A 71,926-nucleotide genomic window follows, 5' to 3' on the forward strand; every position below is an offset into this window, starting at 1 on the left:
GACAAAACCCAACATGGCTAAGAACAAGAAGATCCCAACTAACTTCTTAATATAGAGGTAATTTGGCATTCAAAATCATGGAGTCTTTTGGTGAGCATTGAGTGAACTATTCTTTCACTTTAATCAAACTCGAATTTTAGGCTTCAATCGAGCTTCTAAATTTTTTTTAGTTCAAGCCTTTTCGAGTTCAAGTTTCAATATTATATTTCGAGTTCGAGTTGAACTTGATAATTTTTAGTTCGTGAGTTTGAGTCGAGTTGAGTTTACTTTTAAAGTTTTCAAGTTCGAGTCGAGCTCAGCAATACTCGAGTTCGACTTGACTCGTTTAACAAACGATGTCGTTTGGTTTAATTGTTTTTTTTTTTAAAAAACAAAATTAACGGTTTTTTTTCGGTTTTCAGCCGGTCGGATTCGAACGGTTCAGAGGTTCCGACCGGTTCACTAGTAGCGGTTTAACCGGTGTAAATTAAACCGGATTAGACAACGATTTCCGGTTGAACCAGCCGGTCCGATCCGGTTTTCAAAACAATGCTCCCGATATAATTTGCTCAATTTATAAATATCAAGATTTGAAACCATATTGGTGGTGTTAGTAATAACCCCAACGTGACCCTTATAAGCTGGAATAACAGTTAACCTTGCACTTGTGGCGGCCTTGGAATCCATAAGCTTCATTGATAGCACCACTATTGTTCGTGATTTCATTTCCAATGACGGGAGTTAGGATTTCCAAGTATGGAGCAGGTGATCGACGGGGACAGTCAGAGAATTGTCGCAATCCCCCCGCCTGCGCACTAGCTGACGAGGATATGCCTACATGGTGTTGGGATGATGCGGGGGCCTGCACGGTTGGTTCAACTTTCAATCAACTAAGCAAAAACTTCGAGGATTAAACATTTTATTTGGCAGCTATTCAATGTAGATTGATGACTAATTTCGAGCGTTATCGTCGAGGGATTATGATTTATGAATGATCATCGCTGTCTGATCTTTAGAACGGCCGAGGAAACGATAACCCATGTCCTTCGCGATTGTAGTTATGCTAAAATGGTTGACTTTCTCTTAATTCCAACTTCTTATCTGCTGATTTTGTTCCTCCAGTTTGGAGGTTTGGCTTGCTAATAATCTATCTAGTAATGCTAGCTTTGGTAACCCTACGCTTTACTGGAGGCATCTGTTTGTTTTATAACATCAGATAATGCCGAGCTGTGGGCAATCGTGGATGGACTGAAACTAGCTTGGGACAGCGGAGCCAGGAGCATCGAAGTGGAAACTGACGACAACACTGTTGTTCGCATTCTTAATTCTTCATCTCTGCCCAGCGACTCTACCATTGTTAGTAGGATCTGACAACTGTTGAACCTGCAATAGTCTGTTACTATCCCCTATATTAAACGTGAAAAGAACGGATGCGTTGGCGAAATTAGGTCGCTCGACGGACTTGGGCTGATGGTGTTTGGACAGCCTCTGGTTGAGGTTCAAGACCTCTTCGACAAGATATGGAACCATGCACTTTTAGTTAATCTCTGATTTGCAGTCTTATCCTGTAACCCAAAAAAAAAAACATGTTTTTAAAAGATTTAGTATCTCATCCCACTAAACTACCTTTAAAATGAATATTTATCTACTTAAAAATATTTTAAAAATCTCAAATTTTAACTGAATATTCCAATTTTTTTAAATACTAAATAATACTAAACTAACCCTCAAACTTCAAGGCCAAAACCTAATACTATTATCACCTAATAAGTCTTATTCAATTTTTCCTATCTAAAAAATATTTATTTACTCCATTCAAGAATTTTGAGAGTTAAAACATAAGGCTGACATAAACATCGTATGATCTCTTATCTCACGTATAGTGCTAATAGATGACATCAAATCGTCATATAAAAAAGCTTCAACATCACACAATATAATTCCAATTTGCTATGAACATCTAAAAGATGCACCATCTGATACTACGAAAATGCTATAGTAATTACGTAAGTGCACATGTCGGTATCAAGTAATAAAGTGGTAGCAAATGAATACTACAGATGTCGTACCCATAGGAACCAGGGTATTTTCATTAGAGTTTGTAAGCATGAAAAATGTTAATTATAAAAAGATGCTAAGTAAAAGATGGTAAAATCATGGAAACACTAGTTCATGCTATAGTAGTCTAGAGAGCACTAAGTCAGCTATCAAATCAATGAAGAAAATATTGTGAACATCATACTCTATGTGAACAGAGCAAACTAAATTTATGAAATCAGTATTGATTAAGACCTTTTGAACTTTAATTACTTTCATTAACTAAAAGTTCAAAATATTAACAACACTAATCGATTGATTGTATACTTTTCAGCACACACTCTGCTACTCAGCAACACCAACGCTATCAAAGGCATATAGTAAATTTCTAGAAATAATCAAAATTACCATAAATTTAATCATAAGTATTTCTACTAATAATCACAAAGTATCAAGCACATAAAAGAAGTAGCAAAGTAAACATAAAATAATAAATCCATAATATCATCCATAAAGTGTTTTAAACATTCAAATCATTTCATCTCTCATAGAAGGCCTCGAATGGTGATTTGCTGACTGTCGATGTTACTCAACGAGCTTTCTTTTTGTTGCAACAATCCCTGGTAGGGGGCTTAAGCTTCCATGGCATATGAAGAATTAACGTGGAAAATAGATACTTTTAAATGGCTTCTAATGCAAGTACTCCCATTTATAGTTTGAATGAAATTATTATCTTCCAATGAAAAGCTTCTACGTTTCAAGTGATATCCAGCCCATTGATAGCTGCCCAAGTCAACTGTCCCATCCAGAAAGTTCTCCTAATCGTCTAGAGCTTCATCGATTGTTGTAGCATCTGCTTAGCATTTCCTGCAATGCTACGACATCAGTGTAATAGTTACAGTAGAAAAATCAATTTAGCCCTTGGTAACCACAAAGTTCTAATATGAAAAATTATAAATTAAAAAATAATCTAGAATGCTCCTAAAAGCTCAAGTTCAAACTAGATCTAGGCAAAAAAGAATACAAAAGATAACTCTTTTGGAGAGTTATCACACCCCCAAACCTAAGGATCCTAAGTTTCTTTTCAGCCTCAGCCAATGCTGTAAAGCATAGATGTATTCTCGAATAAGGAAATGCAATTTCATATCATCAAAATCAAAATCCTCAGAGTGCAACATGTGTAATTTAGGTGTATCCAATCATACTTATCCAAGTTAGAAAAATTTGCACCTACTCTGTTAAAGATATTCAATGCTACAACAATTCCCTTACCAATGTTGGAATTCAATTGATTTCTCTCATATTGTTGGAGCTATTACCAACATTACCCAACTTATTTCCTAAGGCTATGTTGGAGATATTACTAGCATTACACAACTTATTTCCTAAGATCTCTCAAAAAAATTTAACATTGCTATAATCTCTAATAAAGATAAGAAATTTACAACTTAATAATTTCTAAATTCTCTAAGTAGTGAGAACATACACCTAAGTGTAAAAAAAATCTAAGGATCCTAGTTTCGAAAATACTATGCATCATTCCCTATAGCATTTCATATCAATTAATCTTCATCATTGGGCGTCACTAAAATCCCCTTAACAACTTCATTAATCTCTACAAAATTATCCTATGGCATTACCAATGCAATTTTATATACACAACTACCTTCCTATATGCAACATTCAACTAACATACCCCAACCTAAGGGATATTATCCTAATACATGAAACATGAAAAACACAACAAGAAAAATTTAACACAAAAGCAAACAAAACAAACTAAAACATGAGAAAAGGAAGCAAAACTCCCCTAAGCAGGTTTCCTTGGGCTTTTACGCGGCTAAGAACATTTTGATGGAGATGCTTTGCTGTTGTTTCGAACTTCATCGAGCTCTTCCTCTTCTGATGGCTGACATTACGTTGCTTCTGCCACACAGCATTAGATACTGGAGTTGTGGATGTTGTAACATCCAACTTTTTCTTCACTTCTACTTCTAGTCTCTTAGCGTCGACGACCTGTGCAATGGTAGTGCTCTAGGGAAGACTCGCAACAGTTGATTATCAACAACATCGATGACATTATGTATCACCTTCGCTGCATCTTATTTTGGTTTTCAATATTGTAGCATCCTTCAGCTTTAGCTTCATTTAAATCCAATGAGTCACAACTTGCTCTGCTGGAGCATCGACTCCATATGTGTCTTCTCTTACGGCTGCTCGCTGCTTACATGCTCTTCTTCTTCTTCCTGAACATTAGTATTCATTGGTAAAACTTCAGTAGATTTTTTGATTCCTTCTCCTTTTCACTGTCCCCTTCTTCTTCGTTACCTTCAACTTCCTCTTCACCTTCCAATAACTTGGTATATGTGGCCATTGCTTCGTCTTCACCATATGTGTATCATTTGTTAGAGTATGCCCAAAGACCAATCATATGATTATTGTAATAATACTTTTATTTATCGATTTTATTGAATAAAGGCATTGCAGTTTTATTTTCAGTTATATATATGTGTTTAACAAACTGGAAGAAAATAAAGTCCATAATAACATAATTGTTATATTAAAAGATCCCAAGTCAAGTATTATTATGGGCATGGACAATAATAATACGCTTAAGATAATGTTATTGATTGATGACAATGAGTTATCATTAACATAGAGATGTAGAATTGATACATGATTACATTGTTAGAGAACAATGTAATGGATTGACCCACCATGAGCATATGTCTTAGATTATTATGTGACAGTCATAACATTACTCATGGTGATGACTATATATGATCCTCAGACTTGAGATCAATACTATCCCAACATATTGTATATGTTTTGATGCAGTTAAACAAGCTTCGTAACTGGTTGCTCTCTAAAGACTGTTATTGAATATATTTCAATATATGTAGTGGGTGTGTATGATTAAGATGGGATTTGTCCTTCCTACATAAAGAAATATATCACAGGCCACTTGATTGAGTGAGACTAGAAATGCATGGCCATGCTCGAATAAGTTGATATGAGATGTCACAAACCATTCGTTAATTAAAGTCTACTCTAGATATCAAGAAACAATAGATGGGCTATACAAGTGTGACTATTCCAAGACTTGTGCCTATTCAAATATAAAGGGCATAAGGATGTAATACATAAAAGAGTTAATCACCAAGATGATATGTCAAATCACATTTTCTTGTAACTTAGGTGACAATGATATATTGCTAGATGTCACTCATTGTATGTAATATTAGAATTGTTCTAATAATTACTGCTAACGTTACAATAACCTACAGGGTTACACCCTAGGATTGAAACGAGCAAGGATGTACAATTGTTGTACGTTACTGAAATTTATCTTGAGTTAATATATGTATGTTTGATATACATATATTTTAATAATTCTGAATATTTAATTCCAATTAATTAAATAAATATTTAATTAATTTAAAATAATAAAAATCCCTAATATGATTAGGGTAACTCGAATATAAAAGGATGTGTTAGGTTTAGCACCCGTTTAGTACACACATAATCTTCAGTCGTTTTTCTCAAAAACAGTTTTGGGGAAAATAAATATTGTTCTCAATCGGGTGAACTGAGTAGAGGCCGAGATGTGATTTTGTGGAGGCTTACAATTCAAACCGATCGACACCACCATCAACCGTTGTTGTCCTTGTTGTTTTTCAAGGAACCCACTGTAAGTATTTGCATCCCTTGCTCCCAATTTCAGTTTTATGTACTTGGATTGCTGGTGAGATCATCGAGTTTTGTTTCCACTGCGTCGTGGGGTGCGCCGATAGTCCCAACAACATTAACACTATTGGTGCTAGTGAAGCCATAGCAAGCATCAAGCATGACTAGTTGTATTAGATCCTCCAAGTTCTTTACCCAGGGAACATCCTTTCAGCTTCTGTAAATAGCTTAACAAACATAGTCTTTGTTGTTAGATCCCTATTCTTGGTATATTCCCAATACTGAACTTGGGTGATATACACTTGAGATTGATTCTGAAGAGAATGGTTTAGTAGCATCATGATTTAATCTTGCTTGGAACTAATAAATTATATAGTCGTCTTCATCTCCTTGAAGGTTTAGTTATCCACAGGCGGGAGTTGTGATGCGATAATGGTATTAGATAGCTTGCCAGAAACTTTATTGTGGTCTAGCCCTTCCTTCAGCAGCGTTTGCCTCACAACAACGGGGGTAATCGGGCTTTGATTTTTTATAATCTGATCAGAAGACAAGGTAACCACTTGTTCTTTATAGCACAGTGCAATGATTAAAGATGGAAGATATAAATAACCTAACGTATTTTGGGCACAAGCAAACATTTCAGCAGAAATAATCTTCCTAACTTTAATTTTTCTCCCCGATAAAATAGAGTGACGAAGAAAAATTATATCATTAATAATTATAGAAAAATGCATAGTTGGCATTAAACGAGTTCTAAGAAAGATAAACCATACCCTAGCATCTCGATGAAGATCAAGTCAGTTTGTGGTTCAAACTCCAGTTGTTAATCTCGTCCAAGAGCATCAGGGTAAGCAAACATCTCTTTTTAATTGCTCTAATTTGTCACCAGTTAATTTTTCCACAAATGTCGAATGTTTGCTCGACTCCTCAGTGATACCCAACAGAGTGTTTACGTGCTTTTCCCACCAATGAACCATTTTCTTAGGGAAAGATACTAATCGTTTGGTCTGATCAGTGAGATTGTTGTAAAATTCCCAAATCACTTGTTAGTTGATGTCATCAGGATGATCACAAAACTTCTCCCATCCTCGTTGAGTAACTATTTGGGAAACATAGTCTAAAATCTGAGGCTCCTCCTTGGCAGTTAAATCAAAAACTTGCTTATAGCAAAAGTCTCATCTGAAAAATTCACCTTCATAATGTTGCCACTATTCGTCATCTATAAATTTGGTAACCTCCTTCGATTGGGGAACTTTATGCAGTGCTCGTACGGTCGAAGGCGGAGTGGGCTTACAACCAAATGGCTTTGTGCTCGTCTTCTTCTTAGGTGTCATGGTAAATCTCAAGTAGACTATGAAAAATAGAGAAGAGAGGTCATAAAGAATCTCATAGGCTTAAGAAGAGTGAAGGCAGAAAAATGATAAAGTTAATAAAAGTAAATGGCTTGCATAAAAGAAGGGATAAAGGTTTTAAATTTTAAATTTTAAAGGAAGAGGGATAAGGGTTTATTTTGAATGGGTGGTTATGATTGGCCAAGGTAGACGGTGACAATTTAAAGAGGGTAAGTGGGGGATAGCTCATATTGAATTTTACCATAAAATATATATTGTCACTCACGTACTGTTATAGCTTTAGTACAGTACTGGATGTACACCATATTGCAAAGAGATGTTCAACGAAAAACAATTAACGAAGAGTGGTCAATAGCAAAACCTTTACCAAGAAATAAAAATAAGAATTAGAACTTAAGGAAAATAAAAAGAAGAGGGATCGATTAGTGTGGTTGAAGTAATGAGGGCTTTGTTGCTGGAAATAATGCTTTAAACGCTGCCCATTTACTTTAAATGTGCTTCCATCCACCAAGTTCTTTAATAACACCACACTATGAGGGAAAACTTTAAGAACTTCAAAAGGGTCTGACCAACAAGAATGCAACTTCCGAGGAAATAATAACTTCAATCGTGAATTAAATAGCAGAACTTGTTGTCCATAAATGAATTGCCTTGGAAAAAATATTTAATCATGCTACTTCTTGTTCTTGTCTTTGTAAATGCGTAAGTTCTCATAGGCGTTGTTTTGAAGCTCTTGTAACTCATTTAGCTCTAACATTCATTTTTCGTCTGTAGTATATAAATCAAAGTTTAGCTTCTTTAACGCCCAAATAGCCTTATGCTCCAGCTCCACAGGCAGATGAAAAGCTTTTCCATAGACAAAACGATAAGGGGAAATCCCTAATAGAGTCTTGTAAGTAGCTCTATAACCCCGTAGTGCTTTTTCAATGCGTTGTGACCAATTTTTTCTAGAAGGATTCACAACATTATCTAGATTTTGCTTAATCTCTCGATTGGATACCTCGGCTTGACCATTAGTTTGTGGATGATATGTTGTAGCAATCTTATATTTCACATCATATATATGCAATGCTCTAGTAACCTAATTTCCAATGAATTGATATCCTTCATCATTAATAAATGCACGGGGTGTTCCAAAGTGAGTGGAAATATTTTTTTTGCAAAAAACATAACACTACTTTAACATTGTTGTTTGGCAGGGCTATAGTTTCCACCCATTTAGATACATAGCCTACAACAACTAAAATAAAGAGGTTGCCATATGAAGATGGGTATGGGCCCATAAAATCTAATCCACAAACATCAAAAAGCTAGATCTCCAAGATAGGTTGCATTGACATTTTATTTCGCCGATAAATATTACCTGTTTGCTGGCAGCAATCACAATGCTTCACAAATTCATTAGCATCTTTAAAAAATGATGGCCAACAAATATCCACATTAAAACACTTCCGTTGTTGTGCGCATACCACTAAAATAACCTCTATACGGGGCGCTGTGGTAATGTTGTAGAATGTTTTGTTATTCACATTCAAGAATACATTGCCGCATAAGTTGATCATTGCTTTGTTTAAATAAATACGGCTCTTCCCAATGGTATTGCTTCACTTCCCTCATAAATTTTCTTCGGCCTTGATAATTAAGATCGGGTGGCATCATCCCACTGATTAAATAGTTGACAAAATCGGGATACCACGGTAACATTGTAGCAGCTAACAGTCTTTCGTCAGGGAATTCATCTGGTATTACTAAAATGTTGTCATCTTCACTACCAGATTCTAACCTAGATAAGTGATGAACCACTTGATTATCAGATCCCTTCTTATCCAGAATCTCAATATCAAATTCTTAGAGTAAGATCACCCATTGATTCAAAAGAGGCTGTGTATCCTTCTTGGCAAATAAATGCTTCAGTTCTGAGTGGTCAGTATAGAGAATTACTTTAGTTCCCACCAGGTATGAACAAAATTTGTTAAAGACAAATACTACAACAAACAATTCCTTTTCAGTTATGGTATAAATAACCTAAGCATCATTCAACGTTCTGATCGCATAATGTATAACATTAAACACTTTATCTTTTCATTGCCCATCGCATATACAGTAAAATCACTAGAATCACACATTAATTTAAAGGGTAAATTCCAATCTGGTGCTATAATAACATGCACGTTTACTAACTTCATCCTGATTATCATAAAGGATTTAAGCGCTTCCTTATCAATAACAAACTTCTTGTTTTGCTCCAGAAATTAATACAATGGCTTAGTGATTTGAGAGAAATCTTTAATAAACCGTCTATAGAAACCAACATGACCAAGAAAGTTTTGAACGGCCTTCACATTAGTTAGAGGTGGCAACTTTTTCAATAACCTCAACTTTTGCCTTATCTACTTCAATGTCATGACAGAAAATTCGGTGCTCTAGCATTATACCCTCAGTGACCATAAAATGGTACTTTTTCCAATTCAAAACTAAGTTGGTCTCCTCACATCTCAAGACTGCAGCCAACTTGTTTGTACAATTCTCAAAATCTTGCTCAAATACTAAAAAATCATCTATAAATACCTCAAGATAATCTTCAATCATATCGGAGAATATGACCATCATACAATGTTGAAATGTCACTGGAGCATTATATAACCCAAATGACGTCTTACGAAAAGCAAACGTACCATACAAACATGTGAAAGTTGTTTTCTCCAGGTCCTTTGGTGCTATAGCAATATGGTTATAACCACTATATCCATCTAAGAAATAGTAAAAAGCTTTACCAGCAAGATGATCTAGCATTTGATCTATGAATGACAATAAAAAATTGTCTTTCCTCATCACTTTGTTGAGCTTCCTATAGTCTATACATATCCTCCAACCAGTAATGGTTCTTGCCAACACTAATTCGTTTTTAGCATTTGTCACCACAATAATGTCATTTACTTTGGAATACATTGCACAAGACTGACCCAATTTCTATCCAACTCAGATATATAATTCCAGCATCCAATCATTTTATAATCACCTTTCTAACCACTTCCTTCATGTTTGGATTTAACCTTCGTTGATGTTCAATCGAGCTACTAGTAGGGTCCTCTAAAAGAATTTTATGCATGCAAAATGATAGAATAATGCCTTTTATATCAGCAATGTTTCAAGCAATAATTTTTATGCTACTTCAGTACATCAATCAATTGAGTTTCCTGCGATACAGTAAATTATGCTACCACAATGACTAGCAGTCTCATTTTCTCCAAGGTAAATATATTTTAAATGCTCTGGCAGAGGTTTCAATTCAAGCTTTGGTGGTTCTTTAATGGATGGTTACAGTGCTCGGATATCATGATCAGGTATTTTTAGAGGTTCAATGTTCTACAAATAGTTGCTATAACATTCATCTTTTGTATCGTCCAAGAATTCCTCGATTACTACTGAATCGCTGGTGGAACTATTTGTGTTGTAACATTCCTCCCAATGCTCATGTGCAAAAATATCAATCGCATCAAGTGAAAAATAGTCAATATTGTTATTTATATAAGAAACATTATTCAAAACATTAAAAGTAATATGTTCATCGTTCAAACGCGTAATCAACTCTCCTTTTTCAACATCAATTAAATCTCAGGTCATGGCAAGAAATAGGCGGTCAAGAATAATTGGTACATCTTTATTTGCTTCATAATCCAAAATGATCAAATTCATGGGAAAAATGAACCTATCTACTATCACAAGCATGTTTTCCATAATACCACTAGGATGCACAGTAGAACGATCAGCATGATGCAAAGTGAGCGTAGTGGGCCTTGCTTCACCACTTCCAAATTTACTAAATATTAACAATATCATTAGATTTATGCTAGCACCCAAATCACATATAGCTTTACCTAAAAATGTATCACCAATATTACAAGAAATAGTGAAACTCCCTGAATCTTTAAGTTTCGATGGCAATTGACTAGTAGCCATAGTGTTACAGCATTCCGTAAGAGCGACAATCTAAAACTCACCAAGTCTCCTTTTCTTCGAAAGAACTTTCTTCATGAATTTGATGTAGTTTGGGTTTTTCTTTAAAGCATCAATCAATGGAATGTTAATTGTGATTTGGCAAATGACATCAATGAAAGCTTTGTATTGTTGATATTCCTTTGTTTTTTTGAAGCATTGTAGAAATGGTGGAGACATTTTTTGTTGTTGTAGCTAAGGCATTGAAGTTGACGGAGCGTCAGATATAGCAGTTGTTGTTTTCGGTAATGACTTTAAATTACTACATAGTCATGTATCTGATGCAGTAGAATGACTCACAGGTGGCTTGAGCTTAACTTCTTTGCCCTTTCCTTTACCATGCTTAGGAACCTCCAAATCATTTTCCTAGGTTCTTCAACTGGCTCTCCAATATGATTTTTGTAACACCCATTTCATGTATACGTTTCCATACACAAGTCACAGATGTCACATAACTTTTAAAAGCATTCCGCTTTTAAAAAACCAGTACAATTTTGTTTCTATTCATAAAACATTTTAATTTTATAATAATAAATATTCATTAACTTTTAGTATGTAAACAAATCTTAAAGTTCAAACATATTAAATTTTACATCATCATAAGTCAAATACTTTTCAGAGCATTATCATAACTCTATTATATGCCAGCTAATAACATCAAAAGTATACATAGTTGTCGTACAGTTACTGATAAGGCTACCCTTGATTGGCGATGTCAGTTGTACTTCTTACTCCGCTCGTACTAATACCTAAGCGTGAAATTAACACACGCTAGGTAATCACGTAGTGAGGCATAATAATTAGGTGAATTTTAATAAGTATATCATAACTATCAAAATATGAATTGAATATTACAACTCATTATAAATTTCATGGTTTTGCACACATATTGTCGATACAGTAATTCACAACCTCATTGTGATTTACGTAGGTTACACACATAGTGCCAATACGGTAATTCACAAACTCATTGTGAATTACGTAGGTTGCACATATAGTGTTGATACGGTAATTCACAAACTTATTATGAATTACATAGGTTGTACACATGGTGTCAATATGGTAATTCACAAACTCATTATGAATTACTTAGTTTGCACACATAGTGCCAATACGATAATTCACAAACTCATTATGAATTACTTAGGTTGCACACATAGAGAAAATACGGTAATTTATAAACTCATTATGAATTACTTAGGTTGGACGCATAGTGCCAATACGATAATTCACAGACACATTATGAATTATTTAAGTTGTACACATAGTTCCAATACAATAATTCACAAACTCATTATGAATTACTTAGGTTTAACACATAGTGTCAATACGGTAATTCACAAACTTATTATTAATTACTTAGGTTGCACACACTGTGCTGATGTGGTAATTCACAATATATACATTAAACAAAATTATTCAATGACTATCATAACATATAAGTACATAATAAATGCACTCACATAGTTTTCCTCACTATTATGCCCAAAATGTAGTCTGACTATTCGGTGACTTTATCCTTGCCTTTTTGTTTGCTTGACTCAGGAGCTTGATTATGATCTACACAAGCATCCATAATCACACATTCAAATATGATGTTAGTGTACTTATGAACATTTATCCAAAGTAATAATACTCAAAAATACTATAAATTTTGAATTCTTGTAAAATTCACCCTAACTTAACATTTCAGACGGAATAGTATCGATACCCCTCCTATGGTATCAACACTTCTATTATATGGTACCAATACCCACTTCGGTATCGATACCATTTTAGTATTCTGGAATTTTATTTCTGATTACGGTATCGATACCTTCCTCTTGGTATCGATACCTTTCTCTTGGTATCGATACCTACACCAGAGTATAATACTTCTTTAAATCGGTATCGATATTGTTCATCCTAATCCTCAAATTTAACCTTATATTATCGGTATTGTTCTTCCAGTACCGATACTCTTGCCTAGATTTTACCTCTTTTACATCGAATTTTACATAAATTTCAACTAAATCTCTTACTCTTATCTTCAACCACACCATTAAACTCATTATCACTTGTCCCAACTAACTTACTTCCATAAATCTCCTTATAACATCCAAAATCTCCAATGCACACTCAAAACTAAGAATCACACCCAAATTTCTAACATGTTTTCAAACACTTATAAGGCTCCAAATATCTTATTACCTCTTTGACAAGTCAAATATACCTTTAAACTCTAATAACTGACCATATTTCATCAAATCACTTAAAAACTTATTTTATTAAATCTCTAATAATTCACTAATATCTTGAATTTATTCACTCTTAAGCTTTCTTTAGGCTTCTATATCACTTAAGGTTTCAAAACCAAACCATAACCACAAGGAAAAACCAACTTGAAGGAAATCTTACCTTTGCTATGGAGGGCATGGGGACAAAAGGAAGAAGAAAAAGAAGAAGATAACAAAGTTTCAACTTTTACCATTTTCCCCTTATCCCCTTAATAAATATCCCAAATAAAAATGAATATTAAATTCATTTCCTTCTAAAATACCATAATGCCCCTCCATTTCTTCTATTCTTACTAATAGGTCTTAAACACAATTTCTTAAATAAATCCTTGTACTTTTCAATTTATTCAAATTAACCCACCAAATTTAAAATACTTTCACTATAGTCATTGACCCGATGTTTGGGGTATTAAAATTCTCCCCCTTAAGGAAATTTATCCTCAAATTTTAAAATGTACCTGATATGAAGAGTTGTGGATAATGCATCCTCATGTCCTCCTCTCTTTCTCAAGTATCTTCCTCTACTTTATGATTTTACCAAAGTACTTTAACTAGAGGAATCTTCTTTTTATGCAGTTCTTTGTTTTCTCGAGCCAAGATCCGTATTGTTCTTCTTCGTAAGTCTAATATGATCGGATCTCTATTTCCTCTTGTGTGATAATATGCGATGGATCTGATCGGTACTCTCTGATCATCGATACGTGAAAAAACATTATGGATCTTGTCTATATTGGGAGGCAAAACTAACTGATAAACTATTGGTCCAACCCTTTTTAAAATCTCATAAAGTCCAATAAATCTCGGACTCAGTTTCCCTTTGCGCCCAAACCACAATACTTTCATCCAATACGATACTTTCAGAAATAATTTATCTCCCTCTTGAAATTCAATCTCTTTTCTCTTTAAATCAGCATAAGACGTTTGTCGATCGGAAGGTATCTTAAGATTAACCAGGATAACTTTCACTTTATATTCCATTTCTTTCATTAAATTAGGGCCAACTAGATCTCGATCTTTTAGCTCAAACCAATTTAATGGTGTTTTGCACTTTCTCCCATATAAGGCTTAATACGGGGCCATCTTAATACTTGATTGGTATATGTTATTATAAGCAAATTCCGCTAAAGGTAAATATTTTTCCCATGATCCTTTGAATTCTATCACGCATGCCCTTAACATTTCCTCCAATACCTAAATAGTTCGCTCTGACTGCTCATCTTTCTGCAGATGAAAAGTCGTGTTGAAATTCAATCGAGTACCTAATGCCTCGTGCAAGGACTTCTATAATCTTGAAGTAAACCTTGGGTCTCGGTCGGATACTATCGATACAGGTACTTCATACAGCCAAACTATCTATTTTATATATAACTCTGCATATTTATCCATCAAGTAATCAACTTGAACTGGAATAAAATGAGTCGTCTGGTTAATTTGTACACAATTACCCATATTGAGTCCTTTTTATTGGGTGCCAAAGGTAGCCCTCTAAAAAATCCATAGTAATTCATTCCCACTTCCACTTAGGAATTGATATCGGTTTTAGTAATTCGGAAGACACTTGATGTTCAGCTTTCACTTGTTGACATGTTAGGCACTTTGCAACAAACTTTGATATAGCTCTTTTTATGTCAAGCCACCAATAATGACTCTTTATATCCTGATACATCTTATTTTTCACCTAGATGCATAGTCAAAGGACTATAATGTGCCTCGGAGAGAATATATTTCCTCAGTTCTTCATTATCTGGAATATAAAGTCTTCCACGGTAATATAAACATACATCAGTCCTAATTTCGAAATCTTCGGTCTCACCTTTTTTTTACTTGTGCAATTCTTGTCAAACATTCTCCATCTTTTCCTTGTAATTATTTTATCATATCTAACAACATCGGCTTTAACTTAAGCTCAGTAATCAATATGCCATCTTCCTTTAATGATATATGTGCATCCAGAGCTCGTAAAGCTGTAAAAGTCTTTCAGCTAAGTGCATCAGCTACCAAATTAGCCTTCCATGGATGATAATCGATAATCACATCAAAATATTTTAAAAGCATGATCCATCTTCTCTGCCTCAAGTTTAGTTCTTTTTTATTCAACAAGTACTTTGGACTTTTGTGATATGTATAAATATGACACTGCTCACTATACAAATAATGAAGCAAAATCTTCAAAGCAAACACGACCGCTGCCAATTTTAAGTCATGTGTCGGGTAATTTCTCTCGTGAGTCTTCAGTTATCTCGAGGATATGGCAACAACTTTCCCTTCTTGTATAAGCACACATCCCAATCTATTATGAGATATATCACTAAAAACTAAGTAGTCTTTACCCGACTCAAGTTGTACAAGCACTGGTGCCTCTGTTACAATCCTCTTTAGTATTTCAAAACTTTCTTGGCATTTCTCTGACCAAACAAAAGGCATATCTTTCCGTAATAACTTAGTTAGCGGAGAAGCTAACATTGAAAAATTCTTCATGAACCGTCTATAATAACCAACAAGCCCCAAGAAACTCTGAACTTCAAAAACATTCGTTGGGGATTTCCAATCCACTATAGCCTGAATCTTTTTGGGATCTACTCTTATGCCTTCTGCGGAGACTATATGGCCAAGAAAAGCAATCTCTGCTAACCAGAATTCACATTTGGATAGTTTTGCATACAACTTCTCCTCTCGAAGAGTCTGAAGAACAATACCAAGATGAGCATCATGCTCCTCTCTTGAATTTGAATACACCAAAATATCATTGATAAATACCACCACAAATTAATCCAAGTAGGGTTGGAATATTCGGTTCATCAAATCCATAAATGTTGCAGGACTTTTAGTCAATCCAAATGGCATCACCACAAATTCGTAATGTCCATATCGAGTCCTAAAAGTTATTTTTGAAATATCATCCTCTTTAATATTTAATTGGTGGTATCCTAACCAGAGGTCTATCTAAGAGAACACAGTTGTGCCTTTCAATTAATCAAACATATCATCAATCCTCGGAAGAAGATATTTATTCTTTATTGTTACCTTATTTAATTGTCGATAATCTATGCATAATCGCATAGATCAATCTTTCTTTTTCACAAAAAGCACAGGTGCTCCCCAAGGTGAAACACTGGGTCTGATAAATCCCTTATCAAGCAGCTCCTGCAATTGGGCCTTTAATTCTCTTAACTTAGTTGGAACCATTTGATACGGAGCTATAGAAACAGGTTCAGTACCCGGGTAAACATTAATCTTAAATTAGACCTCACAGTCTGGAAGTAAACCCGATAATTCTTCCGGAAAAACATCTAGAAATTCCCGAACTATTAGAATATCACCTAATCTCGCTTCCGATATTCGAGTGTCTATCACATTAGCTAGAAAAGTTATACATCATTATGACATCATATTCCTTGCAGTCATTATTGATATCACATCGTATGGTGATTTCCCTTTTTCACCGATTACTATAATTTCTGAGCCTTCAGTATCCTTAAAAAAATTGCTTCTTGCGACAATCAATCCATCCATGATGTGGAGATAACCAATCCATGCCTAAAATAATTTCAAATTCATCAAAAGACAGTTCTATCAAATTTGTCGGGAACACAACCCTTGAATCTTTATCGGACATTTTTTACATACCCGAGTTACCCTTACACTATGACCTATAGGGTTTATCGCTATCATCTCAATAAAGATTGGTTCTAAAGGAATTACTCTAGCTCTAATCAACTTTGTACTAATATAAGAGTGTGTAGAACCAGGGTAAACCAAAAGAAATACAGGTTCATCAAAAATATGGAATGTACCTGTTAAAATCTCTGGGTCATCCCGATCTTCATTAGTATTAATATTATAAATACGGGCTACTCCCCGTGTCTCTTATCACTGTATTGACTCAGATTGTCCACCAAATCTACCTCTTCCTCTGTTTCTATTAAATACTGACAGTGATCTCTCAGTTTGCACTGATCTATCCCCGGATCTCTTAGGATAATTTCGAGTATAGTGACCAGTTTTGCCATAATAGAAACAAGCGCTAGTGAGCAATCTACATACTCCACGGTGTGATTTGTCACACGTATGACATGGAGTATTTCATTCTCCAAATACTCTACCTAGAAGCAAAAGATTGTGATTGCTTATTCTTTTGCGAAGTTGCAGCATATCCATCTCTATTATTGTATCGAGAACTCGAACCCTTGCCTTTATTAGCATGATAGGAAGTTGAAGACGTTCTAACTCTTTTTTCTGTCTGCACGCCTTGCTCCGCGGCTAAAGTCTCTTCTTGAGCTCTTTCAATGGCTTTAGCTCGATTTATGACTTCTTTTAGTCTAGGCAAATTTAAAGCCAACATCATCTCTTTTAACTTAGGCCTCAAACCCTCGATGAACCAATCACATCGAGCCTTATCTTTGGGAACTACCTCAATAGCAAAACGATTAAGCTTGTTATAGTCAGCCTCGTGCACATGTATTTCTTGATCACCTTGTTTCAGATTAAGAAACTTCAGCAACATCACTCACATAAACTGCTCACCGATGTACTTGTTCTTAAATTCATCCTGAAAGAACTTTCAAGTCACTTGCTGAGATTATACATACATCGTAGTGTTTGTCCACCAAACTCGAGCTGATCCTCGAAGTAAAGATACATCTCCTCCCAACTTTTCAGAATCTGAGCATTGAAGAATTTCCAGCATCATCATAACGTCGTTTAACCATAAATCAGCATCTATAGGACTTTCATCATCTTCTCCCCGAAACTCAGGAGCTCCCAAACTTTTCAGCTCTTTTAGGATTAACATTCGCGGTGCTGGAGGAGTAGGGGGAGGCGGAGGAGGTTGAAATCTAGTCAAGATTGCATCGAGAGCCTGCATAACTCTGATGTACCGGTGCACTAGCATTTTTAGAAAGAATCGGATGCTCACTATTAACTTCATAGTTCTCGCTACCCGACCCTTCTCTAACTTCTTAATCAATCGCTCTCTGTAAATTCATAGATTCCAACATCAAATAGAACATACATAATAATAACAACTCAAGTTAGTAAGGAGTGACATCACTCATATTCTAACGACACCATATCAGTAACCTTGACATCTTAGTGGTATGTAAACCCTTTTTTTAAAAATAAAATACACCCAATTTTGGCGGAGAATCTACTAAACATGTAGCTCTGATAGCAATAAATATAACACACATTTCTCGTATACATTTATGTACACAAGTCACATATGTCACATAACTTTAAAAACATTCCACTTTTGAAAACCAGTAAAATTTTGTTTTTATTCATAAAAATTTTAATTTGATAATAATAAAATGTTCATTAACTTTTAGTATGTAATCAAATCTTAAAGTTTGAACATATTAAATTTTACATCATCATAAGTCAAATACTTTTCAGAGCATTATCATAAGTCTATTATATGCCAGCTAATAACATCAAAAGTAGATATAGTTATCATACAGTTACTGATGAGGTGACCCTTGATTGGCGATGTCAGCTGCACTCCTTACTCCGCTCGTACTAATACCTACGCGTGAAATCAACATACACTAAGTAATCACTTACTGAGGCATAATAATAATAAGGTGATTTTTAAAACATAAGTATATCATAACTATCAAAATATGAATTGAATATTAGAACTCATTATAAATTCTGTGGTTTTGTACATATAGTGCTGATACGGTAATTCACAACCTCATTGAGAATTATGTAGGTTGCATACATAGTGCAGATAATGGTAATTCACAAACTCATTATGAATTACTTAGATTGCACACGTAGTGCTGATACGGTAATTCACAAACTCATTATGAATTACTTAGGTTACACACATAGTACCGATACGGTAATTCACAAACTCATTATGAATTACTTAGGTTGCACATATAGTGCTAGTACGGTAATTCACAAACTCATTATAAATTACTTAGGTTGCACACATAGTGGCAATACGATAATTCACAAACTCGTTATGAATTACTTAAGTTGTACACATAGTGCCAATACGGTAATTCACAAACTCATTATGAATTACTTAGGTTACACACATAGTGCCAATACGGTAATTCACAAACTCATTATGAATTACTTAGGTTGCACACATAGTGTCGATGCGGTAATTCACAGCATATACATTAAACAAAATGCATCTATGACTATCATAACATATAAGTACATAATAAATGCACTTCCTCACTATTATGCCCAAAATGTTGTCCTATTATTCGACGACTTTATCATTGTCTTTTTGTTTGCTTGACTCATGAGCTTGATTACGATCTACACAAGCATCCATAATCACACATTCAAATATGATGTTAGTATACTTACTAACATTTATCCAAAGTAATAATTCACTAAAGTACTATAAATTTTGAATTCTAGTAAAATTCACCCTAACTTAACATTTCAGACTGAATAGTATCGATACCTCTCCTATGGTATCGATACCTCTCCTATGGTATCGATACTTCTATTCTATGGCACCGATACCCACTTCAGTATCGATACCATTTTAGCATTTTGAAATTTCATTTCTGATTACAGTATCGATACCTTCCTCTTGGTATCGATACCTATACTAGAGTATCGATACTTTTTTAAATCGGTATCAATATTGTTCATCCTAATCCTCAAATTTAACCTTATAGTATCGGTATTATTCTTCCATTACCGATACTCTTGCCCATATTTTTCCTTTTTTACTTTGAATTTTACACAAATTTGAACTAAATCTCTTACTCTTATCTCCAACCATACCATTAAACTCATTATCACTTGTCCCATATAACTTACTTCCATAAATTTCTTTATAACATCCAAAATCTCCAAAGCACACTCAAAACTAAGAATCACACCCAAATTTCTAACATGTTTTCAAAAACTTCTAAGGCTAAAAATCTCTTATTTACCTCTTTGACAAGTCAAATATACCTTTAAACTCAAATAACTGGCCCTATTTCATCAAATCACTTAAAACCCCATTTTATTAAATCTCTAATAATTCACTAATCTCTTAGTTTTATTCACGCTTAAGCTTTCCTTAAGCTTCTATATCACTTAAATTTTCAAAACCAAACCATAACCACAAGGAAAAACCAACTTGAAAGAAATCTTACCTTTGCTATAGAGGGCACGGGGACAACGAGAAGAAGAAGAAAAAGAGAACAAAGTTTCAACTTTTACCATTTTCCCCTTATCCCCTTAATAAATGTCCCAAATAAAAATGAATATTAAATTCATTTCCTTCTAAAAGACCATAATACCCTTACATTTATTCTATTCTTACTAATAGGTCTTAAACACAATTTCTTAAATAAATCCTTATACTTTTCAATTTATTCAAATTAACCCACCAAATTTAAAATCCTTGCACTATAGTCATTGGCTCGATGTTTGGGGTATTACAAATTTCACTTCTTGTAGTGATGGCTTTGCAATGCCCTTTACCATTTTGTTTTGGATTCTCAGTGTCGCTAGGCAGTGTTCCTTGCAATTGATTATTGAAAACATTAGCCATTAGTCCCATCTAATTCTCTAAAACACTTAATAAGACTGATTGGCTCGCCATATACTCTTTCATCAAAGCTTCAAGAGATGATAAAGTTGAAGTTTGGGTTAAAGATTAACCTTAATAATTTTACATTTGATGTGGTTGAGCAACATGATGTTGTGCTTGTGGCTTGCCATATACTTTTTTCCATCAGGAATTTATTATGAATGCACAATAATACATGCTGGCATTAAAGAAATTACTCAATATATAAGCTTGCAAGGTTGCAATAAGATCGTAATAAGAGTAATTTTCCAGCTCCTACAAAAATCATTCACAAGTTGCTATTGAAACTACCATCGATATTTGTAACATCCCAAACTACGGGTTAGTGACTAAATTGTAAAATTTTAGAATTTGGAGATTAAAATGGAATAGTTGAATAGTTCAATGACTTATCTGAAAATAGTTTATGAATTATTGATAGTAATTATTAAATGAAGTAAAGGGCAAAATGGTCAATTGACATGAAAGATTTTTATTTCCCTTATAAGATAAGGAAAACACACGTGGAATCCATTTTTTTAGGAAATGAATCTCCACACAATTCTCTCATCATCTTCTTCTTCCTTTCTTCTTCTCCAACCGTGAAGCATAAAAAAAATGTGAGTTTCTTAATTAGTTGATTATTTATTGAATTAAAGCTTGGGTTATGATCCTTAGGTGATACTTAAGCTTAAGGAAAGCTTAATTTGTCTTATAATCAAAAGATGAAGAAGTTATGAAAGATTAAAGAGAATGGGTTTCAAAGTGAATTTCTGAAAAAAGAGTTAATAAATGAACTTTGAGATGGAATTTGACTTGTCATAGCTGTGAATAAGAAGTTATAAGTGTTAAATCAAAGTTTGGATAACATGGAAAATTGGGTATGATTCTTAACTTTAAGAATTTGGATGAGATATGGGAGATAATAAGGTGTTGGAATGATAAAAGTTAATTAAAATGGTTGTAGATGAGTTTAGTGGTATGAAAGGAGTTTTATATGAGGAAATATAGTGAAGAGTTGATGAATTTTCGGGTGAAAAAGTCTGTTCTGTGCAGGGTGCATCAGTACACTATGAATGGGTACAGATGCACTAAGACAAATTTTAAAGGTGCATCGATACATTAAGGGGTGCATCGATGCATGGGAATTTTGAACCTAAATTGTGTACCGATAAACCCATAGTGCATCGGTACACTCCTAAAGAAAAAGTTGAAGTTTGGTTTATTAAATTAGCCTAAGTTATTAACACCAATTTATAAGGTTTAGGCTTCTGATAATTGTCTCGGAAATTATGTTTATGTAGATATTGAGCCTAAACGAGTTTCGGAACAAGTGACAAGTAAGATTGATTGAGGGAAAGGCAAGAAAATATAGGTGAGTGCAATTTAATATGTACTTATGTTATTGAATAAACATTGGCTTGCGATGAGCCAATGACGGAGTTACTATGGTAAGAAGTGACTCCTAAAATATTATTTGATCTGTGATTAATGGAATTCTTATGTGTACATGAGTATATAAAAATGGGTATATGTATTAAATGTTATTGTATATGACATGATTTACATGATTACATGTATATGTGATATGTTTGACATGTTATCTTATGTGTTGTGTGATATATGAATGTGGAATAAGCTATGTGATAAGGACATAGAAAATGAAATAAATACGTGGTAATAAGATATGAGAATATATGAGAAAGTATTATGATATAAGATCAATGATTACACATACATGTGATACGTGACAGAAAAGAAGAGATACGTGTTTATAAGAGAAATGATATGAATAAGTGATGTGAATATGTGAACTGTTATAAATAATAATGCCTATGTTATGTGATATGAGAGCTAGGGGTATAGTTGGCATGCCAAGTGTCGAGGGTTACCTATGTTCTTCGGGACATATGGGTTGTTTACCTATGTTCTTCGGGACATATGGATTGTTTACCTAGGTTCTTCGAAATCAATGGACTGGTCCTTCAGGACATCGATTGAGCTGTGGTGATAGCATAATAATGCACAACCTCAATGTACTCACATACCGTAAGTTCTCAAAAGTATACATGGGCTAATATATGGGCTTTAAAGAGAGTAAATAAATCAATTGATATGATAATATGTGTGCTCTGTTGTGAAAAGATATATGTGTTCCATGGTATGTATAGAAATGTTCAGTATATACTTATATGATGAAAAGGCATCATTGATAGTAATATAAGTAATGATAAGTATATTAATGGGCTTATAAAAGGTATCAAAAGTGTTTGCATTATCATATGTTATTATGTTGTTATTATTAATACTGAATCATATGTGACATGATTGAATTCATAGATTGCATATTTATATTTATGAGAAATGCATCATTATTATGTTTATGCCTCACTAAGTCTATGACTTAGCGTGTAAGTGATTTACAAGTAGGTACTAAAAAGCATAAGGATCAAAGCTAAGTTCAAAGTAACAACATATCTCTGCTCAAAGATCAGATCAGAAGTAAATTATACAGTAGGTATTATTATGTGATAAATAGGTTGGCATGTAAACAAAGTCTTTAAATTAAGTATGTGTGCTCTGATCAAGTTTTGGAATATTTTAAACGTATTTATGTAAATAGTAAATGTATAGTGATGAAAGTTTAATTTTTATGAGTTTTATATAATTTGAGCTGAAGTTACAGTAGCAATACATCGGTACACTGTAACAGTGCATCGGTACACTGTAACAGTGCATCGGTACACTATAGTAGTGCATCGATACACAATTTATATTCGATGTTTTTATTCATGGTGATGTTCATTACTGTTCACGGTATTGTTCATACCGTATATTATTGTTCATAAAAAACATTTTTGCCTTAAATTTTTATAATGAAACATAATTTAATAGTATATTATTGTATTTTCTTAATATAAGTTCAAATGTTTGTTATTTTGTAAGAATATTATTTTAAAAAGTCAATGTGACATCTCGGACTCGTATATGGGTCGGGTATGGGTTGGGGTGTTAAAATATTAGACCACCGTCTTATTGTGCATGCTACTAAATTCCTGCTGGAAAAAGCCCCAACTTTGACTTCAACAATGATAACCTAACCATCTGCGAAAATTTCATATAAACTACACCATCACTTGGCTTCAAAATCACAATATATGTCAAAAAACATACATATTGACCAACATCGATCTCTTTTGTTCCCACAATCATTCATCGTGTCACTACTCACTCCTATATATTACCTTAATTTTTATCAAATTGAGACAACCAAAATCAGGTGCTTCAATGGCGGTATCTGAAATCGGGCATCCCTTGATGCAAAGTTTCCTCACCGCCATACATTTTTCAGTAATGCAAGCAATCTCTGTATCACTAATAGTTCCACTTCCAAAAAGAGTTGATCTCTCAAGTTGTAACACCCAAATATGATTAAAATGAAACCCGATGGATTTGAAAATTACATGGGACCACCGTAGTGGCTAACTCGTTTTTTTTTAAAATATTCCATTTTCCAAAATATAATTCATCGCATTTAGATAATATAAGATAAAAGTAATTAGGTTTACAGAACCGGAGAGCTCCCAAAATAAATCTAAAAAATACAGTAATCCAAGAGTTATGACTCAAATACAAAAAGGGTCTACGAAATACATGCCCACTACAATAATCAATACATACTCTGCAACTACTGGTATCTGGAAATCTGACTGGCTGGCAACAAGCTCCCGAGTCCGACGCCTACTAACCTGCGAACGAAAATAATTTTGAATGCTAAGCTACGAGCTCAATGCCACATAAATGACTCCATTATACTGCATGCATATATTACTACAAATGCTTAGCAAGTCAAGTCATGCTGCAACGAAATGCATCAAGCATAGATCATAGTACAACGATATGTAACGATACACCATATGAACATAATATAGGTTTACTACGTAATCACAAAAGTGCCTTAGCACTAATACTAAAGTGCCTCAACACTGATACAAAGGTGTATTCACACTGATACGAAGGTTTCATAGCACTGGAGAAGAGAATCTAAATATCTTTATTTACACATTCGAATAGTACATGTATATGCTCAAGTAACCTGGTTGTCCTAATAGCTTCTTGAGTGTCAAACAAAGGCTAGTTTTATGCCACATAAATTAGTGTTGTTGTTCTTGAGGGTTTTGAATAATATTCCCACTTGTAGCCTTATTTAAGAAGCCTCGATGCCCTCATAACCTCTTTTTTAAGCTTACGAAGTTAAAAAAAATTTCTTCCTAAAACAAGATGTCAGTGCCAATATTGGGCCTATTAGTATCGATACTAGCCTTAGGGTATCGATATTGCCCCAAGTATCAATACCAATTTTAGCTTCGATGTTTCAATTTAATTCCAATATTAATACCCTGATGGAGAGTATCGATATTCTTCCACTGGTATCGATACTCCAATGAGTATCAGTACCAAAATAGCATCCTGGAATCCTTAAATTGTCACCAGTATCGATACTACCCACTGGGTATCGATACCGGACCCCGAGTATCGATACCTCATAGAGGAGTATCGAACCTCATTCACAAATTGCTTTATTTTTTACCTTATTCAAAAGGAGAGTATCAATATTGTTCTTCGAATATCGATACATTTACTCAAGAATGCCCTGTTTAGGCATGAAATTGACTTCCTAGAGTCCCCCATAAGCCCCTTTAAGGATACCCAACATTTGTTAAATCTTATGGGGTCTATTAACATCATAAAGTGCCATTTAAACACCACAAAAAATCAAATAGGCATGTTACTATTTAAAACCCATTTCAAACACATAAACCCAACAAGCAAGCAAACAAATGTTTATGGCCTACATGTGGTATATGGGAGTTATTCATGTGTTATCTTAGCTCTAGTTGATGAAAAAAGGCTCCAAGAATCACCCAAGCACTAACTTATCCTTATTCTTACCCTTTAAGTACTCACCAGCTTCTTTCACAAACCAAAATAAATAAAGGGATTACAAACTTGCTTTAATGCTCCAAGTGGTTAGAAACATGTTTCTAAACACTTAGAAACAATTTAGAAACACTCTCACGTTCAAAAATAAAACCTATATTTTGGTCACTATGGTCAAACCTTATATTTTTAGCTAGAAATGGAGTGCTAAGGTAGGATATTACCTTTCATACCTTTAGAATTTCAGGCAAGCCTTGCTAAACAATAAAGTTCTCACCTTTTTCAAATTTGAAGAGGAAGAAGAGAAGAGATGAAGAAGATGACAAAGTGTGAAGAAAAATAGGAGGAGTTTTCCCAGCTACTACCCCCGTTTACATCATCAAACTTAAATGATATTCAACCTTATTTTTAAACAAGGGTCTAATTACTCCTTTGGTCATTCCTCTTTTAAGGCCAACTCAAAAATGTCATTTTAACACTTTTTGGGCATCCTACAAGCCCAATTCTTTCATCCTTGACCCAATTGATTTAATTGAAGTTATTTAAACACTCTAAGCCCAATTACAATAACCGAAACTACTAACCTGATTTTCGAGGTGTTGCACAAGTTTTAAACAATTTCATGCAATGATCGACAAACTCAAATGGGTAGCATTAACACCATGGTTTCAAATAGATGAACATAAATGCAACAGCAGTCGCTATTCGTGGTAGCGTCGTCGTCCGAAATTGATATTGATGAATTTAACGGTGAGTAGCGGATTCACATCAATAGCAGTCCGTCGCGCCCGCAATTTAACGGGTAATTGTTTATAGCACTGATCACAGAACGCTATTAGCGTTATTCTACAGTTACTGCAAAAAAATAAAGAAAAAAAAACTTAAGAAATATGATTTTTTGTGTTCATCGTCTCCGAGCCTAGTTTTTTTCCTTTCTTTTTGAATCCCCTTTTTTATACATGCATGTTGAGATTCAAAATGAAAAAGATAAAACACTTTACATGTTTTGTGGATTTTGCTGGTGTGGAAATCACTAGAATCAGAGAAAGAAATCTATGTCGGAGCTTAAGATAGTTGAAGAAAAAGAGCAAAGGATTATGTTTTGGGATTTAGGTCACGTTTAGGGTATGTTTAGCTTCTGTTCATGTAAGGTAGCTTGAGTCTCTCTCTTTTAGGCTAGATCAGGTCATGGTTTGGAGTTTTTTTATAGCTGTTGACCATCTCAAAACCTTGAGAGAAGAAAGTAGGAAGAAATGAAAGAGAGAAAGGCCACTTGAGGGGAGAGTTTAGGATTAAAATATTTTAAGGTTTATTAGGCTTAAAACAAAACATTTTGGGTTGTTCCACTCGCTCTCCCATTTTCCATTTTTTTAAAGTAAGTTCTAAAATATGTTTTTAAGAAATATATTAATTTTCCATCCCTCTCATTTTTTAGAATTTATAATTTAATCCTTAATTTAGATTGTAAACTTTAATTTTTTTTATTTAATTTAGTCCTAATTTCAGTAATTTAAAAAATAATGTGTTCACAATGTTATCATTAATTAATTATCGTATTCTGTTACGGGATTTTTAAAGTCTTCTATATGATTAAACTATATTTTATATATGTCATTTTTTCCTAGAAAACATTCTAAAAATCATTAAAAATGACTCCTTATAATTATAATTATAATTATAATTATAATGTTATATAATAAGTTGTGCGAAATTTAAAATAATCCATGATCATGGCATCTGTAGTGACCGCGATGGCATCCGTTATGTCTGCAATCACGATAAACGCGACGCGACCGTGAACGCTATTTAAATCCCTGATTAACACGGATCAAAACAAGTTCTTGTAAGTTGGGACAATGTTTGGCTACAACAATCAAACTCTCATTTCCAATCTTATTGGTCCTTCATCCATCAATATGAAGCTTCCTCAACAACCTACAATTCTTAGCTACACAAACAAGTCCATAATTCGAACACTCTAGGGTTTTCTCAATGTGTAAATTCTCTATTTTGGTACATTTTGCAATCACAGATAGTCTTGTATCACTCACTTGAAGCCTCTTAAGGTGAGTTTCCATCAAAGGGCTGTTGTTACTACTGATATAATTGTTATCACAATTCAAATTTTCATTACCGTTTCGATTTCAGTTTCCAATTAATTGAGGAACGGTATCCCAATCACCCAAACAATGAATAATTCTCAATGTTTTAAGGGTTTTTTATCCAACCACAAGAAGGGCAAAAGACTGACTGAAGATACTCATTTTTTCATTTAAATATTATTTATATTATTATTATTATTATAATTATTATTATTATAATTATAATTACTAATATTATTATTATTTATTATTAATATTATTATTAAATATTATTACAAGCCCAAATCCAACAGTAACCGGCCCAAATCCAGAAGCCCAATGGAAACCCTAAACCATATTAGGGTTTCCCTCTTCTCCAGCCGCCTCAGCCTGTCACCGTTGGATCTGGCAAGATCCAACGGTCCAGATGGTTCCAGCAGGAAACCCTAGGGTTATGATACCCTAGGTCCACGACGCCGGCCGCCTCTCTGACCCGTCCATCCACTACTGCCACGCTTCAACAGAAACATCCAGAGGAAGCAAGGAACGCCGTCCACGTTCCAACCATGGGGTGAGTCACCACCTACGGTCCGGTGACTCACTGAACTTTATCCTTCGGACCGGTCCGAGACGAGCGCCGGTGATGGCTATAAAGCCATCACCCAACCTGCAAATAAAAGAGGAGAGGGACAGAGAACACAACAGAGACGGAGGAATCCAACATAAACACATCCAGCAACCACAACTCATTAAAACAGCAAAGAAAAGGGAGAAAAGAAACTTACCGAGGGAACCGTTGGTCATCAGAGCCTTTTTGGAGCCATCGGAAAGTCAAAGGTCAAAGGTATAAACTTTAGATCTACGCATTTCAGTAGTATTTTAGGCTAAAAAACCTACGGATTTAGCTTTAGGGGAAACCAAGCTTTAATTTGGGGTGGTATTTGTAATTTCCGGCCACCGGATGTGGTGGTCGGCGACGGTTTTGACGGCGACCGGCGGCGGAAGAACGCCGACTAACGGCTGCCGGCCGACTGGCTTCTCTCTGTTTTAGAGAGAAGCGAGAGAGAAAAATTTCTCTCAGAGAAGAGAGAGAGAGGAGAAGTTGAGAAATGAAGGCTGGCCCTTCGGGCCAGCCGTTTTGGACCTTAAATAGGCCTTCCCGAACGACGTCGTTTCGGGAAGGACTATTTGTGCAATTTTTAATTGATAAATCCCGTCCGCAGTGTTCAAGATTTGTAAACTTTACATTTTAGTCACTAAATCAAATTTATAATCTTTTCAATTTGATCTTTAAATTTTAGTTTTATTTATTTTAGTCCTTTATATTAAAATAATATATTTAGGGTAAATAATAGATTTAGTCTGTTAATTTTTAAGAATTAATATTTTAATCCCGATTTTATATTTTTAATTTATTTTAATCTGATATTCGAATTTTAGATAAGTTTTATTTTAGTCACTAAATTAATAAAATAAGAAAATAGCATGTTTAATCCTTATAATTTTGATTAAATATGAATTAGGTTTTTAATTTTAATTTTAATATAATTCAGTCACTAATTTTAAATGTTTTCATTTATTTTACTGTGTTTAAATATATCGTTCTAATTGTATTTTTATTGTTTTAATTTTACTTGTTTATATATTTAAATATTTTATTATTATTATGTAGTCATAAATATATATAATAAAAAATAATTTATATTTTTTAAAATAAATTATTTTAATATTTATTTTTCAATATCGAAGAAAAGGGCAGTCTTAATACAACTGGATGTCCTACTCTGGTATTTTAAAATTAAATATTATAAAAAATTATTATTTAATTTTATATTTATTAATATCAAAGAAAAGAGCTTTCTTAAGGCACCTAGAAGTCCTTTTCTGATATTTTTAAATTTTTTTTATAATTTTAAGATAATAGGATTATAAATTAAATATATTTTAAATTTTTTAAATTTTAATAATAGAGACAATTTATAATTAAAAAGTACCAATTTTGGGCGTTGTAGGGGTGCTAATCCTTCCCTAAACGTAACCGACCACGAATCCCTTTTTATTATTAAAAAAAACGAATTTTTGGTTATAAACGCAGATCAGTTCATTTTTTAATTGATGTTTTCTTAAAACTCTTTTAAAAAATAATTTTTAGGTATTCGACCTACCTGACCCAAAAGGCCGATGGCGACTCACAAATTATTTTTTTTTTAAAAACCATTTATTCACATCAATTTTTCCGCCAAATAAATATTTCGTGCCCGGACAAAAATCGGTTACGACAGCTTGGCGACTCCGCTGGGGACTCAAGTCAAACTTTAAAATCAATTGTAAATTGTCTCTATCAGTTAGAAATTAAAAATTCATATATTTAATTTTTAATTCTTTTCTTTCAAATTTTTTATTACTTATTATTTTTATATATTATTATTTTTTATTTTATTTATTTATTATATTCAAGAATTAATTATTTTATTTGTTTGTTAGAGGTTTTAACATTTCTCCTCACACACAACACTTGCATAACATAAAGCTCTATAATTGAGTTTGTCCCTTTTAAGTGGGAGTGAAAGCGACGTCTTCGTGAGAATTTATTCTCCGTGTCAGACCTAGCAAGTAACTTTCGGGGTTCATATACTCTATGTCTTCGTGAGAATTTATTCTTCGTGTCAGGCATAGAGAAATGTGTCCCCTCGAATTGAACTCGATCCGCTTAAATCTGTAATGGAATAGGATTGAGGGTTTGACAGCCCAAGGGGGCATCAACAAGGACATTTCGAGTACCTTTACTCCTAGAACTGAAAACTTGCATATAATAAACCCTAGAAACTCTCCCGATCTGAAACCATGCCGAAATTTTGTCAGTAGGTATACACAAAGGAGAAATAAGCTCTAGCTTTTAATTTATTTTATTTCTTTTTCTTTTTCCTGAATAAATGCATGCGAACTAGAAATTATGCGGTTAGGTTAAATTTTCCAAACAAAGCATGGAACTAGAAAGCATGAGGTTAAGATTTATACCTTGATAGATAGATTTTTTCCATTAATTGGTACTAACTATTCTATTTTTTCTTTTTTTCATGCATGTTACATTGCTCTAATCTGTTCATATTGATTTCTTTTGTTTGCATTGCATGATCATGGCATAACCAAAAGGTGTTTACTGGAAAGATTGTTCATCATATTGGAAAGAAATCGTAAATGGACAAAAAGTTTTATGATCAAACAAAATATGATGCGGCCAAGGAAAGACATCCTGAGGAAACTCCGAGGATCGAGGGAAGTTCTGTATACAGAGAACCGGTTATATTAATACCAAAAGTATTACACAAAGATCCTACCAGATTGATACCAAAAGCAATCTATGGTAAGAGCATCAGTCAGTGCATTCAGAGTAGTGGAGATTTTTATGAAGCTCAAGCATGTTATTTGAATGACTTGAATGACCAAAACAAGAAATTGAGCACATAGATGAAAACCATGCATGAAGATTTTCAGAAGATCAGTTAAGCCTTTCAAAATGCTGGTCTAGGAAGTACCCCAGAAGAGTGGATAACAGGGGTCACCAAGCTGAAAAAGAGCTGCAACATATATGAAGATCTTGTTCAAGAACTTCTTGGACAGAAAAGTTCTCTTACAAGGGAAAATGAGCAACTCCGAGAAGTGACACAGAAGATGAAGGAGAATGTCATGGAAGAAGCTACAATCCAGACAAACAATATGACCCATAAGCGGATAAACCAACCTAACTTTACAAAGAATTGAAACAGACTGATAATTCAACTGTTGAGCATGAATGGAAACTAACTTGGCTTTAGAGAAGTTAGGAGGGAAAGTTATCCCCTATATGTAAAGTTTTGTTGAAGTTAGGACTGAAAGATGTCCCCTATATGTAAAGTTTTGTTTGATGCACGGAAACTTTTATGTTAAATGAAATCTGTTCTAAGACGATCACTCTTGAGTAACACCTTTTCATACTTGCATTTGTATTTTGCATTAGTACATCTTTACGTTTGTATTTACATTTACATTTTTAAACTTACATCATGCATTAAAACATATTTAATTAAATAATAATGTTTATTTATTTTCAATATCAAAGAAAAGGGCAGTCTTAATATAACTGGATGTCCTATTCTGATATTTTAAATAATTTACATGTTTACATTTGCATATTTACATTTGGCATCTTTGCATTTGTATTTTTATGTTTGCTTTTGTATTGCACAATTTGTATTCTTATTATTACATTCACATATTTACATTTGCATTTGGCATCTTTGCATTTTTTATGTCATAATACATTAAAACATTTATTCATTAAAATAAGGATTTCAAACGAAGTGATCTTGGTTTTTCCTTGAAGCAAGAACGCTCAGCACGACACAAGAAAAATGTCTAAAGAAACTGAAGATAGGCTATCCAAATTAGAGATAGAGCAAAAAGAGACACAGGAAAAATTGAGGAGCAAGTTGGCACAAATCGAAGCTAATTCTCAGATCGATCTACTGAACAATATGAAAGAAATGATTGAGAAGCATTTGACTGCTGGAAAGAGTCTTGTTGAAAACTCCACAAATTCTCTGGGTATTACACCTGTTCACATTCCTGAGCACACCTCTGTACGTCAGGAAATCCAATCACCAGTTCATTTCGCTGTTAAGAACTCACAATATCAAGCTGGAGTTTCGTTCCCCACTGATTGTCTTACTGCTTCTAGGTTTAAGTCAAATGAATTTTGTACTACTTCTAGAGAGACGGTTGAATCATTTTATGAGATTGACGCCAAAGAACTGAACTTGGTCCCCGACTTAGTTCTCCCACCAAATTTTAAAATTCCAGATTTTGAGAAGTATAATGGGACCACATGCCCTGAATATCATATCACTATGTACTGTCGTCGTATAACTGGCTATGTGGAGAATGAAAAATTGTTGATCCACTATTTCCAAGACAGTTTATCCGGGTTTGCATCAAAAAGGTATAATCAGCTAAAACGTACTCAAATACGTTCTTGGAGGGACTTATCTCAAGCCTTTTTGGGTCAATACAATCATATGGCTGATATGGCCCCTGATCGAACAATGTTGCAAAACATGAATATAAAGTGCAATGAAAGTTTTCGACAGTATTCACAATGATGGAATGGCGTCGCTTTTCAAGTGCATCCACCATTGACTGAAATGGAGTTCACTACTTTGTTCATCAGTACATTAAAATTTCCCTATATTAATCACATGATAGGGGCTGCCACTAATAATTTCTCTGATATCGACATGATTGGAGAAATGATCGAAATACCTATCAAGAATGGCAAGATAAGCGGCTCTGACGATACTAACGTCGAGAAAGAAGCTGAAGTTAATATAATGAGGTCTTATTCAGTTAAACATGGTGTCAAACCTTATAAAGTGGTCAAGAAGAAAAAGAATGTGCAGGGTTTTCAATTTCCTCCCTTCCATTGTTCGAGTGAAAAACTGCATTCAAAAATGCTCTCAGCCAGATTAACTACTCCACGACTTGTTCCACCACAGTGGCCTCCAAATGAGAATTGGACCTATAAGGAGGTTCCTTGGAAAAATCAGACTGAAATTTCAAATTGTTCAGCTAAGGTTCCTGGTAACCTTGAGGGAAATTTCCAAGATCCTTTAGAGCAAACAATTCAAAAATATAAGGTAAAAAAAGGGGTGAAGGTTCAATGTTCAGAAATTGTTGCTTCAACAGAGACTAATGTGACCAAATCCTGCAAAGAAAATGGGAAAAGAAATCAAAAGGCTCCCATGGATGTAATTCGAGATTGGCCTATAGGTCTAAGAAAGAATGAGGCAAATATAACCCAGAAGACACCTCAGATACATGTATCAGATTTTCCGAAAACCAGTAAGGCAAAGGACAACTTAAGAAATCTGGTTAATATTACCCCAGTTATAGCTGAAATGAGCATTCAGAACCCCCTCGATAACATGAGAGCATTCATTCGTTCATAACGGTCAAAGAAAGTGATAGCCTCGCGAGCGAGAAAAACTCTGAAGGTGTTTCAAGAATCTATCTCAGACCTGTACCCTCATTTGGTTAAAGGTCAATACATTACACCAAGATTGGTGAAGGTGTCACCAAAGCCTTATGCCCATTGCTATGATCAAAATATCTTCTGTAATTTTCACTTGGGAGTATCTGGACATTCAACAGGGAATTGTTGGTCACTGTTAAAGGAAATAGAGACGCTCGTCGACAAGGGAGTCTTGACACAAGAAACAATCAAGGAATGGGGGGAAAATAAGGATAAAAATCTTGGGCCAAGTACACACCCAATAATAGAGGAGTAATGATGCATAAACAAGTTGAAGTGTTATCTACCACTGTAGTACTTTATATTTTTAGCATCTTGTTTGAATATGTTTTTTGTTCATTTCTCCGCCTTTTGTGCAATAAATAAATATGTGTTTCTTTTATGGTTATGAGCAAGGAGTCAAATTTTAATCTTGAGATTATTGAGTATCAAGTAGATTAAATATTCTTTTAATTTTTCAAGAGTTATAGATCTATTGGCAAGTGGTAAAATTATATCTTCAATATCCCATCCAATGTCAATTACTCGACCCTTACCAAACCAAATCCTGACACTACATTTATCTGAGATTCTGAAGAAATGTCTCTACTTGTTTTTGAGACATCAACTCTAGATGTTTACCTTCTCGGATAGAGTTGGTTGGTTTATGATATTACCCCTTTCACCATATACATGACTTTAAGAGTCACACATTTATCCTTCCAAACACAAAACCATCATAAACCAAAAGACCTCAAAAGAACCAAACTTTCAATTATCCGTGAATTTTACTGCAAGAAGAGACGAGATGAGGCATCATGGACCAACTCATTGATGATAATTTCGAGTGATTAGGGCATACTCAAAGAAGAAGGGGAAAGTGATTGATTGAAATAAATATATCATGCATTAATTACATTTTTCATATAAGTAAAATTAATCTTGAATATTCATCCCCCTGGAGATACCTCTTTTTAAAAAGGTTTCTGTGTATAAGATGACGAACGGCATTGTTTCATTTATCCTTTAATATATATATATATATCCTTTGTTGTCCCCACTTGAGCCTGAATGATTTTTCTTCTGATTCAACCCTAACCAAGGATCACCCTCCACATTAGGGGGCAAGGTGAAGGATATTTGCTCATAAGAATAAATATTGTTAATACATTTTTATTACGAAGACAAGTTTCCATGAAGTCATGAAAGTTTTGAACTATAAAGTATGTCAAATACAGAGTGCTTGAAGATCAATCCAATCAAGAATAATGGAAAACCTCCAAAATGCAAAAGGAAAAGGAGATGCTCAAAGCAATTGAAGTATTATACTCATCCAGCAAAGAAAAAAAATCCAGCAAAGAAAGGAAAAAAGAAAAAAGAGGAAAAAAGAAAAAAAAAGAGGAAAGAAATAGAAAAAAAACAAAAGAAAAGAAAAAAATTAAATCAATGGGTGAATTATTGAGCCTCAAGTTACAAGGTTGATCAAGTACAAACAAGAAGAGCAAGAAATGCTGAAGATATTAGAAAATGGAAATGAATACAAAATTTGGCAGTCTAGAGGGATCTAGATGATGGAAAAATCTCCAACAAAGCAGATCCAAGTTAAGCAAGGCAAGATTGATGGCATCAGAATGAATTGATCCTTGGTTTGATTACCCTTAAACACTTATTTGGGCCTTTTTTATCCCTTTCTTTCGTAACCATAAGTCATGACCTACATTACGTACCTGAAAAGTCCATTTTAATCATACATGGATTTCTAAGTAAAAGAGAATATCTTTAGAATTCATTCCGCCTCTCAAGATTGATTTTTATTTGCAAAAATTGGTTTTTAAAATCTTTAATACATGATATGAAAAATGATAAAAGGGGGGTTCAAGATGTAAATTTTTAAATAACATCTTAGAACCAAAGGAGGATTTGAGTTGAAAACCTGAAAAGGCGGCTCGAATATTGAATGGTGCAACAACGACATAAGAGACAATTTTAAGCTCTTAAAAGAAGCACCGCACATCCCAAAGACGTTCCTGAGATTTTGGAAATGAGAAGCATCTTTACAAGAAGAGCATAACAACCTTTTCTTCAAGATAGTGGAAGCCGAAGCGACATACTGAACCAACTTGAAAGAACCTACTTTACCAAAATCAACCTACACCTCAAATCAGTCAATAATTTTGACACTTGCCATAGGACTATGATTTTTGAATGATTTAAAAGTGTAGTTAATTTATTGGATATTCATTAAACTTATTGTTTATAGTTTGATTATATTGTGAACTTGAAAGGGGTAATACTTTGCAAAATTCTTTCATTCTTCATTAAAGAAATGAGAAAAAACATTTTCAAACAGGACAGCCTTAAATGAGGAAGGTCCTTGAAGCAATTGTTGCTTATTCTACATCTGTTGTAGAAAAAGAATGAACGAGGCCAGAATAATGAAGCACTTCACATTTTTGAAGGCAAGTGGTCCAAGAAGCCAGAAAGTCTGGAGAATTGAACTTGTGACACTCTTCTATGACATTATTAGCAGCTCATCAAGAAAGATTATCGTTTATCTCATGCTGAGGGTGATAAGCATCATCAGACAGATTATTTTCCCCAACCATCAATTCATGTTCTCTAGAAGATTACATCATAGAGCCATGAACAAGTCACTACCTGCACTCTGGTTATACCATGATGCTGACTCAAGTCTTGATACATCATTGCTACTTCTTCTATGTCGATCATTTTCTTTGTCAAGATGATATCCATTATGTCCTTCAGAAGATTGTTGAATTTGAATTTGAGGACTTATGGCACAGAATAAGACATTGGAACAGAATCTACCCTTATAAGCCTTTTATATAGGGTAACATTGGTTACAGGATTCCAAAAGTTGAAGATGACCAGTTTTACTGTTAACTAAACTGTTCCATGATTCAAAAAGAGTGGGATATATTGAAACAGCAGAAGAGACAGTCATTGTAGCAATCAATGCAAGGAAATGCACTAACAAAAATCGTCTAGCTCATCCTGATGATGTTTATTTCTTCCAGTAAGGTTGTTACGCTGGATGCCACCGACAACAAGGTCGAATTCGACAAATCTACTCATCAATTGCTCCAACTGATCACCATTCAGTTCTTGCGCATCTATTTTCAAAGGTATGCCAAGACAGTAGAAGGCAACCTCTGCATCACTGATCTCAGAGAAAAGAGACAGGACATTGATACCACCAGGGAACATGTCTCTAGCAGATTCTCCTCATTGTGTATGGTTTTTAGGGAAACCTAGAAACATTTCCACTTCATCAGATTTAAGCGGAACAACTTTATGCCTTCCAACTCATACTGGATTCCATTTTCGGCACTCATCAAGAACATACTTTTGGACACTCGAAGATGACTCATCGTCATAAACTTCAAAAGTCTTACGGATCCTTTCTGTCAATTTGGCTTCATGTACATGTTTGTAAACAGTTCAACTTTATCCCAGGAAGGTCACCAGTTTGTTGTCAATGGAAAAGCATCATGTATAGTGCGTGGAGAAAACAAGATAAGAGGAAATATGTTCTCAATTGGCAAATTATGAATATAGCCCCTTTTCAGTACAGCAGCATTGAAAATACTTTGAATCTACAAATTCTGGCTCTACATCAGTACTGTGACATTTCAGTTCAAGTATCAACTGGAGCAAGTGCCACGTTCTCGTAGTAGAAATAAGGAGGCCCAATAGCATCTTCTGGAAGTGTTCTTTGAGTTATCTGAACCGATCATTGGAATTGAAAGATGAACGCATGATCATCTTCATTAAGAAGCTTCTTTTTAAGCTTCCTCTGCTTCTTCCTTTTCCACAAATCATAGCCCAAGTTTCGCCTTTGCTTGTAATTGGGATCATTGCATAATGGCTTCCTACCTTCTACTGGAAGAAGTACGTCAACAGCCTTAGCCATTTGATCAGCATATATAAAATCTGTCAACTCTGCAATTGATGAATCTGGACCACATCTCTCCATGGCTATTGAAGCCTCAGCCTCTTAGAATCCCATTTTTGTCAAGTATAACAGTTTATTCTCCTCATCAGAATCAGAATTCAGGATTTTCTCGATATCAGAAGAACTATCAATATCTGTGAAATCATCCTGAAAGATCACTTCATAATCAGATGAGTTATTATCAGAATCAACATGTTGCATGAGTGTGGATTTTTCAAGAGCCTATACCACTGTATATGTAGTCTTGCTATTGCATCAGATTACTGTTTGCATAAATTGGTTTTCTCCCACAGAAAAGTATATTTCAGAGATGGCCTTCACTGAAAGATGATAAGCCACTGTGTCAGCCTGGAACGGATTACCAAGCTATTTTTACTGCTCTGTCCGACTAAATCCCTCCAGATACAGAAAATGGTCACATCATTTAGAAGACACATATCTCAGACGTTTCTGTTAGAATGATTGAGTACTTCTTAAGTTTGTGACAACATGAAGAGAATTCCAGTTACTTGACAATACTACTGTTTAGTGACACCATAATGAGAGCATTCATGATAAACAGATTTGGGGCACGAATAAATCCACATGTACCCATAACAATGCATTGTCAAAATTAGACCTCGTGGGGATCATGACATTTCAGTCAAACTTATATTGAGAGTGAATCAGACAAATCTAGAGGGACATCTTGAGGGCCCATTTTCAACCAAAAATAGAATATTGGGACATTTTAAAGGCTCACAACAATATGAATATTTGGGCATTCTTGGAGGCTCATCTCAACAAGAAGTAATGTTGAGCACACTTTTAACATCTTTATCAGCAAATGTTGGGGCATTTTAAAGGTTCATTCAGACAGATCCATGTGGGGCATTTTGAAGGCTCAGATTAATAAGAAGCAAATATCGGGGCATGCTGAAAGCCCATTTCAATCAGAATTAGGACTGTTAATGCATTTTTGAACGATCATATCAGCAAATACTGGGGCATACTGAAGGCCCACATCATCATTGACTTGAGCAGATATTTCCAATGAAACAGAAAAATATGAAGAATGAAAATGGTGAAACAATAACAGTCAATCTGACTACACATAATTGCTTCGTTCATCAGGCAATTGCATTAGGGTCCTGTTGTTGAACAAATATTTATTCAACAAGTATGGTTTCAAATACCCAATCTTCTTAAACCATGTGTCACATGACAGTGTTTTCTTTGTTAAGCTACATCATGATTGCATGAATAGAGATGGTCCCTTTGTAGACCATTCGATCCAAGGATCAGTTCCTCGAGATCTCAGCTTTGAATTTTGTATTCTCTGTGTCGGTGACAATTGAAAATATTTCTTTGAGATTCCTGGCAGTTAGTTTCAACCATATTGTTGAGGTTACAAAGCTATTTTTCACAATAGTTTTCGCTTAATCGATGACATTGGAAAGGGAGACTCGACTCACTTATATTACTGTTATTCCCATTGTTACTGGGGTTATCATTGCCAGCCAGGCTGAACTGAATTTTTATCTATTTTGGGTTTTATCATGTGCGTTTCATCCCCAACAGCAAGAATTCCACAAATATCTTTCTGTACATGGATCCTAGAGCTGAAGTATTTCTACTTTCTACAATGCTCATTACAGAAGAAAACGTGATCAATATTACACTTGCCCTTGCCCAGGATGATATCGAGATCAATTAATGTCTCCTATTCAATTCAACACCAGCACATTTTGTGAATTTGACTAACTTTTTGGTCATACTAACATCACACTTGAATCCCCACTGAGTTTTGTTCTCAAATGGTCTTGTGACATCATACAAAAATTTTGAACACCATGCAAAGAGCTTCAATGATTGAGAAATCTTGGCAGAAGCCACAAGAAATGAAGAATGTTTGTCAAATGTTTTACAAACATCTGAGCAGAAGCAAGAAAAATGATGAATATGTTGTCAACTGTTTTACATCTCGACAGAAACCACAGGAAAAGATGAATGTATTGTCAAATGTTTTATGAACCAGTGATTATGGTGCTGAACCAATGTTGTGATCATATGGTTTCCATTTTTGATCCAAGATGAAGTCTGTCTTCTTCAACCCCAAGATTAAAAGTTGAGATATGATGAAGATTTCTTTCCACAGAAGGAGAGCTGAAATTTTAACAACAAGAAACTATTGGAGCAAACTAAGATCAAACAATAGGTTATTGTTAAACATCTTTACATGATATGGTTTGAGTTGCTTTATTCGAGATCCAATTAGATGTGGAGACATGAAAGGAATTGGAATAAATCCTCCTTGTGATATGTTTCAAGAGTCAAATCAGAACAGACTCTACTCTCTTAATTAATCCCTGCTGAGTCAGGCATATCTACATCTACACTCTTCAAAGATGATATATTCTCTTTTTAAAGATGACAGATTCTCTTTTCAAAGATGAAAACTTTATGGGATTTCTACACAAGTCCAAACAAATAAAGTTGGTTTTATCCAAGACAAAATGGGGCATTAAGGTCATAATTCTGACTACGACAAGAGTTCCACAAATAAAACAATTCTTCTGAGACTTTCATGAAGCAAAGAATACATAAAGATACAAGTTGATCAGATAGTTCTTCAGAAATGCAAGCTTGATAGCATAAGTTGCTACACTGATATCCAGAGGTGACCCTGGCAATAAATGATGAAGTGGAGGAAAACCGAGTTCACCATTTTGAAGTCAAATGAAGATTGCATCAACATTCATGCATCATATTTAGACATTTGCAAAATAGGAGCATTTTCATTCATTTTATCCATGTTGAATATTTGACAGGAATTTCAAAATTTTAGCAAAGATTCAAATCCATCATCTGATGGATCAGCTTTTCCAGAAAAAGTTCATAATTAGAAGAACTCATCTGAAGAAGGAAGAAGAAATTCATAATGAGAAGAATTTGTTCAACCTTTTGCTCAAATCCACCATCTGATGGATCAGCTTTTCCAGAAAAAGTTCATAATGAGAAGAACTCATCTGAAGAAGGAAGAAGAAATTCATAATGAGAAGAATTTGTTCAACCTTTTGCTCAAATCCATCATCTGATGGATCAGCTTTTCCAGAAAAAGTTCATAATGAGAAGAACTCATCTGAAGAAGGAAGAAGAAATTCATAATGAGAAGAATTTGTTCAACCTTTTGCTCAAATCCATCATCTGATGGATCAGCTTTTCCAGAAAAAGTTCATAATGAGAAGAACTCATCTGAAGAAGGAAGAAGAAATTCATAATGAGAAGAATTTGTTCAACCTTTTGCTCAAATCCATCATCTGATGGATCAGCTTTTCCAAAAAAAGTTCATAATGAGAAGAACTCATCTGAAGAAGGAAGAAGAAATTCATAATGAGAAGAATTTGTTCAACCTTTTGCTCAAATCCATCATCTGATGGATCAGCTTTTCCAAAAAAGTTCATAATGAGAAGAACTCATCTGAAGAAGGAAGAAGAAATTCATAATGAGAAGAATTTGTTCAACCTTTTGCTCAAATCCATCATCTGATGGATCAGCTTTTCCAAAAAAAGTTCATAATGAGAAGAACTCATCTGAAGAAGGAAGAAGAAATTCATAATGAGAAGAATTTGTTCAACCTTTTGCTCAAATCCATCATCTGATGGATCAGCTTTTCCAGTTCGAGTTCATAATGAGAAGAACTCATCTGAAGAAGGATGAAGAAGTTCATAATGAGAAGAATTTGTTCAACCTTTTGCTCAAATCTATCACTTGATGGATTATCTTTTCCAGTTCGAGTTCATAATGAGAAGAACTCATCTGAAGAAGGATGAAGAAGTTCATAATGAGAAGAATTTGTTCAACCTTTTGCTCAAATCTATCACTTGATAGATTAGCTTTTCCAGTTCGAGTTCATAATGAGAAGAACTCATCTGAAGAAGGATGAAGAAATTCATAATGAGAAGAATTTGTTCAACTTTTTGCTCAAATCTATCACTTGATAGATTAGCTTTTCCAGTTCGAGTTCATAATGAGAAGAACTCATCTGAAGAAGGAAGAAGAAGTTCATAATGAGAAGAATTTATTCAACCTTTTGCCCAAATCCATCACTTGATGGATCAGCTTTTCTAGAGAAAGTTCATAATAAGAAGAACTCATCTGAAGAAGGAAGAAGAAGTTCATAATGAGAATAATTTATTCAATCTTTTGCTCAAATACATCATTTGATGGATCAACATTGCCAGGTAGAGTTCACAATGAGAAGAACTCGTCATCTGAAGAAGGAAGAAGAAGTTCATAATGAGAAGAATTTGTTCAACCTTTTGTTCAAATCCATCACTTGATAGATCAGCTTGAGAGAAAGTTCATAATGAGAAGAACTCATCTGAAGAAGAAGAAGTTCATAATGAGAAGAACTAATCTGAAAAAGAAGAAGTTCAAGAATGTTCATAATGAGAAGAACTTCTGTTCAACCTTTTGAATGACTCTATCACAGAAAGGAAATAGGTCAACATCTCTATCACAGAAAGGAAATAGGTCAACATCATCCCCAGCAGAAAGTTCATAATGAGAAGAACTCATCTGAAGAAAGAGAAGAATTTATTCAACATTTCCATATTAATCAAGTGAAGTCAAATAAAAAAACTTATTATCTTTTCGTCTTTGCTCTATTCTTGTTAACACAAGAAAAAGCAAAGAGGGGCAGCTGAAGATACTCATTTTTTCATTTAAATATTATTTATATTATTATTATTATTATTATTATTATTATTATAATTATAATTACTAATATTATTATTATTTATTATTAATATTATTATTAAATATTATTACAAGCCCAAATCCAACAGTAACCGGCCCAAATCCAGAAGCCCAATGGAAACCCTAAACCAGATTAGGGTTTCCCTCTTCTCCAGCCGCCTCAGCCTGTCACCGTTGGATCTGGCAAGATCCAACGGTCCAGATGGTTCCAGCAGGAAACCCTAGGGTTATGATACCCTAGGGCCACGACGCCGGCCGCCTCTCTGACCCGTCCATCCACTACTGCCACGCTTCAACAGAAACATCCAGAGGAAGCAAGGAACGCCGTCCACGTTCCAACCATGGGGTGAGTCACCACCTACGGTCCGGTGACTCACTGAACTTTATCCTTCGGACTGGTCCGAGACGAGCGCCGGTGATGGCTATAAAGCCATCACCCAACCTGCAAATAAAAGAGGAGAGGGACAGAGAACACAACAGAGACGGAGGAATCCAACAGAAACACATCCAGCAACCACAACTCATTAAAACAGCAAGGAAAAGGGAGAAAAGAAACTTACCGAGGGAACCGTTGGTCATCAGAGCCTTTTCGGAGCCATCGGAAAGTCAAAGGTCGAAGGTATAAACTTTAGATCTACGCATTTCAGTAGTATTTTAGGCTAAAAAACCTACGGATTTAGCTTTAGGGGAAACCAAGCTTTAATTTGGGGTGGTATTTGTAATTTCCGGCCACCGGCGGTTTTGACGGCGACCGGCGGCGGAAGAACGCCGACTAACGGCTGCCGGCCGACTGGCTTCTCTCTGTTTTAGAGAGAAGCGAGAGAGAAAATTTTCTCTCAGAGAAGAGAGAGAGAGGAGAAGTTGAGAAATGAAGGCTGGCCCTTCGGGCCAGCCGTTTTGGACCTTAAATAGGCCTTCCCGAACGACGTCGTTTCGGGAAGGACTATTTGTGCAATTTTTAATTGATAAATCCCGTCCGCAGTGTTCAAGATTTGTAAACTTTACATTTTAGTAACTAAATCAAATTTATAATTTTTTCAATTTGATCTTTAAATTTTAGTTTTATTTATTTTAGTCCTTTATATTAAAATAATATATTTAGGGTAAATAACAGATTTAGTCTGTTAATTTTTAAGAATTAATATTTTAATCCCGATTTTATATTTTTAATTTATTTTAATCTGATATTCGAATTTTAGATAAGTTTTATTTTAGTCACTAAATTAATAAAATAAGAAAATAGCATGTTTAATCCTTATAATTTTGATTAATTATGAATTAGGTTTTTAATTTTAATTTTAATATAATTCAGTCACTAATTTTAAATGTTTTCATTTATTTTACTGTGTTTAAATATATCGTTCTAATTGTATTTTTATTGTTTTAATTTTACTTGTTTATATATTTAAATATTTTATTATTATTATGTAGTCATAAATATATATAAATAAAAAATAATTTATATTTTTTAAAATAAATTATTTTTAATATTTATTTTTCAATATCGAAGAAAAGGGCAGTCTTAATACAACTGGATGTCCTACTCTGGTATTTTAAAATTAAATATTATAAAAAATTATTATTTAATTTTATATTTATTAATATCAAAGAAAAGAGCTTTCTTAAGGCACCTAGAAGTCCTTTTCTGATATTTTTAAAATTTTTTTATAATTTTAAGATAATAGGATTATAAATTAAATATATTTTGAATTTTTTAAATTTTAATAATAGAGACAATTTATAATTAAAAAGTACCAATTTTGGGCGTTGTAGGGGTGCTAATCCTTCCCTAAACGTAACCGACCACGAATCCCTTTTTATTATTAAAAAGAACGAATTTTTGGTTATAAACGCAGATCAGTTCATTTTTTAATTGATGTTTTCTTAAAACTCTTTTAAAAAATAATTTTTAGGTATTCGACCTACCTGACCCAAAAGGCCGATGGCGACTCACAAATTATTTTTTTTTTAAAAAACCATTTATTCACATCAATTTTTCCGCCAAATAAATATTTCGTGCCCGGACGAAAATCGGTTACGACACTGACCGTTAACAAGTTTTTTCAAGCAAATCACTCTCAACGAAGAAGCTGCGACTCATGCCCCGATCGGCTTAGTGCCGTCATGGATTCCTCTGAGCCTTTTCACGGATAACTCTTCTAAATTCTTGCAATGATCGAGGATGACGTTTAAATCTTTGGCGCCAAACATGCAAGACACACAAGAAAGTTTCCTGAAATTCTTACAATTCTTAGCAAATACCAATATTCGTTCGTCAGTGATTTCGCAGCAACCGCGAAACTTCAGTCGTGTGAGGTTTTTGCTGGATTGAGATGGTAATCAAAGAATGTCTGTTAAGCTGACTGACTTATGACTATACCGTAGGGCGAGTTTGGTCACGAAGTCGAAGCGCATAAATAGAGAAGCATAGAAGAAATAATTTTGGATTGGGCGTTGAGAGACAGGCAGTGGCAGCTCCAACCGTCTACGCGAAACCACCGCTTGCAGACAAGGGAACAGAGATTCCGATCGCCAAGGCTGAAGAACTGGAAAATATAAGTCAAACACTTGTCGGAAATCTCAGCACTGTAATCCCGGTTCGTCACGATTTCATCAAGAAAGTCCTAGTCGGATTTTTTTGCACACCCCTAGGTGCAAGTTCACTTGGGTATGCGGGGACTGATCCTTTGTTGGGCAGTGCAATTATAAGGCTTAAAAAGATATCAGAATTTAGGACGTTAAAATTGGACTCGTCAAATGGGAGAAGCCAGCGTGTCCTCCTCGCCCATCCCACTCATAGCCCATTCTTCTTAATCTCATTAATTAAATCCTCGAATCATTTCCTCTTTATGTAAAGTATACAGATGATTATTTAAAATTATAAAATCAGCACTTAATTATTTATATATTTTAAACTCATAATATTTTATTAAAATTTGATAGATGATTGGTTTGGACATTTACCTGTTGATTGAGATATAATATAATTATGTTTTAATAATATCTATCGGCATAGTCGTTATTTTCAAACACTGGCTCAACAAAATAATATAAATAAAGAGTTGATTGATAAAATAAAACTAAAACGATTCCATAATCAATTTTTTTTATATTCTAGTTAACAAATTAACGTACAACTCAAACAACCTCCAAATTTTTAACAACAAAAAGAATTTAGAACAAATAAATAATCTAATCATTTAATAGTTTTTAATTATTGAAAACTCAATAGAATAGATTATAATTAAAAATTATTTTATAACTTTTAATAATAAAAAATACAATAAAAAGTTCCCTATGATCTAAAACCATTTTGTGTATTTTGTCTTGTTCTTTTTCGAGATCCATTTTGTGTACTTTACCTACTTTTTTTATGCTGCCCCCGCATTTTATTATCCAACTTTCTTTTCCAAAGTTTGAAAATAAAGGTCAAATTACTATACAAAAATCCGTGCACTTTACTAGTAATTTTATTTTGGCTTTTATTAATTTAAAACTAATAAAGCATAAATTTAATTTTGTAACAATTGAAGTAATAATCTTAGGATATGAAAATAAAGTTTGCCAACTCCATCCTCACACTTATATTTCTAAACTGGATTAATACCTACATTGGCTCATGTATTAAAAGCTGAACAAATAAAAATTTATATCATAATTCATATAACTAATATAGTTTTGTAAGAAAAAAATAAGTTTGATAAAAAATTAAAGCTACCGATGCAGAAGGGTATTCATGTAACACGTTATTCTTACACCTTCCAAATACACAACATAGACATTAATTCAGATGACGGATATCATGTCGTGCCCCCTTAACAGGGTTAGACGTTGGACTATAGGAACAACTTATAGAACTGTCATTATATGGCTAAGAAATTTGACAAAACTGTATTTTCAGGCAGATGTTGAGAAGCTTATAGCTGATAGCGCGGTTCAGTAAGTCATAAGAGGTGACCCACTGCAGTGAACATCAGAAGCATCGGTAAGCCTTTGCCTTGGAGACAATGTTATGATTCCAGCTGCATCTACATCAGAGTTCAAAATGTTTTTCCTCTTCTGAATTTCACAACTGGGTTTCTCTTCTGATGCCTCGGCAACTGGACTCGAACCCTCTGCTTCCTTGGGGTTAACAGACACCATGGCTTGAGCTTCTGTCACCACTGATGCATCACCATCTGTAGCATATAAAATCTTTTTGATTGCTGCAACAATCTGCAATAGCATGTAATAAAACTTTAACAACTGTTTTTACTACAAATAACATTTGTCAATGTGAATGTCAAAAGAGAATACAGGGGAGTCTTCAATTTCTGGAGTCTGGCTGAGAATCTCAATGTCTCTCAACTTTGCGAAGTAGAAATCCCTTTCTTTCTCAAGACTATCGACAGATAGCTTCAACTCAGTGATCTACATCGTGCAGGAGAAGGCGTCAGATTCTAATTAATTCTTTAACAAATAAAACCATAAATTTGCTCCACGAATTAAAAGTACCTGCTCTTCGTATGCAGCCATTGATGTAGATGGCTTGGATGATGCCTTTGCAGAATGATTAGAAGGGTTCGCTGATGATGGAACATCATTGTTGTTCCTTCTAGCATGGGAAGATGAAGGTCTAGGAGCAGCACTTGAACCTTTGGTTGAGGATTGTTGAGGTGCTGGTTTCTTGCCTGCTTCTCTTCCTCCTCTAGAAGCCTCTCTCCTTTCTAGAGGATTGTAACTACATATGATAACGGCAAAAATCACTCATGGATCTTTTCATTTCCCTTAATTCATATGATATATACAGACTTAATGGATAAACAAAAATAAGCCTTGATGAAGTAGAACAACACCATAAAGGCAGAAAGCGAAACCCTTCATCAAGTAAAGCAGCCAGTTTCATGAAACTCGATTATGAATTACGCAATTATGTATACACTAAAGCTCTGGCCTAAATGTCAGTATCAAGTGCGACAAAGCATTCATTAAGTAAAACATTCACTTTCATGAATCATGAATACACCGGAGCTCTCAAATATGACAAACTATTGCAATTTTTCATATTAGTGAGGGAAGAAAGATTAATTAAACAAGGACAATTTCTAATAAAGAAAAATGGTTTTAGAGTCATTTGAAACAATTAATGTTGGCCAAAATTCCCAAATTTTAATACTATTACGAATCTGAAATTGACCAGGGAAAAGAAACCATCTGCCGGCTTATAGAAAACAAAGAAAATTAAGGTTTAAAAAAGTTTACTTATGAAGGCCGCCTCCGTTAACCGAATCACAGTATCTTTCATCCATTGCATGAACTCCAGATTATCAAGCGGCCTTCCTTTCACCAACTTGCTCACCTCAATATGCTAATACAATGGGAAAAAATGTTAAAAAAATCAAAACCAGAAAACAAAAGAAATCATTGAAAACTAAAATAAAGTTAAGACCTTGGTGATTTTGAGTTTGTTAAAGACATCTTGGAGGACTTTGTAGTTTTGGATCATCTCGTATTCGTTCTTGGCATCAAAATTGACTTTGTGCATCGGTACCATCCCTGGATGAACCGAATCCATCAACTGACAATGAACGGCACCAGAACAAGCCTGAAAACCGGATCCAAGATTTATCAATAAATCAATTTTTTGTGTGGATTATATAAAAAAATTAGACAGATTAAAGATTAACAAAAAGGAACCTCTTCGACTTTGGAGAGATTGAGATGGAGAGTGGTGTTGATCCAAGCAAGAATCTCGGATCTGCCGACGAAGTAAGCCCCATCCATCATGCCAATGTTCGTCGCCATTGCTTTCTTTGTCCTTCGGCTTTGCTGTTTTGGTGAAATTCAAGCACGCGTCTTTTTTTATATCTTTCTTTTTTTTTTTTTCTGAATTTTCTTTCTGGCACCGAGATTGTAATGGAAGTTAGACGTTCGAAAGGGTTTTTAAAATGATAGAATGAGCGGGATCTTTTCCAATTCAAAAATAAGGGCTAAAATGGAAACACGTCCCAAAATATATCTCTCTTAATTTCTTTGGAAATAATTGCATTAAACGTCTCAAATTATGCTTAGAATTTATTTGGTCCCAAATTATTAAACATTCTAATTAAACTATCAAACTATGAGTATGGTTTTAATTGTATAGTTTAATCGGTATACAATCTACTTAAGTTTTTTTTTTGACGTAAGTAGAAGTCACTATGTTATTTTTCTTTTTGACGCAAGAAGAAATCACTAGTTTTATTAGAAAATAGAAAATATGTAATTCATAATAAATATTTATAATTATAAGCGTAAATTATACATATAATTAAGACATTTCTTATAATCATTACATAAAAAACTAATTATTTAGATCATACAAGGACCATAAAAGAAAAAAGTTACAAACTCGAACAAATATATTGATATGAATACATCTAACAGCATTGGCAACGACTCATGACAGGGGATGAAATTACTTATAAAAATCATTGTCAAATCATAAATCAGAGTCAAGCATCATGAGACAACTATCTCCAAACGCAAATCACGTATCTAAATCCAATCCAAGGGTCCAAAGTAGAAACTATCAGCGTAATAACTAATAAGCGATATCTTAATCAGTCAAGACAATGTCAAATATAATCCTAAAGAAATTAAACAAAAGAAAAAAGAAAATTTAGTTGTCATTAGAGGCTAAATAAGTTTAAGAGCTAATTTTTTAAAGTTTGAGGATAAAAAATACAACAAAATTTGGAAATAATCTAGGGTTTTTTTATATATATATATATATATATATATATATATATATATATATATATATAAGTGTTTGAAAATTATTTTAAGATCTAGGTTACGGTGCACATTAAACTCGTCATAAAAGAATAAAGGGCACTACAACAAAACAGAGTTTTAGCGACGCTTTTTTAGTCTTATAGCGGCGTTTTTAAGCGCCGCTAAAAGTATTTGCGGCGATAGGAAAAACGCCGCAAGAAGTGCCAGCAATACCAACGCCGCTAAAGTTAGCGGCGTTTGAGAACAAAAAACGCCGCAATAGGTCAATATATATTACGGCGTTTTTGGAACAAACGCCGCAAAAGGTCAGATCTATAGCGGCGTTTTTGGATACAAATGCCGCAAAAGAGCATACCTATACTGGCGCTTTTAGAACAAACGCCGCAAAAGGTCAGACCTATAGCGGCGTTTTTGGACACAAACGCTGCAAAAGGTCAGACCTATAACGGCATTTTTAAACACAAACGTCGCAAAAAGTCAGACCTATAGCGGCGTTTTTGGATACAAACGCCGCTAATTACCTTTCTTTAGCTAATATTAATAATTGATTTTGCATATTTCATTTCTGCTATACATCACCTAAATTTATATCTAGCTTTATCTAATTAACAACAACCATACATTTTAATTAAGACAAAAAACATAATGAAAAATACTTAACAACAAAATAAATTAAAGTTTTTTTTATGGAGAGAGAACCTTAAAAGACATTAAAGTACAAATGAGTTACAAATGAACCTCAAAGTGTAGATATACATGGATTTGTTGTTCGATACATCCTCAATTTCACTAGCGTCATCATCATAACCTCCAGATATGCCTTCTAAAGCTAATTTGTTTCCCACTTCATTGGAATTTGTCATATTCATCGTCTTGACATCTTATTTGAAAGTATCATTTGACAGTGAATGATCTCTCCTCAATAGATTAAAAACAAATGGGAAACGTTGTGCCAGTCTATTAAAGAAGCCGCTTTTTGTTGAAGTTTGTTCTTTAAGATTACTACAATTACAATAATTTAGATGAGACTAAGAAGAGAAGGAAACAACCAGCAGAACTTGCATTCATAACCTACATGTGAGTGATTGAGAACTGAAAAAAGATGTTGCAACAAACAACAAAAACAGGAAGTCAGGAACCATGAAAGCTTTATCTGCTTATAGTGAATGTTGAACCCAGAAAAAGAACGGCACAGGTCAGCTATATCTAAAATGACAAACTATTATTACTGAATACACTACATATGAGTACAGTTTTTACATATTCTACAGCAACATTATCATGTAGTGCTGTCTGTAAAAGTAAAACTGGAGACGATGGCGTACAAAGCATTTCTAGTAAAAAGAAAAGTTTGGCTCCCAAATGTTCTAAATAATCTAATTGGGAGATGACTTTAACATAACAATGAAAATAAGAATAAAAGTTACCTGCCCTGTGCTTTTCATATTTTGTGACAATGCCTAGATTTTTTTGATATTCAGCTGCAGAAATGAGGATCTTCAATTATGCGCTATTGTTTCTCAGATCCTAATTTGGAGATTGTAAAATTTTGTATTCTTGATCCTCCATTGTCAGTCAGGAGGATGCCACAAGCTTCACCAACATGGCCTTATTCATATATCTTCTTTTTCTTCAGAAGGGTAGGAAATATAGAGACCATCCCGATAAGGAAAAGCACGGACAAGGTCTTGAAATCATAGAGGTCCTTAACAGACCTGAGATCCCCAAGTGCGAGGCCAGCCTGAAGAGTGCGAGGCCAGCCTGAAAGAAGATACAATGGTGGTCTTAAATCAAATAAGTTATCTGAATATATATGGCTGCCATCTTTTTCTATCATTTGACTTGCATACAACACCAACGGATTGAAATGAATTAAGTCTCAACACAAAGTTAGAGACTCGATTCCATTACAACGAATGATCCATTAGATGTTGACAAATAAATATACCCAAATGACATCCATTGAACCCAACCTGACATTAGGAAAATGTATCCAGGGAAATTCAGTAATATATTAAGTAAGAACCCTATTACAATAAGAATCGGTTCTTTATCAACAAGCACCTACTTCAAACTTTTTTTTATAGAAATCTCCCTAGTTAGTCTCTATGGTTGAACAACTCAATATTTGGCTAAAAGTAGAAAACTGATGTAGATGGATATGTATAGTGATCTTGTAGAAACTTTTCTTATTCCAAATTGTTAAGAATACACATCAATTAATATAAAACCTTCACAAACAAGGCATAGAAATAAATTGGATATGACACAAGCATCTGTTTTCTTTCAACGGACATTTTCAGGCGACAATACCAACAGTAACAGAAAAGAAGATAGGGTAAAACAAGTGAAAGATGCTAAATTAAGAGGGAAAACACGAACGAACGAATAGTTCCAAAGACAGTAACAAGAGGAAAAATGAAGATACCTCAGCTTGAAAAAACCTTAATTTATCAGGCCACAAACAACTGACCAAAGGTCTGCCAATCAGCTTTGATAGAAAAAAAACAGGAGCATGCTCCAGTTGTGGCATTGAAGACAACCAAGAAAAGGCCTTTAACACCAAAGAAAGCTCCAGCTAGCAAAGACATGAAAATCGTTCCAGGAATCATAAAAGTTTGCATGAAGATATAAGTTGAGCAGTAACCCAAAATGAATTGTGTTGGGTAATCCTTTGCATATGTTGCAATATTATCTCTGAAAAAGAACAGAAAAACAAGGACTTCAGTAAAATAAGTTGCAGCTAAAACATCACAGAAAGAAGTTTCACGACAAAGTAGAAGCACCCGGCAACAAGAAAGTAGTAAATAAACAAGTAAACTAAAGTACATGATATAAATAAATTAGGAATGGTAATTTCAGCAACAATGCATTGTTAGTACATAGCTGGATATACTCGGTATGCAATATTCTCCCTACAATTTGCATTATTCGATGCCCTCACATGATCCACATATGAACTAAACTCATCATTAGTCATAGATTGCTTTTTAACTCCCTAGTGCTACACATTAAGGACAAAACAAATCAAAGGATTCATTCCGGGCAGAATATAAATGATAAGAGTTCTCATCCACAACTATCTTCACCTACAATATAACACAAAAAAGGAGGCATATTTCAATTTAAAAAAAATTAACTACAATTATAAGCTAAAATATTCCCAATAGTTCTCTCTAGCTCAAAATCCTATATAAACCACAAGAAATCTAAAATGGGCATTTCCAAAATCAACAGCAATGATCAAATCCAAGGATTTGGCACACAAATTAAGCTTATTTCTTCATCAATTGAGAGAGAGAACACCAGTTTTTATTATAAAGGGGGGGGGGGAATCCTACTTGAGCAATCGCAGATTAGAGATAGAACGAGGGATCTTGAGTTTCCCGTACTCGGTAGCGGGCATGGTCAGGTAGATACAGAACAAGCCGGTAGAAAAAATCAAGAAAACCCCGAAAAAGGCAGCCAATTCCCACCTTGAAACGGGGAACCTCTCCGATTTTAACCTCTTCCCCGACGAAGAATCGTCATCTTCCTTGCTACTGATGCTTAACAATGCCGCCGCAGCACTCTCCTCGTCCCTCAACACATTCCTCGGAGCCGCCATTTTAGAACATCAACAAGATGAAAGTGCACAGAAACAAAGCTGTTGGGGGAACTTAGGATCCCAAAAGAATATAATGACGTTAATAAATAGAAACAAAAGGTTGCTGAAGAATTAAAGAATCGTTTATGTGGGAATAGAATGGGGTGTTATGATGAACCCTATTTTGAAGAGAAATTTTTTTGAATTGGATGTGCGAGACCCTAGAGACCTTTAAAGCAATGCTTTCTTTTCGATGCCCAGACTGAATCTATGGAATTAGGGTTTTGTTTCGATATGTTAAAGTAGTGTTCAGTAGCAACGTTTTTTTACGTAAACGCCACTAGGTAATATGACAATTGCGGCGTTTGGTATTAAAACACCACTAAAGTACGAGTCTATAGCGGCGTTTGTGTAAAAACGCCACAAAAGTACGTGTCTATAGCGACGTTTGTGTAAAAATGCCACTAAAGTACGAGTCTATAGCGGCGTTTGGTATTAAAACGCCACAAAAGTACGTGTCTATAGCGGCGTTTGTGTAAAAATGCCACTAAAGTACGAGTCTATAGCGGCGTTTGGTATTAAAACGCCACAAAAGTATGTGTCTATAGCGGCGTTTGTATAAAAACGCCACTACATTACGATTATTTAGCGGCGTTTTTATACAAACGTCACTAAAGTATAGTATTTTACGGCGTTTGTTCAAAACGCCACTATATGTAAACAATTACCGGCGTTTTCAGTAAAAACGCCGCTACATCCGCCGTTAAAAACCATTTTTACTGTAGTGGGGGTTCCATAAAACATATTAAAAAATAAAGCTCGTCATATGAACGAAAGAAAATTGTATGGAACTTATTATGTCCTCATGACGAATTCCACGTGTAATGTAACAAATAAAGTTTGAATCCTATGGGGTGCATTATTTTGACTTTTTGCTTTGCGAAAGTTACAAATTTTATTGGGCAGTTTTCAAAACCTCTTCCTTCGTGGCAGCGGTGGTGTTCTTCTCAGAACAACACTCTGTCATTTTTAGTTATGTTTTATTGTATTTACTATAATAATACTCTTGGCCCTTTCTCTAGAAAGGGTATCAAGGCTTCTGGTTTTTTGGACTCTCGGTGTAGGTTTTTATTGTCTTCTTTTCGGTTTTTTATTTTCCCTGAATATATGGTTATTGTTTTCCCTATGCATGGTTCTTCTGCTCGTTTGTATAAGATGGTTCATTGGTTATCGCATATATGTGCCAGATGGGATTGCTGCTAAGGGGAGATCGTTTTTTCAATTGGTCATTTTGGTTCTTCTTCTAGTTTCTCTCCTCCATGTTTGATGCTTGGAGCCGTTGGTGTGTTCAGTTTTTATACGTTATTACTTCACTTGTTAATGGTTTTGTTTATAGGAGATCTCTACGTGGTCATTGTTATATTTTATTTTCGATAGTCTCAATTGTATTTGTTCAGTCTGTAATTGGTAAAACGTTTGTTGATACGACTTTAGATAAATAAAATATCCTGGTTATTTTCAAAAAATAAAATCGTCTGAATTATTTGACATACGAAGTCTAAAAATATCATTATACCTATTTAAAATGATTATTATTACATTAACAGTGTAAATTTTATCTCCAAGCGGATATAACATTATCATTTATCATGAAGTTATATTTAAACATTAAAAAGCCGATACTTGGTACTTGCTGCATGAACTATATGAGTTTGTGAAAACCAAACCATATCATCGAGACTTGATATGCGATTTCTTCTTCTTTTTTTAACTCGTCATATTTATGTTATCTATATAATATGGTGTTTAAACTTTTATTCACATGTTTCCAATATACATATCTTATATCTAAGGTGACGATAAGCAGTAAAATTGATGGTTAGATTGACGAAATTAGTTAAGTATTATTGATATTTTAAGAGTTAATTTAAATTTTAAAATTGATGGAACACTCTAAAATATGAATTATAATTAGGAATTTATGATACAAATAAGTTGTTTACATAAATTAAAGAAAAATAAAGGTTACTATTATCATATATGAGTTTATGATATTATTCAAACACCAATGTTATCAAATGTGAATTGTATATTATGATGTTATTCAAACATCATCAATGTTATCAAATGTGAATTTGGTGTGGTATTTATCTATCTTGAATGTTGTATACTGAATTTAAAAATGTTAAGTTTAAAAATTAGTAATACATAGAAGTGTCACATCGAGAAGATCTAATACATAATGATGTTATACATTTTTCAATTCGAAATAAACTTTGAAAATGAAAAAAAAAACTATCAATAGATCATCACATACATTTTTGTCTACAAATATAATCTTCCAATTTTGTTCAACGTTTATCAGTATCCTAAACAGTGTAGTGAAGGTGAATTTGAAGAAGGTATTTTGTCAATAATTTGTAAGGCTTCTTTCATCGAGGGTCTCTTATGTGGGATGGGAGATGCACAATTGTACCCCAACTTAAAACAAGCCAACAACCCCTCTTCTTTGCCTGCCAATTCACCTCGAATCGGTGCGTCAGCCATCCTCAACGCCTTCATTTTGTCTTCAACAACAATCCCATTCCCCTCACCCAACTCATCCACCACTATCACTTTCCCCGTCAGAAGCTCCAACAAGATGACTCCAAATGCATAAACATCCCACTTGGGGTTGGGCTTGAGGCTCCTGAGTGACTCGGGGGCTCGGTAAGGGGATACGCAGAAAGAGCTTGGGCTTGGACTTGGGCTAGGTCCGGCTAGGTCTTGAAAGCTATCTCTCGATGCTGTTGATCTTTTGCTGCCGAAATTTCGAGCCGAGATGCCAGCTTTGGAACTCGTGTCGCCCGTTACTAGCCTCTCGAGCCCGAAATCTCCTATCTTTGGTTCCAGCTCGGAGCCTAACAGAATGTTGCTGGGTTTCAAATTGGCATGCACGTGTTTCTTGTCGTGGAGATATGCCAACCCACGGGCCACTCCTCTCGCGATTTTTAGCCGAGCTTCCCAGGGTAGATGACAAGGTGAAGAACCAGCTTTTCCTGGTGAAAAAAGTACAAAAAGACGAAAACTTAGTAACTGTAAAGCATGAAAACAATGTGCAAACGTATGACTTGAACCCACTTTCGCATTCTTTAAACAACTAGGTTCTGTTTCAAATATTCCAGTCAAGACTCGAGTACCCATCGCAGTTTAGCAAATACCCATGTTAGTATTGCTAACGTGCGCGTGTTTCACTTGGAAAGTGTGATAAAATTGGGAGTTAGAAAAGAGGACTGACTGTGACGAGCGTTGGCGAGGCTGCCGTTTGGTACAAAATCGTAGATGATAAGCTTTTCATCGACTCCCCAATAGAAGCCGCGAATCCTGACCAAATTAGGGTGCACCAGTTTAGCAATGACTCGAACTTGGGTCTCAAAATCCTTGAACCGAACCTCACTGTTCTCCCCAATCCTTCGAACCGCCAAAGAACTCCCATCACCAAGCACTGCCTTGTACACAATACTAGACCCCGTCGCACCTAAAATGTAAGCCGACGCTTTGAGTAAAGTCTCGAGCTCAAGCTGTTTTTCACCATCGACGGTCACCAATGTACCTTTCTTGTCGTGTTCTTGCCCTTGCTGCCGTTGATTATCTTGACTTTTGGTCCCGCTTTGATCTTCTTCGGTCTCGGAAATGGTTTCGGATTCTTCCTCGTACTCTGTTATGTTCCTTAAACACGACCATCTCTTAAACCCTCTGGATTCTGACAACGACGTAGACCAATTATCGTCGTTGCCCGCGCTAGTAGCTTCTCGTTTTGCTGTAGTTTCAACTCTCTTTTGGCTCTTGAACTTGTAAACGATAAAGAAAACCATGATGAAAAATCCAATCCCCGCTATGTCTCCGACAATGATTCCTATTATGGTTCCTGGTTTGAGCCTGTTTTGTCTTGTTCTTTTAGCTCCAGGAGATGGTTCTATTGTCTTGGGAATGGCTGCGATTGCCGGAGGAGAAGATGACGGTGAGAAAGCTATTGGACAATCACGACCGGTAACTTCACCGCACAGATAAGGATTCCCGGAGAAATATTTGGATTCTTGACTCGTAAAAACAACGGAATCAGGGATTTCTCCGGTGAGATTATTGAAGGAAAAATCAATAGTAGCGTTATCAGGGATTTTCTCTGCGAATTGGGACGGAATTTCTCCGGAAAGCTTGTTGTAAGAAACGTTCAAGTCCCTAAGATTGTCACCTCCGAAGTTTGGCGGCAAAGAACCATTGACAAGGTTGGCAGAAACATCTAGAACTTGAACAGACAGGAACCCGGTTGGAAGACTGCCGGAGAAGTAATTGTTCTTGAAAGAAACAACAGTTAGATTCTGGATTGTTGTAAGAGTGGCGGGTAAAGTACCCGTCAATTCATTGTCGGAAAGGTTGAGAAACTGGAGGCTCTGCAACATTCCTATCGTCTCCGGCACCACACCATAGATCAAGTTGTTGGACAAATCAAGAAACCGAAGACGAGTCGCATTGAAAATCGACAAAGGAAAAGACCCATTAAGGTAATTGTTGGAAAGATCAAGTTTTTCAAGGAATTGAATCGTGCCCAGACCGTACGGAATTGAACCAAGAAGCTGAGAATTGGGCAAAGACAAGGCTGTAACACGAGAGTTGACACAAGTTACTCCGTTCCAAGAACAAGGTGTCTGGTCGGAGGAATTCCAGCTTTGTAGTGCTTGCAGAGGATCACCGAGAATGGAGGCCCTGAAAGAAAGCAAAAGAACTCCATCTGCAATTAAACCCAGACCTTGAACCACAAGAAAACCAAGAAGAAGAAACACTATTCTCCACCGAAAATGGAGTTTATTAACAGCAGAGAAGGAAGTCATGATTTGTGAAACTGATCCCACATTTCTTCTATGAGAAGAAGTGTTTGTGACTTAAGCACTGACCTAGTAACGGAGAGATTGATCATTTATGTTAATGCGCAGAGGCCATTTAATCAAACTTTGTCAAAAAGAAATAAGTAATAAAATATATTTACAAGTAGAAAGCTAACACGGTGATTTTATCAAAATATCATCCGTACATGTAATAATTATATGTCAGACATCCTTTCTCTTAATATTATCGATCTAGCACTTTTTCTGTCAAGGTGCGAATGGCGGGGTTCTGTCCGAGTTGTCTCCACATCAAAATAGGCGCAGATGGCGATCTGCGCCTTCTAAGGGTTTCTGACACGCGTACGCAAGGCGCGGATAATAATTCGCACTTTTCTTTTAATACCCCAACTGTCAACCTCCCACATTTATGGGAAACCCGTGTACCTCTCTCCTCTTTCTATAAATATCCCCTCCCCTGTTCTCCAAACACAACATCTAAACTACACTCAAATATCAAATTATTTCATTCTTCCGAGTATCAATATTTCTATTAAGAAAGTAAAATATTTTTATTATATTATAATAAATCAATAGTTTATTATTTTATTAAATTTTATTATACTAACTTTTTATTAATTTTTGCAGTTATAAAATGGAATGTGGGTTGCTACATTTAGATGAGAATCATATCTCGAGTTATTTTTCCCGATACGATAACAATTTTAAATTCTATTGTAATTTTAATTGTTGTTAATGTTTTATTTATTTAATTTGTTTAATATTAGTTTATATTTTAATTTCTATAATATTTATTAAATTAGGAGAGAAACTGTATATTAGATCAATTAATTCGTAACCTTAAGTTAGAGATATATACTCGTGTATGACTGTATTTAGTCGAGGCTGGATTCGGTTGTGTAACAAAATATGAAGGGCATTGTAACCTTAAATCTTACCTTATTTCTACATTGGTTGAGAGGTGGAGACCAGAGACACACACATTTTATCTTCTGTTTGGAGAGTGCACGATTACGCTGGAGGATATTTTCATGCATTGGGGGCTTTCGATAGATGAGGATGTGATTTTTGGGGTGGCGCATGGTGATTAGCATTCCTTGTCCGAGGAGTATCTTGGATGTGTCCCGCATAATTTCAATGGTGGTCGAATTCTATTAAATTGGTTCTATACAACTTTCAAACATTTGAGTGGCGACACCTCCAAGGAGCAGGTTAAAATTTATGCATGAGCTTGCATATTACCACTCATAGAAGGGATTCTGATGCCCGACAAATCACGCAACCAAGTTCATTGTATGTGGTTACGTCACCTCGTAGATTTTCATCATGCTAGCACACTTAGTTGGGGCTCCGCATTTTTGGCATTTTTGTATAGGAAAATGTATCGAGCTACTGACTATCGAAAAAATACTATCGACGGATGTCTCCTTCATCTCTGTCTTGGGCGTAGTATTGCATGCCCTTTTTATGTCCGGTGGTGAAAAATCTGTTGGTCTTCCCGCTTTTATTGAGGTAATTTAAATACTGATTTCTTATAGAAATAATTTTGTTGAGTATATAATGAAAATTATTTCATTGAATAGGGTCAAGTGTAATAAAAGATCATCATGATTTACCTGATAAATTGGAAGAAATATTATTATCTACTTTTAATTATTATTATATAATTAGAATATTATTTGGATAAAAATTATATATATTTGTTTTAGTTTCAATGGGCTCCTTCTTGTACTAAAGAAATGAGTATTTGCATCCCACATCACTTAAGAGGCTCATTAGATGTCTGGATGTCAGTGGTCCCTCTGATATGTTATGCTATTATCGAGTGGTATCCTACTGGTCGCGTGCTCTGCCAATTTGGTTTTGTACAATATATTCTGGAAGCACCTAAGAATTTCGACGATTTGCATATCATCGATAGACGGGGGAAAAAAGAATTTGACTGGATGTTGAAGCACATTGAGTTGGTAATGATATGGGAGGATCGACATAGGTGTATTCCCTGTCCAAAACCCATTTATATAGATCATTACTCGATTACGAATGATTATTATGAGTGGTTCAACACGAACGGGAAACTATTACTACTTTCAGATGAAGTATGAGGCGGGAGCATTCATCGACATTGACAAAGACATTCATCGTCACAGCATCATTGTCGCCCAACTAGTGGACAGAGAGCATGCACTTTCGGCTCTTCCACAACTGCAACACCGGAACCATCACAGTAACCACTGTCTACACCACTGTATATTTCTTAGTCGTTTTAGATGGCACCGCGACCATTTCATATGCCACTACAGTCGAGTCATACACCACCGCTTCCATACCAAATGTCGCCTTTGCCATAGAGTTTTATAACCCTTCTTGGCGGATATTATACTTCTAAGCTTGTAGATCTAATTTGGGGTTCATATACTGGTTATTTGGCGGGTGAAGCTTCACCACATTCACAGACACCTCAGGTGCAATTTTCACACTCATCGATGATGATCTTTTCACACTTTTCACAGTTTTCTTTGAGCGGTGGGATAGTCAGCCATACACCTCTAGGGTCCTTATTCTATGGAGGTGTTACACCGTTATTCATCCCTCATCAACAAAATGTATTTACTTCTGATGATGATTATGATGATGATGATGATGATGATGATGAGAGTGAGGAGGAAGAACAAGTTATATGAAGAAATCCCCATCGACACAAACAATCAAGACGTCGGCATCGATAAAGTTGTTTACTTTGTTATTCTTTTATTTAATTTTGTTTGTTTACTAGCAATTGTAAAGTTTTTATTTAATTATGGACTTTTTATTTATTTTGTTTCTTAATTTTTTATTATTTAATTGTTAGAATTGTTTTTATTTTTTAGTTCTTTTTATCTTTTTAGTTGTATCGTTTTCTTGTTTTTAGTTTGATCAAAATTATTTTTATTATTTAATTTCTTTACTTGCCAATTAATCGGTGATGCTCAAATGAAATTAACTGAAAGTAAATGAAAATTAAATAACATAAACTTAGATTTCACAAACAACAAATTCGTCAATCACAACATCAACGATTACTTGATGACAAAAGAGATGGATATTTTCTCCTATTGTGTCCTAGGTTTCTACAATGCTCACATGTTTTGTTTTCTCTGGACATCTCCCGAATATCCATATCACAACGAGTGTATTTTGGACAACCAGGTTCCCTCAATAAGGATGAATATGGTACAATCAGAAGTCAATTCTGAATCTCATCAGGGTTTTTCTCATTATATATGTGGGAACTCAAATTCATATACCTTAAACACTTCTGAAATTCGATATACGGGATCCAAAAAATGGTTATAGTCTTGACATGTATGAGAACAAGCTACTATGACATGAGAGCATGGATACTTCAAAGCTTGAAAAAATCCACAGTCACACAATCTGTCTTATAGATTAACTCTGAATGAATTAGCTTAAATCCCTTGAAGAGGTTACGACATCTCTGTGACACTGAATAATTCATAGGTTCTAGAGAAGCTTGTTACAAACATTCCATTTGATGCATAAATTCTTTTTTGTAGATCTGTAACTAATCTTGGGTGATAGACATGACTGTATTTCATCCAAGTTTGATCTTGTCCCCCGAGCTTGGAAAAAAGCGTTCCCAAACGAAAATATTTCATTTTAACCAAAGTCGTTACTGGTAAATGGCATGTCTCCTTTAAGGTCGAACTAATAGCCTTAACCAAGTTGGTCGTCATGTGTCCATATCGATATCCACCATCATATGCATTTGTCCACATTTCTTTGTTGATAAGGTTGATGTAATTGTATCTTTCCTTGTTCTTTCCTCACAAATCTTGAAGCATAGACTCAAATATTTCAGGTAATAGTTCGTAACCTGAGCATCAAATGTACAACTTACTAACTTTGTTTCCATAAAAAATGAAAATGATTGAGAAATAAAAAACAACATTTTGACATACCCATGCGCACAAGTAGTTGGCGCTCATAATTTTTCTTGAACCTTCCATGATAGTTAACATTAATGTGTCGGATACAATATCGATGTTGGACATAGGGTGGTTACCACATTGGACCCAAAGAATCCATTGCTGCTTTGATCCCAGCTCCGCGATCTGAAATGACATAGATATTTTCCCTCGTGACAACATGTTAGAGTAAGTTTTTAAGGAAAAAAACCCAAGAATTTATATATTCTCCTTCAACAAGGGCAAAAGTAATTGGAAGAATGTTGCGATTACCATCTTGAACAACTGCCAATAGTAAAACTTGCTTGTATTTTCCATACAAGAATGTCCCGTCGATTTGGACCATGGGCTTGTAGTATTTCATAACATTAATGCACTATAGGTAAGTCCAAAAAAGCTGATAAAATTGACATCGATCGCGAAGTACTCGATCATTGTGGTATGCATGGAAAGTTTTGAAGTCGAGAATTATCCCATGATTCAATTTGCGCACTACCCTAGTTCGTTGTAAAATGCATCCCATTCATCGAGAAGTTTTTTAATAACATTGGTTTTGCCTTCCATGTTTTCCTGTATGAGACTGTATACCCATACTGCGATTGTATAGCTGAAAGCAACACCACAATAGCTATATGGGAACTTGCTTTTACCATGGGCATGATGGTTTGCAGATAATGTCGGAGTCCAAATAGGGATGATCCTAGTTGATCCCTCCAGCACAGCATGTGTGAGGACATTAAATACCGTTACTTCTCATATATTATTTTTCATCTTACTCTTCGATATGTGAACCATCCAATTGCATCCGTTATCACATAGGACACAGTGATAGACATACTTTTCGATGGTGGAACGGTCGACTCTGGACTGAACATAACTCCAAATATTGCAATTCTTAATTGTCATCATTACTTCTTCTTTGCATGGAAGCTCAATTCCTTTATATAACTCACCATCATTTATTGATGTGTTAAATTCGTAGTCACCGACATTAGGCATATCCACAAATTATGGCTCGTACATTGCACCATAGTCAACTTCATACATGTTTGCTATAGGTTCAGTGTGTACCGTATTTGTGGGAACTTCATCTACATCATCATCATCGGAGTCCATATTGAACTGTGGTGATTTTGGCTGTCCGAATAGTTTAGTCTCAGCACTATTCACACCTGGCTCACGAAGAGGTTCTTCTGGTGGAGATGAGGGTTCCTCCACAATGTCGACATTTAGGTCGAACAAGTTGGTAGTTACATGTCTTCTCCTTGAACTTGAAGGCATCTCGACATTGAGGTCGAAGAAGCTCGAAGTTGAATGCCTCCCCCTAGAACTTGAAGGCATCGTGTCAAATGGGTACTACACAAATTGTTGCATCAAGGGCATTTTCATATTTAGGTCAAAGAATTTGGTAAATGAATGTCTTCCCCTTGAACTGGACGCGATGTTGCCATACTGATTGTTTGTGGAGCCATATCGGTACAAATCGTAAGAAGTTGCTGATGAATGTCCCCCCGTTGAACTTGATGAGATGCCACCATGATGTGGATTTCCCATTAACGAGTTAAAATCATTACACAATACTTGAGTTGAGCTATCAACTTGATTAACTTGGTAAGCCAACCCATAGTGGGAGCATAGTGATATAACACGAATAACACGCACTTCAAAAAATTTCACATACATCTGTGTATCGGTGTCTGAATATTAATTTTGAGAATCAACCATCATAACAATATCGTCATCATTGAATAGTTCGAACATTGTATAAGTTAACGAAAATACTGCAATTGGAAATCTATACTGAAGTGAGGATATTATTCTAGTACTTCTAACATGAACATTCTTTGAAACTTTCGTTATCAACTCCTCATGAGTTATGTTTCTCTTGAAGGATATTCTGACAAAATGATTTGATGCGAAGACGACGAAAGTTTCATATTCTCGAATTTCTTCATCATAGTAAACAATAGCTTAAATACACGTCATTCTGAGAGTTTGAAAGATTGAGAGTCTTATATCTGCAAAAACAATAGTTGAAATACGCCTAATTAAATAAATAATATATGAATTAAAATATAAACTAATAAAAAAATAAAAATTTCATAATAATTTAAATAATATAATTTTATATTATTATTGTATTAGTAAAATATCTCGATGTATGATCATACTTTCCAATTTTACAACTGCAAAAAATAATACAAAATAACTAGTACAATAATTTTTTTCAAATAATCATATATAAAATAAATATAATATAATAAAAATAATTTTATCTTATAACAAAAATAGAAGGAATTGATAAAACAAAAATAAACAAGTAATTTTGATGTGATGATGTTTGCATATAGGGGTTCTTATTTATAGAAGAGGGGATGGTTTAAAAGTCTAGCTACTAGGGTGATACCAATAATGGAAGGCGCGAATAATACGTGTCAGAAACCCCTAAAAGGCACAGATAGATATTTGTGCTTGTCTTGACGTGGCACCATCCCGGATAAGGCGCGGATGGCGATCCACGCCTTTCTTGACATGGCGTCAGCTCGAACAGAATATGTAAAGGCGCGGATGGCGATCCTCATCTTGTTAGAAAGGTGCTAGATCTGTAATATTTGAGAAAAGATATGTGATAGGTAATTATTACCTATATGAGTGGTATTGTAGTAAAATCGCCGGCTAACACAGCTCAACGAATCACTGCTCTCAGCGTTGATCTTGTCAGTGGGTTTTCTCTGACTAATTCTTTTAGGTTAATTATGTATTAATAAATATTAGATGTATTATTCATCACAAAATGTTGGTTTTCATAAATAGAAAACATATTACACTACTAAAAAAATATTTAATTCCTTTTTTAAAAAAACGTATTAACGGTTGATATTTTATTTTTAAATTTTTAATTCAAATTATTAAGAAAAATAACCATAATAATTATATACCGGCTGTGAATTAAATATAACAATATTAGATTTTTGAAAAATTTATGGGTGTTCTTTTAAGAACTAGAATGGAATGTAGTAGATTATTTGTCTTTCCGACTCTTATATAAGATTTAATAATCTTAATTTAAATTTATTTTAATTTAATTATGAATTTAACATAACTTAAATTGATTTGATTTCGATCCGTCGTGATAACCTTCATCAAATTTTAAAATTTTAATAAAATCCCAATTAAATAGGGCGACCTCTAAAATTTAATAAAAAAAAGATTAATATATTTTGATAAATGTGTTATATATATGGAATTTGTTTTATCAAATTTTTTAATGAATATGGAGTTATAAGACAATATTTGTTCAAAGATTTTCAAATATTTAACAATGATTATTTCGATTCTGAATACCTAATCTTCAAACCCAAAATTTTTTAAATAAAAAACATTAGTACTACTTCCCCAATTCAAAATTTTAAAAATTGTTGAAGAATAAGAATTTACCATGAGTACTACTTCTTCATCACAGAGTGACAAGCTGATGAGGATATCCTTAACTCTTTCTCAAGTTGGTTAGATTCCAGCTTAGGCTACAGATCTAACATTGCCTATAATGGACGAATCCCAGAAATTTAAGATCTAAACTTGTTGACACATGGGACTCTGAATTATGTCATTCCATCATCTTCTCTTTCTGTAAATGTGCTTTACTGACCTCGTTATAATTGAATTATGCAAACAAAATAATAGATTAATTGTTAATAAATGCTGAAAAGATTTTCGTGCCTTGTTTAACGTGGTCCCTTTACTTTCCAATGCAAAAAATATAAGGAGATTCTCTCAGTTTTGTAGTTTCTATAATCGAGTATTGACAATGTAACTCCTTTTTCTTATCTTTCCTCCATTGATAACTCCTTCTTGCAAAGGTTAATCGGATCCACCAAGGCTTTTGGCAGCTTTGCTAATTAAGCATAAAAATGCATCATTGTTCTACGCTTTCACTTTCCGTCTGCCTGAAATTCTCATAAAATTAAAATATGGATTTAACAAAAGAAAAGAGGAAATTTCAACGCTGGGTTCTTCATTCCTGAAGTTGCTTCAGTTGAGCAGCTTTTGCTTTTACTTTTACTTCATTCTTTTTTTAATGATGCTTATCCTTCCTTGACAAGAAAGCAGATGCAAAGCACCAAATCCAATTCCATAATTTACAAACTTTAGGTATGATTTTTTGACTGAAAAGCTTTAGATTTGATGGCCATAATACAACAACCAAGATGTTACTAGTGTTACATTGTTCACTCGGGGTGGTTTTAAAAGATAATAATATATGATATTTAGGGATTTGATGGCCTAAAATTTGCAACCTTAGCTTTTAGTTAGAAGACCATGGGGTGGTATAAATTGCTTTCACATGCCAACCTAATGATTTGATTTCACATATGATAAGCAGGCAATGTGTTCCTTTTTAGGTGAAATCTTGTAGTCCATAATTTTTTTTGGATAAAATAATGTTTCGGTTTGAGAATTATTATCACGACTTGGTTAATGCAGTTCAACAAATAATTGAGCCTTTGGTTGATATATTGAAGTGACTATATGATTTGTGCTATATGACTAGGTTGCCAAATACCTGCCCGGTGGGACAATACTTAGTTAAATCTCACCTTTAATACTTATTTCTTTATTTCCGTTTCTCCTGTTATCTTATTTTTGTGTTTGTTCTTGAAGATGAAATTATTGAATTGGCCCCGTGACTGGGTTCAACCAATGAGCCCTAAAATAGGAGCGGGTCAATAGGCGAGATTTGGTAGTTTTCCCGGATAAGCTCGTTACCCAACTTCTTCCAAGCAGCATGTCAAAGCCTTGGTTGGATATTCCAGCAGTGGTTTTTGTCTTGAGTTCTGTCCTAAACTATGGTAATGAAACATTACATTATTGGAGAATCTAAATTTTTAATGATGTTAGAATATTGATTTGGTCATTGAGAGGGGGATGCAATAAAGTTTAGTCCTTTGAGTTGTAATGTGAATGCCATTAATACCAAATATGAATTTGAAACCTCAGATCCTGTCTTGGGTTTGGACATTCCAAAATGTATTAAATGTGGTTTGGTTTTGAGTAACTTTGCTTGCGGAACTCACTCTGGCACTTTAATCGACGAGAAAGTAAGTTATATATATATATATGAAAACTTTAAAGAGAAGAAAATGGTTGGGGGTTCAAGTCACTAGGTAACAAGACTTTGACGGTGTCGCCTTTGTTGCGCGTGTGGGCACGTGGTTTCACATGCGCCATGATTTGGTTTCTTTAGCTTTGGTCGGTGATTGCTTCAATTGTTTTCTTAATGGGCCTATAGACTTAAAGAATCCATAATCAAGGAAATGGATAAAAAGGGTCCATCGCAACCAAATATTGAGCCACGTACTCTTTTCTATTTACAAGGCACGTACTTCAAAAGATTAAACTAATATCCAGGACCACTTTTGTTTGTATTTTCAGGGTTTTCTTTATGAAACAAATATTAGATTTATCTTCACTAGATTAAAAAGAGTTGTTTTGTAAATTTTGAGATTTAGTGACGTTGAGAGTAATGATTGATGATAACTGATGGTAATGTTGAACAGTAGCATGTCTATAAACTTAAGAATGAGATTTAAAATTTTAATTTTTTTTCTTAAAAATAATTTGTATGTAAATTTTTTTCTTTTTTCCTTAACACGTTAAGTTAAATTTAATCATTTTTTTTAAAATAATGGGATACACTTGGCCCCTACCGGGGTTTAGAGCATCTACCCCTCATGGTGAACCATAAATTTAGGGGTGACAACGGGGTAGGATGAGGACGGTTTTGCATTACCCATTTTGTCCCCAACATTTGCGAGTACGATTTTGAAGAATTTCCATTATATGTTTCAAGGTTTTTTTTGTTTTCATACCCATCCCTTTCGAATTCCTGCGGGTTTCGGTTAATCCTCATCCCAAAAAAAATAAACAAACATTTTTTAAATCAATGCAACGCCTAAAACTTGTAAGATATATCAGATCATCTCAAATTGGTCTTTATCTATACTATACTATGAAAGTTTCAAACGTTAATACTCATCTAACACCCAATGTATATGTACAATCTTAAATATTTTCAATCTCAACAAATCAATGTATATTAAATGAGAAAATATCTAAACTTCAATTTTAGTTCCTTTGAGATGTAATAGTGGCAACACGTAATCTCACAGATATTTTTTGAGGATCCCCACGGTTATTTTTGTAAAATATCGGAGATCAATATAGTTATTCACACGGGTATGGTTCAGTTATCCCCACGCTTCGGATATAGCAATCATTGTCCCATCCCCATTTGAGCTTCGAGATAAAACTTCCCCTATCCCCATCCCCGTGGGTGAAGATTTAAGTTATTCCCCATCCCTGTCGGTTCAGATCCTCACGGTTTTTGATTTTTTCCCACCCGATTGCCACCCATAACCACGATCGATGGTGGAGAATTTGGATCGAATATAGAGATTGATTTTTTTATTTAAAAAAAAGTTATAAATGAATGAAACAATAGTTCAAACATGAATTGATATTTTTAAAAAAATTCAAGGATTAAAATGAGAGTCACTATCTCAATAATCAAATTTTAATAAATCGATAATATAATTATAAATGATTAAAATGTAACAATTGAAAGTTCAACTATCAGAATAAGAAAACCTTAAATATAATTGACGTAAAACTAAAAACATCCAAATGAGTTAAAAGTATTCAATGTGCTGTTTTAATTCAATATTTAATATTTTAGTGTTTTCATCATGAAACAGTCTCGGCGCTTGTGGGGCGGAAGGCAAGGGTGAATGGCAGTAGGATGATGGTTGATCGTAGAGTACGATGGTAAGTACCGCCGGTGGACTGTGTGAAAATAAATTCAGACAGTGCTCAGCAGAGAGACACTGGCTTGGCAACCTGTGGGGGTGTTCTCCGAAATCACCATGGGAAGTGGCTACTGAGATTTGCGAAACAGCTCGGTTATTGTTCTGTGATAGATGCTGAACTTTGGGGTTTTATAAAGGTTTACTATTGGCATGGGAAAGGAATTGGCGCAGAATCGTGGTCGAAACGGACAGCAAGGAGACCATAGGCGTTATAAGAGGCGAGACAGGTTTCGAAAGGTGCTCAGCTATGGCAGCGCATATCCAACGGTTAATTAATCGAGGGTGGAGGGTACAGGTTAAGTTCGTACCGAGAGAACGTAACTCAGTGGCCGATGGCCTATCTGGTATGGCGTGGAACGCTACCGTGGGGATACAATTGTCCCAAGAACCTCCGGCGGCATTGCAAACGACCTGGCTTGAGGAGAGTCGGGCTATGAACCTGGTTTAAAACCGTTATCGCTCTTTGTAATAAAAAAATATTTTAATGTTATTTTAGTTATTTAAATTTGTCAAATTCTCAGCCTTTCGTTCTAGTTTTTTTTTAGATTTGGTTATTTAAAATTGAAATTGTAAATCTATTAGCATCTTTATTAAGTTTTAGATTTAGTTATTTAAGATTTCGAGCATATTTCCATATTGATATGGAATAATATTTTAAACACTGGGTTTTGCCCACAAAAGAGAGGAAATGTTCCAAAACTTATATATGTCATAGTTTACAATGCATAATCATCTTGGATTTGAGTCAACAAAAGCATATAAAACAGGGAATTTTTTTTTTACAAAATGGCCTCACCAACCCTCAATGTTGAGAAAACTTGGCTAAGAGTTACACCTGAACCATCGTCAAACAGTACAGTTGCATCTTCTTCGTCATTCAAAGGTGACAGACGAAGAAATGGCGTCGTGAATTCTAATGAAGCATTAGTCGTACTATCCACCGTTCATTGGACTTAACTGAAGCTGCAATGCGTACTCTAAATCATACAACATGTCCCGCATAATCGACCTTTCTCTACCAGATGGCCTTAAACATTTTTCGGCTGTCTCAACAAACTTCCTTAATGAGCTGGGGTTAATTGTATCCACTAGCATTGGATCAATTATCTTCTCAAGTTGTCCATTCCTCAACCAAAGCATTCCCCATTCAGCTAAGTTCACTTCTTCCCTCCTATTTGAGGAGATAACCGCCGGCCTGACACAGAGTACTTCGAGAAGCACCACTCCAAAAGAGTAGACATCAGATTTATCCGTCAATTGCAGTGATTGGAAGTATTCAGGGTCGAGATACCCAAACGTACCTTTGATGTTAGCACTGTGTTCAACATCAGGGAGGCCTAATTTGGAGATACAAAAGTCAGCAACTTTGGCTACTAACTGTTCATCAAGTAGGAAGTTTATGGACTTAACATCACGGTGAATGATTCCTCCAGCTGAACCGGTGTGTAGGTAATTAAGTCCTTTGGCTGCACTAATGCAAATTTCAAGCCTCTGCTTCCAGGATCATTCAGTTCGAGCACTATACGATTTGTCGAGAGAGGGATTTGAGTAATAGAGATTATCTCTAAGGGTACCCCTCCCCATGAACTCATACACCAATATCATTTCCAATCCTGTTAGATTTGTCTAGAAATTAAGTTGGCAAGTTGGAAATTTCATCTTGGTTGGTGGCCAACTTATTAGAAATTTCATCTTGGTTGGTGGCCAAACTTTGAACATGTGAATTTCATATTTGGTGGCTAACTTGTACACATTGGAAAATTCTTTGGTAGGTGGCCAAACTTTAAACATATTGTTCTTGAAACTCAACTATAAATAGGCCTAAGTATTTCCATTAGAAATCATCCCAAAAACAAGTTCTATCTTCCTCTTGTATTCTTCATTCTCCCACTTTGGGAATTCCAAAGAATTCCATTTGTTGTAATATTGGCGATATAGTGAAGTTATCATCCGGTGTGGTGCCCGAGGAGTAGACGATATTCTCGTCGAACCTCGTAAATTTGGTGTGTTCTCTCCTTTATTGTTTTTATTCGGTTCTTTTCTATTGTGTTTCAATATTCAATAGTTTGTCAGGTTTATCCGCTGTGCAACCTTTGGTGGTTTTAATCTTGACATTTTAGGTCAATTTTAAAACTACGTTCGTGTGGGAAATAACCTATTTTCCCCAACAATTGGTATCAGAGCTTCGGTTGAGGTTATCCTGGTGGTTCCGTTGCTGAAAAGATATAGTTCGTGATATTGAATATTGTTCGTTAGAATTAAAATGTCAAAATAAGGATCAGTTGAGACATCAAGCTCTTCATTTGGACCGGTGAGGAGGGTGATTTCAAATGCAAATTTCTCGGTGGAGTTATTCGATGGATCCATTCATTTTGGCATGTGGCAAGGCGATGTGTTAGACGCTTTATTCCAACAAGGTCTAGACATCGCCATTGAGGAAGAAAATCCCGAATATATGGAGGAGAAAGAATGGGGAACAATCAATCGTTTGGTATGCAGCACGATTCGATCTTGTCTTTCCAGGGAGCAGAAGTATGGCTACAAGAACGAGACTTCTGCAAGTAAGATGTGGAAAGCTTTAGAGGAAAAATTCCTGAAGAAAAGCTCTCAGAATCGTCTCCACATGAAGAAAAGATTGTTCAGATTTGATTATCAACCAGGCACCAGTATGAATGAACATATCACTGCGTTCAATGAGCTAGTGGAAGACTTATTGGGCATGGATGAAACCTTCAAAGATGAAGATTTGGCTTTGATGTTGTTGTCATCTCTTCCAGATGAATTTGAGCACCTTAAGACAATGTTGCTTCATGGTAAGGATAATGTTACCCTTAAAGATGTAACTGCTGCTTTGTATAGTTATGAACTCAGGAAGAAAACCAAGAAGGAGAGCAAGTATGAAGCAGCAGAGGCCATGGTGGCAAGAGGTCGCTCGAAAAGTCAAAAGCCAAAGTGGAGAGGGAGATCAAAGTCGAAGTCCAGACTGGGAAAAGATGAATGTGCCTTTTGTCATGAGAAAGGCCATTAGAAGAAAGATTGTCCGAAGCTGAAGAAGAAAGGAAAAGCTGCTCCAGATGCATGTGTTGCAGAGCATGATGCACATGACTCTAACATATCATTGGTTGCTTCATCAATAACATTCCATTCCGATGAGTGGATATTAGATTCGGGTTACACCTATCATATGTCCCCTAATCGGGAGTGGTTCTCCGATTTAGTGGA

At 34.8% G+C, this 71,926-nt stretch overlaps 1 protein-coding gene and 4 pseudogenes across 1 annotated transcript; all 5 read right to left on the reverse strand.

The window, feature by feature from the left end:
• Nucleotides 1-23,912: 23,912 nt before the first annotated feature.
• Nucleotides 23,913-45,960, reverse strand: LOC120216502 (annotated as a pseudogene).
• Nucleotides 45,961-46,415: 455 nt separating this feature from the next.
• Nucleotides 46,416-48,523, reverse strand: LOC120216382 (annotated as a pseudogene).
• A 2,369-nt stretch (nucleotides 48,524-50,892) lies between these two features.
• On the reverse strand, nucleotides 50,893-53,011 carry LOC120216503 (annotated as a pseudogene).
• Nucleotides 53,012-55,267: 2,256 nt separating this feature from the next.
• Nucleotides 55,268-57,899, reverse strand: LOC120216383 (probable LRR receptor-like serine/threonine-protein kinase At4g37250). Its single transcript, XM_039213826.1, has 2 exons — nucleotides 56,268-57,899; nucleotides 55,268-56,028 (listed from the first exon to the last, which is right to left on the reverse strand). Exons 1-2 carry the CDS (start codon nucleotides 57,856-57,858, stop codon nucleotides 55,352-55,354), a joined length of 2,268 nt encoding a protein of 755 aa, XP_039069757.1. The 5' UTR covers nucleotides 57,859-57,899; the 3' UTR covers nucleotides 55,268-55,351.
• Nucleotides 57,900-69,483: 11,584 nt separating this feature from the next.
• The window catches only part of LOC120216504, an 8,947-nt pseudogene continuing 6,504 nt past the window's right edge, over nucleotides 69,484-71,926 (reverse strand).

The sequence above is a fragment of the Hibiscus syriacus genome, unplaced genomic scaffold (genome assembly GCF_006381635.1).
Source record: "Hibiscus syriacus cultivar Baekdansim isolate YM2019G1 unplaced genomic scaffold, ASM638163v2 tig00110160_pilon, whole genome shotgun sequence".
In the NCBI taxonomy this organism is placed as follows: domain Eukaryota; kingdom Viridiplantae; phylum Streptophyta; class Magnoliopsida; order Malvales; family Malvaceae; genus Hibiscus; species Hibiscus syriacus.

Bases quoted from the DNA above. Each gene is read 5' to 3' on its own strand.
- LOC120216383 (XM_039213826.1), bottom strand. From the start codon at position 57,858: ATGACTTCCTTCTCTGCTGTTAATAAACTCCATTTTCGGTGGAGAATA. The intron at 56,029-56,267 runs GTCAGTCCTCTT...TTTTTTCACCAG, and splicing joins CCTCGCCAACGCTCGTCACA to GAAAAGCTGGTTCTTCACCT.